Here is a 64,403-nt window from a genome sequence, read left to right on the forward strand (position 1 = left end):
TATATAAAAATCACATACTCATATATGCTAATTAATTGAATATACATTAATGCTTATTATATATATTTATATACATATCATGTGTACTAATTAAATTTTATATGATTTCGCAATTACTAAAGGAAGCATCATTCTCTTTTGGAAACTCAATTCTCATAACCTTGAAGTGTTCGATTCCAATATTTATACTTTATTGTATGTATGATATAATATTTGGTACTTAATATTTTTTTATTTAATTTAGTATCTAAATTTAATATTTTTGTAGTTGACATTTAATTTTTTTTGTTGTCCAATTTGATACTAAATTAAAAAAATTAAATATCAAATTTAAAAATTAAAGTTAAATATGAAATTATGAAAATAAATTCAAGTGTTGAATGTTATATTATTTTTAAAAAATATTGTGGACCGCAATTTCATTGTAAAAATTTACAATATATGTTACATTCTAATTGGCCCTTTACAGAGAAGTAAGTCAATTTGTATTCAACTTTCCCATTAATTTTCCAATTAAAAAATAGTAGTTTAGCGCACAAAATTAATAAATAATATAATAATTTATATGCATTTTAGGTAAAAATCAAGAATCCAAGTTGATGTATTTATCAAAATTAAATTAAATTTTATTTTTTTAAGTATAATAATAAATTTTAACAAATTGAAGTAAAAAAAAAAAACTAACGACTAAAAGATAAAAATGAAATTCATAATTAGTACATCTTTTAATTAAGCCTTCTTTCTTTGACTTACATAAAAATACATTGAGACCGCAGTAACTTTTATAATATATTAGAAATTCTAGCATACCTACATATTTAAAAATTAGATAAATATAACATAAAAATAAAAGAAAACATATAATTTAAAATTAACAATATTTTATAACGTATTTACAATATGTGTAAAATTAAAATGAAAAAATTAGTTTAAATTATAAGTAAAAAAAATTTAAATTGGTAATTATATCATATTAAAAATACTAAATGCATTCTAATTTTTATCATAGTATTATCATTTTTCTACAACACGTTAAAATGTCATAATGTTTGTGAAAGGAAAATTAAATAACATAAAAAATTAATATTGAGTTAATATAATAATTTATTTAAAAATTAAATATTGAGTTAATTTATGACACCAATTCAATCAACAACATTATCTATACTAGATTTTGTCACACCCACGACAAGGGTGAAAGAAATTTTTTTTAAATTTTATTCAAAAATAAATATAGGTTGAGTGGTAATAAACTTGTATTTTAATACTATTTAACACATGTTTGATCATTGGATTTGAAAATTTTAATTATTTTTATTTAAAGATAATATAAAAATATAAAAAACAAAATTGTTACTATAATAATATTAATTCTAATTTGAAAGAAAAATATTTTTATAATTTTACATTTGAATTGACGATCCAATTAGAAGAAACACAAATTTAATAAAGTGCTTAAATATAAATAAATATTAAATTAGATGTAGGTATATACTCCATGAAAAAAAATATATATATCTTCCATGCATAAAACATGATAGAGATATGTATGGCAGTAAATAAATACACTTACACCAATTTGAGAAATAAGGTTAACAATAATGAAAAGAAAGTGTGTGAGAGAATCTTCTTTCTTTTCTTTAATTGCACTTTGAAAAAGAAATTTGAAGGAGGAGTATACATATATTATATTATAATTTATTGTGATGTCCATAGCCATTACTACTCAATCTTCATTTTCTATTTTATTTACTATAACGCCTTTTAAGTTCAATAAAATAACATTTTTAATTAATAATTAAAAGGTTAATTTAACATTGCTTTTAAAATTGTATTTTAAAATAATATTTATAAGTCTTGTGACTTAGGGTATTTTTGAAAATAGCATTTCCCTAATTTTTGTGTGAGGTTTTTCGTTGTGTCATTGTACAAGATTTGGTCTTGCGAAGTCAATGTTATTGGCTAAGATCAGTGCTCTGGGTCTATGATGAGTTTAGGTTCTTCTATGAAAAATTTTCAGCAAATGTCAATCCAGGATAGGGAGGAGGCATAGTTGATTGTTGAGGTTGAGGAGGCTATTATGGATGATATTGATTACGACCTCTGTCTAGTGGGTAAGTTTTTTGGTGAGCGGGCGATCAATTTAAACGTTATTTGACCATTGTCATTGTGGAAGCCTTTTCAAGGTCCTACAATAAGGGTGATAGGTGATTCGGGTTTGTATCTTATTCAGTTTTATCAAGCTTTTAGTCCTTTAATAACCTAAAAAGTGTTGATTTATTCTTTGTCGACTTCCGGGTTAAAGTGCATGATTTGTCACCGGGTTTTGCTTTTGAGAACTTGGACAAAAGTTTGGGCAATGTTATGAGGATGTTAGAATATGATGCTATGGGAGGTCGGAATGTATTGCATAATTTCATGAGAATTTAGGTTAGATTGGGTACCAGGGAACCTTTAATGCTAAGGAAGAAGTTGCATCATTCTAAGGGTAATTATTTTAGTGTAACTTTTAGCCATGAAAGGATTTCGTAGGTTTGTTATGGAGGCTAGAATGTATTGCATAATTGTTAGTTTTGCTCATAGGGACTAAAGTGTAAGAATTTCAAAATTAGTGATGAATTTCTGTAAATATAATTATTAGAGGGTTGTAGAGGGATGAATTTGATATTGGTTTCAAAAACTAATCTTAAATGTGAATGATATGTTTGTTTCGATTTTAGGGACTAAATTGAATAAAGTGCAAAATTTTAGGAAAAATTATGAAAAGTAATAATAGGATATCATATGCATTAGATAAACTGTTATAAGATGTTTATAACTAATAATTTGGAATGAATTACAGTTTAGATCAAGATTCGTATCAACAAGGACTTAATCGAGGAAAAGGGAAAATTGCATACTAGTCCTCGACACCTCGTTTAATATAGTTTTTCCAAGTAAGTTCATATGGTGTAGTTATGCATATATGTGTAATATATGTGTTTGAATTGTGAATTTATATTATGTGATTATGTTTTGAATTGAATTAAAAAAGGTACTAAAGGTGAAAATGGACTGAATTGTAAATAAGTGATTAAATGTGTTAAAAGTGCTCAGACAAATGTTTTATAGGATAGGATAAATAGGCATGCCAATAGTGTTATTTGTGCATTGTACATGATATGATATGAGATGATATTAATGTACGGAGAATTTACTGTTTAAATTAGGATCCAACATTTGTTACAGATTACCAAGTTTGTCTCTACGAAGACCACTGTTACTGTTTGTCTCTTTGGAGACATTGGTGTGTTTAGTGGGGATGTTGACATGTGTCTATGTGCTTAGCACTTTGGTGCTCAGGTGTGTATTTCGCTCAGACAAGTAATCAGGTGTGTTTTGGTGGTTACCCGTGTATTCGTATCTGTTTTTTTCTAGTTCAATGGGCTAAAATGTTAATGAAAAGGTAAAAGATTGTATAAGAATATCTTTGATGACAGAGATGTATTTATATATGTAATTGGAAGAATGTAAATGATGAATTTGATAGATTTTTTAATAAATTGGTTTTGAATGGAATTGTATGGTACAATTCGAAATGTTAAAGTATTGTATTTGTTAAACTCAATGCACGATTGTGTTGACGGGAAAGTCATGTAGTTATTTAAGTTAGTATATTAACTGTGATTTCCAGTAAGCTCTATAGTTTTTTAACCTATGAACTTGCTAAGAAAATATAACGCTTACTCGATTCCGTTTTTTGTTTCTGTTTCTATAGTTGAGACTTTTACAGAACTCGTCGATCGAATCAACTCGGAGCACACACTACCCAACTTCTGATTCAGTAGTATTTTAAACGTTTCAAACACGGTTATGTGGCATATAAATAGAGCTTGTTTTGTACATATGTTTGCTTTTTATACTTATAGAGATGTATCAAGAATTTTAATGGCTTTTGGTTGCTTGAAAATAATAATTTCGAATAGTATATGATAGTAATTTGGCAAGTTATGCTTGAAGCATAAAAACGGCCAATTTGGATGTGTAAAAGTTACCTTAGCATGTTTGATATGGTATATTATTTAGTTATGGAAATGTGATGGTAGCTAAGTACAGTTGCTTATGGAATTGGTAATGGAATAGATGGTTTTGGTACATGGATGTATAACATTGAATTGGGCTATAATTGAAATTTATGAGTGGTAAATGTTAGAGATGAAATGGTTGGAATTAGATGTTAATTTGGAGTGCACTTCTTGTTTGAATTCTTGATAGTTTTGTGCATATGTAAATGAACGTTTTGGGTACATATTTTAGTATGTTTTGGTGCAGGTTTAAAGGTGTAAGTATGCACCAACATGTTAAAAGTTTATATTGGTATGCAACAGATTTAAGATGACATATTTTTGTTCCATACGGTCGTGTGACCACTGAAATGTAGAAAGCTTTGGAGCCATATGGTTCTCGATTGCCATATGAGCCAGCCACATGCCCGTGCGAGTATTGTAGATTTAGTCACTTATAATTTGCATAACCTCAGTTTGTTACATGGTTCAGCCACACGATTATGTGACTTTTGATGAAGTTTTAGTGTTTGATCCACACAACTTTAGCGAGTTACACAGCCTGCGAACACAACCGTGTGACACTCTGTAATGAACCGAAAGTTACGGTGTCGGAAATTGAGTCTTGAGTACTGTTTTCGTGAAATTTATTCATGAATATTTATTAGAAATATTTATGAATTATAGTTGAATGGTTATTTAGTGTTTAATTAAGTGAAGTAGCTTGAATTTAGTTTAAAAGATTAAATTGCATAAGGAATAAAAGTTTAATTATAGATTAAAGAAGTAAAAGGGACTAATCTAGCAATTAGACCCTAAGTGCCATGTGTGTGAATGTATGATATAACATGTGTAATAGTTGGTATATATGTGTAATAGCTATAAGATATTTTATGTTATAGCTATTACACATGTTAATTTTATATTTATTATAGGTTAATAATAATATAATATAGTATAATGAATAAAGAATAATGAGTAAAGAAACATAGAAAGAGTTACAGAGAGCAAACGTGAGAAAGAAAGAAAGAAAGAAAGAAAGAAATAGAAAAGGGAAATTTGAGGATTAAGGCCCTAAAGCTTGATTGGTAAGTTGTTTTAGCTCATTTTCTTATGATTTTTATGTTTATGGATGCCTAATTCAAAGTTCTACATGTATGAGGTTAAAATGAAGAAAAATAGAAAATTTTTAAATATTGATTGGTATCAGAGCTAATTAGGTTTAGTCGGTTCTAGGACTAAATCGAATGTCAATGTGAATCTAGAGGTACATGCCATTACTGAGTCAAATTTGAGTTGGGATTGGATGCTAATATGTTTGTTGAATATTTTTGTTTTATAAAATTAAGAATGTCTGATAAAAGCATTGAGGATACCGATCAAGAGATGTATAGTGAAGATGATGAACCATATATGTCGAAGATGTTCGTTAATGATTCAAGATAGAATATTCCCTCTTGATCTGTTGATTATGCCATTTGGCGACTTTGATGTTATTTTGGGAATGGACTGGTTATCAGAACATGGAGTGATTTTAGACTGTTATAAGAAGAAGTTTATTGTTCAGAATGAAAGTGAAGATAGAATTGAAGTAAATGGTATTCGGACTAGTGGATCAATTCGTATTGTTTCGGCCATTAAAGCTAGCAAGCTTCTTCATCGAGGTTGTAATGCTTTCTTAGCATATGTGATTAATTCGGATTCAGTTGAAAGTCAGTGTAGTAAAATTCGGACTGTATGTGAATTTTCTGATGTATTCCCTGAGGAATTACCTGGATTACCCCCTGATCGAAAGGTAGAATTTGTGATTGAAGTCTACCCAGGTACAGATCCGGTATCGATACCTCCGTACCGTATGGCACCTACTGAGCTAAAGGAATTAAAAGTACAGTTGCAAGACTTATTGGACAGAGGTTTTATACGACCTAGTACATCACCATGGGGAGCTCCAATGTTATTTGTTAAGAAGAAAGATGGGTCGATGCGGTTGTGCATTGATTATCGACAACTCAACAAATTGACTGTCAATAACAAGTATCCACTTCCCCGAATAGATGATTTGTTTGATCAACTGAAAGGAGCTTCCGTATTTTCAAAGATTGATCTAAGGTCGGGATACTATCAGTTGAAAGTAAAAGAGTGCGACATATTGAAGACGGCATTCCGTACGAGGTATGGGCATTATGAATTTTTAGTGATGCCATTTGGACTGACAAATGCCCCTGCTGCTTTTATGGATCTTATGAATCGGATTTTTCAGCCATACTTGGATCAGTTCGTAGTAGTTTTTATCGATGATATTTTGGTGTATTCCAAGTCAGAAAAAGATCATGAGCAACATCTCCAGATTGTTTTGCAAATACTACGAGAAAAGCAATTGTACGGAAAATTGAGCAAGTGTGAATTCTGGTTATCAGAAGTTGTGTTTCTTGGTCATGTCGTATCAGCGGATGGAATTAGAGTGGATCCAAAGAAGATTGAAGCAGTTATTCAGTGGAAAGTTCCTAAGAATGTATCAGAGGTACGAAGGTTTCTCGGATTGGCTGGTTACTATCGAAGATTCGTCAACGGATTTTCAAATATAGCCTTACCGATGACCAAGCTACTACAGAAGAATATTCCATTTGTTTGGAATGAGCAATGTCAGAAAATTTTTGAAGCATTGAAACGAATGTTAACAGAGGCACCGGTATTGACTTTACCAGAATCAGAAAGAGATTTTGTAGTGTACAGTGATGCTTCATTGAGTGGACTGGGATGTGTACTGATGCAGAACGAGAAAGTCATTGCTTATGCTTCACGGCAACTGAAACCGCATGAACGCAACTATCCAACTCATGATTTAGAATTAGCAGCTGTAATTTTTGCCTTAAAGCTTTGGAGGCACTATCTTTATGGTGAAAAGTGCTATGTTTATACGGATCATAAAAGTTTGAAGTATCGCTTTAAAAAAGAATTGAATCGAGACAAAGGCGTTGGATAGAGCTTCTAAAAGACTATGATTGTGTCATAGACTATCATCCGAGGAAGGCTAATGTAGTAGCCGACGACCGAGTAGAAAAGTCTGCGATTGAATTACGAGCAATGTTTGCATAACTTAGTATCATTGAAGATGGAAGCCTTTTGGTGAATTAAGAATAAAGGCGTAATGTTTGATCGAATCAGATCAAGACAGTTAGAAGATGATGAGTTGTTAAAGAAAAGAGATGATTCGAATGATACAATGAAAATTTTAGCATTGATGGAAATGGCTGCCTAAGATTTCAGAATCGACTTTGCATTCCGAATAATTCTGAGTTGAAAGAGTTAATTCTTCGAGAAGGTCAAAATTTATGTTTTATAATGAATTTTATGAGTTAGAAATTGTTAATGAGTTGATTAAAAGAGAATATGAAGCTTAAGTTAAAGAAAAAAAGATTAGTAATGGAAAAAGGATGAAATTGGAATTTTCGTAAAAGTTTGATAGAAAGTGAAAAATGTGTTTTATGAATTAGTATATTGATGATTTTAATTGTATGATTGTTAGTAGCAAACGTAGCACGGATCGTCATCAAAGAAGGAAAAGAGAAAGTGAACGAAGATATCGATTAAATTCGATAAATAGTGGTTTGTATTTCTATAAACCGAGCTTAATCGTTATTGCTATATTTGATATTTATATTGTATGAAAATGTGAATGAGGTAAGTATTTTTACCATATTGAAATGAATGTGATTTTGAATACCCTATTAACAAAGATGTCGGGCTAGTCGGATATAGTTGACATGTCATAGGAATTGGAAGTATTGGGATATTCCGACATTGAGTCGATGAGACACTATGTGTCGACTACTGTTAAAGTTCCGGATTTGTTCCGATGAAGTACTTTGTGTACTATAATGTTAAAGTTCCGGATTTATTCCGATGAAGCACTATGTGCTTATCCCGGAGTGTGGGTTGGATCCGTGTATCCGTCAGTGTCCGAGTTAGGTTAATAAGGGTAAATAAAGTAAAGGTTATTAAAGTACTGATTGATATTGAATAATAGCAATAATGTGTTTGAATTACCATGTTTTAAAGTTGATTAAGCTATTGTTTATAGAAATACCACTGAGAGTATTCTCAGCGTACGGTTTGTTTCGTCTTGAGCTAAGTCTGAAAGTATAAGGACTTAGCATACAAGCCGATCCCCAAACTCAAATTGGTGAAGTTTCTATCTTTTTGGAAAATGGCATTGTACCTAGGATGTTTTTTGGTCATTTTGAAAGTATCTAAGTTGTTAAGTGATATTTTGGTATGTTTTGTAAATGTTACCAAAACCTTAAGTATGGTATGTTTTGATATGTTAGTGAAGAGTAATAAGAGGAATTGTTGGTAAATGTTGTAGAGAGAAGAAATGAAGATGTTATAAACTTAGTTATCAACATTTTATACTAAAACAGATTTGGACAGTAACAGTAGTCCAACTTTGAAAATATACCAAAAATAGTATAAAGTGAATTAGATGATGAATAAAATATGTAATTTAAGATTAATGAATCTATTTTTATATGGAAGAAACAAAATAGGTAAAAGAGTTGTATTTTATGAGATATTTACGTTTTGGTGAAACAGGGTTAGAACAATTTCTGGATTCCCTATTCTGACTTTAGAAATTCACCATAAATTGTGTATTAAGAATTAGGACTCAAACTTTATTTGTATGGATTCCTTATTGAGTCTATTTTTAATTGAAACAAATGGCATAGTCATTGGATTTCTGTACAGGAAGAAATTTGATTCGTAGTGCATAAGGGTCAGAGTAGCCGAACCCTGAAACAGGGGAGACTTCTTCTAATAAACTGTACTAATTGGCCTGACCAAAAATTCTAGAAAAAAGCTAGTAAGTAGATATATGAATCTAGTTTCAGGGAAAATTTACGGAATTGGATTTCGAGTTTCGTAACTCGAGATATGATTTTTTTAGCGACCGTGACGCAGATGGATAGTTTACTATGAAAACTGTTTAAGTGCTAAGATAAGTTTTGTAATGTCTCCTGCTTAACTCCGGAAACGGTCTCGGGTAGGGGGACGTTACACACTCGTTTTACATGAGTGTCTTTATCTTTTGAAAATGTTGCAGTTTGATCCCTGTTTGTTCTAGGGTTAATTTTAGACCTTTTGTAAGCTCGATTTAAACTTGATTTTGTTTGTGATATGTAATAATTGCATGTTATTTGAAATATTTGAATTTTATGTTGCATGTAATTATTTCGTCGACTGTTATAACATCCTATAGCTTGGTTTCGATAATCAGATCAGGTGAGGGGTATTACAAAATTGAATAAAATGTAAAATATGAGGGAAATAAAAAATGAACTTATTTAATATCATGCATCTCATGACAATATTTGCTAATGTTTAGTATGGATTTGGTATATAAAATATGTGTATAAATCAAGAATTGGATTAAGTTGGAGTTAATAGGGAAAAAACTAAAATTATGGATTAGCCCATGAAGAATCTACTCGTTTTGTGTTTCAAAAAGGTAAGTTCAATTGGAACTTACTACCTTCCCTTGTGTTATATGTATGTTTGTGTTTGTTTCATTATTATTATGCTTGGAAATAATTTGATATGTTAATGAATATTGACATAGAGATATATGTTTACTATGTTATAATACATTGTACAGGGTATGATATGTAATTGAAAATGATTACATGATATGATATGTAATTGGAAATGACTATAGGGTTGAATTTGCAAATATGAATAGTTGATACCCATATGAACTTAGTAAAATGTTATGATATGATTGACATGCCAATAAAGGATTATGCGTGCTTGTACGAAATATGTGATTGTACAAAGATTATTAAAGGTTATATTGAGATCCAACATCTGTTGCGGATTATCGAGTATTATACATCTTTACGAAAACTTTGGTGTGGTGAAAGAATGTATTTGAAATGTTTATATATTTGATGCCCATGGGCTTTGCACTTCAGTGCCTTAGTGTAGTGTAGTTCGCCTGTGTATCTGAGTCCATTTTACTAGTGTTTCATTGGGCGAAATACTAAAATTGGATATTGAATTAAAAAAGAAGAAGAAGAAGTGAACTAATGTAATATGGTATTATGATTTGTGATTTATATTAAAATAACATAATTTTGTATCTTGATGTATGCAAGTGAGATGGTAAAGTATGATTTGGTATGAATTGATGATATTCATGATATGTTATAATGTCTAACCTATTTGGATGTCAATGTTGTCATGTTCCTAATTATGACATTATGTGCTAAGGTTAGTCAAATGTATGTCAAAATTATGGTAGCTAGTATGCCTAAACCTTGTGTTTTTCATTTGAAATCACTAAGCATTTATATGTTTATTTTAGTTTTTTCTTCTACTTGTAGATATTTAATTTGTGGAACTCACAAAGTTGAATCTTTGTGGACGTCACACTATAAATGAACGGTAGAAATATGTTATTTTGGTTCCAAAATTTTTGCGGACGTCACACTATAATTGAATGGTAGAAATATATTATATATTTTGGTTCCAAAGAATGTGGCATGTATATAATTTGATTATGCTATGGAATGGTCAACTTGATGTCCTTGTTATTTAACTTCGGACTTCTTGCAACAGTTGGAAAAAAAAAATCTATCGATTGAATATGAAAATATTTTGACTCAGGAAGGGTTGTGGCTTCAGAAATCTAGATTAGATTGGATTGTACATGGTGAATGGAATATCAAGTTCTTTCATTTGACTACGCTAATACGAAGAAATAGAAATAAAGTTGTTGGGTTGATTATTGAGGATCAATGGGTTATGGATCGGGATCAGATTTACGTTTATGTGGTTGACTTTTACTGACAACTTTTTATGGACAGGGAGGTGCAACCTTTGTTGGGTGATTATGGAAGATTTCGATCAAGTTTTTCATAATCGGAGAAGGAAAATCTATTGAGTATAGTTTCTTTATCGGAGGTTCGAAATGCACTATTTTCAATGAAGGCTTTGAAATCCCTGCGGTTGGATGGTTTTCAACTTTTGTTCTTTCAGAAATACTGGGACATGGTAAGCAAAACATTGTTGTCTGTTGTACAGGAAGCGTTTACTACGAGTTGTTTTGATGATTCGGTTTTGAAAGTAATGTTAGTCTTGATTCCCAAGACAACTACGACGCATAGGATTTCCTTGTTCCGACCTATTAGTTTGTTTAACTCGTCGTATAAAAGTTGTCGAAGACGATTGTAGGCAGATTGAGACCGATTCTTCAATGGATCTGTCAGAGAGTCTTCAGATAACTCAGGACATGGCTTGTTGCGTGCTTAACTTGGATCTCTATTTTTATGTACCAAAAACAAATATAAAAGTATGAAAAAATAAATAAAACGCATTAAAATAATAATAATCTTTTACTAAAAATGATAAATTAATTTTTTTTTTCCAATTGAACTACAAGGTATATATATTTAACATATTTTAATTTTAATTTATAAATTGATAGATAGTACAATAAATAATAAAAAATATAGATATAATTGAACCCACACTACAAGTTGCAGACTTGCAGTTGTGTAATGTTATAGAGACGAAAGACAAGATGAAGCACTCCCACTTCCGCTGCTACTACTGCTGCTAAGCATGTCAATGGTGGATCTCTAACTCACCTTGTCATCCCTTAAACTTCAAAGCCCCATAAAGAAACTCAGAGTTTTTTTTTTTTATGGTTGCGGTGGCAATGGCAGGGCCTGTGTGTTGGGTCCCATTTCAGAGAGAGCCGCGCGAAAACAGCGCGGGAGCTGTTTCCCGATGCACTAGACATCTCATAAATCCCTGTCTCTGCCACTCTTTGCTACAATTGTTTTTATTTATTATATACTTGGTGGGGTGGGGTCGGTTCCCAGTCACATAAAATGTTACCTCCTTTTTGATCATTCACAGACAACCACCCCTCCCCTCCCTTTTTCCATTTCATCTCTCTCTCACATTCTCCTTTGGAGGAAGAAAGGTTTTTAGGGAAGCGACTGAAGCTAACGTGCACTTGTGTGGAATTGGAAACGACCCAACACCCTTCCACTATACGCCCATGTGGGCAATGGGGTCCATTAGAACCATGTATTTTGACCGAGACAATGTGAGAGAGAGATAGAGAGATACTGTTTTCGGGTCCAATCAAACACACCAAATTTGAACCTCCAGCATCTCAGAAGCTGTGAACCCCTCATCATCATCAACCTACTTTTATACTTTATGTATACAGTATACATTCTATATCTCTGCATCTTACTTGTGTTTTGGATTTAGGAAAAACTTAAAATATCGTATATATATGTTAACACTGTTGTTAATAGTCCCCCCTCCCCCCCCCCTTTTTTTTCTACTTATCTATTTTTCTTGGTCTATGGTTTAGTGGTAGGAGTAGATGGTGAGAGAGTCCAAATTGATTATATTACACTTCAATTGTTTGATTAAGATAGCAATATGTTGCAGCTTCCTATCCCACAAAACATCAAGTCATTCTACATGGTACCTGTTTAGTTTTGGAAAGAACATCATTATAAAAAAAATCATAAATAGTTACAGCTATCTATGTGTAAAATAAAAAAACAAAAACTGATGTTGATTCTTACACATTACATGCAGGAGATGATATTGGGATTTTGACATCAGATTTGAATGAGACTACCAATTGGGATATTTAACTGAAATGATGGTAGAATCCAATACAAAATCAAAAAATGGGGTCCCCATTTTGAGTCCATGAACTTCCATTTCTCCCACCTAACTTTCATTCTTTTTCTTTTCTAGTTCTCTAACTTCAGCTTTCAATTGGAGGGCTTGTCTAATCCCTTCTTGGCTGCTATTTTTTTTCTACGTTCAGTCATTTTCTCCTTTTCTTTTTAGTCACTAAAAACCCAAGTCCTTTTGTTTTTGTCTGAACCTTTGGGCCTTGTCTAGTTTGACACTCTTCCTGGACCTCAACTTTATTTTCACAGTGAAAGGAGTGGGCTGAGTCACCACCCTTTCACCAACCTAATAAACTACTCTGGGAGACAAAACAAAAGGTAAAGCAGCCATATTTCATGAAACTTTCTTGGAGGGGATATACATGAACTTGCCAGATTGGAAAATGGGAGACAAATCATCAAGATTTTGTTCTTCTGTGAGAAGGACCACAAGCAATTTGTTTCACTATTACATAATCAAAGCTTTTTCTTATGATTTCCCATGTTTTCTCCCAACTCTATAACAATATATAAAAGTTATCCCCCAATTCATTGTGAAACCGGGATTCAAAACATTGGACTCAGCTTTTAATTCATGCTATTCATTTTAATTTTGAGGGCTTTTTCGGTAATTTTTAGGATAGACTAAGTGAATGCATACAATTACAAAGCAATTTCAGGAGTTAATTGTTTAAAAATTATAATATTAAATTTTATTAATCTACAATTTGTTTAATCAGTAATGGTTTTTTTATGTTATATATTAATTTATATCACATTTCATCGATTATTTTCCTAATCTATTAGAGATTATTTATTGTGTTTTATTTGTCATCTATAATATATTTTACCTAATTTATTAAACTGATTTGATTTTTCTTTCAAGGTTGCTTTTCTTTATTCAAAGTACTATAAATGGGAATTTAGGGTTTATAATTTAGGTTAATATATGCTTCAAGTTCTTGTTTTATTTTTATATTTTAATTTTTATTTTAATTTTACAAATTTAGTCCTTTTATTTTTAAAATTCAAGTCTAATTATTGAAATTATTCTCTTAAATTTATTAACGTGATATTAAAAAAAAAAAACTACTCAATAGTCATGTAATGGATCTTAAGTTAACAAAATAATTTTAATAATGTTAACAATTAAATTTATATTTTGAAATATAAAATGTAGGAATAAATAATTTTATAGCATGTTTTAACTTATAACTTATCACGTTATTTTTCATATGATATTTGCTTTAGTTATCTTCTCATATTAACTTTGTGTCACATCTTGATTCATCCCATATTTTATTCATAATAATTCGATTTACAGATCTATGGACACCACCAATGGGGAGTCGCCCTTGTCAACAACAAATGTTCTCGAAACTTTGTTCGATTCAGTTTCAACTTCCACAACATATGTCCCATGAAAGCCTCTGAATTCGAATTGTCCTTGAATATCGATACGTCCGTGTGCATGAGACAACCATTCATGTTTAAGAGCAAGAAATCTCTTCCCAGCTTCATTGATTTCACCTTCTGCATCAACCAGATGGGCATTGTCCCGGCTCATGAACAATTCCCAAAATCCCCACAGCATTACACCCTCCACAGCAGGATGTGCAAAAGCTTCTCTAAGCATAACTTCCAAATCCTCCCCTCGAATGTGTTCATTGAGGGAAGACACATCAAGCTCTGTAAACCAGATAGGAAGACCAAGAACGCCTAACTTATCCAGAGCACTACACACTATTGGTCCTACTGGATTATCTATATGTCCTTGAATCCCAATCCCTCCAACAGGTGCACCTTGCTGCTGCAAATCAAGAATTTGTTCAATATACTTTTCAGGATATGATCTGGTGTCCCTTCCATCTTCAACATGATAATCATTCACAAATAGCGTGGCAGATGGATCAAGCTGATTTGCAGTCTTAAACATGTATGTTCGGATATCTTTGCCCAGCCGGTCTTGATAAAATGACCCATGCAACATCTCGTTGTTCACATCATAGTGCCTGAACTTTCCCTTGTAACGTGTGAGAAGGCCTGTTAGACGATTTTGAACAGCTTTCATCAAGTCATTTTTGTTCAATGCTTGAATCCATTGCTGGACAGTGGACTGAACTTCCCAGAAAATACAATGACCTCGGGTTTCTATTTTGTTGTTTTGACATAAAGCCACCATATCATCAGCATCTTTGTAGTTGAAATTTCCTCTTTGTGGTTCCGTCCAATACCATTTCAATTCATTTCCGAACACCGCCCAGTTGAAGTTTTTCACAAAGAAATCAACAAAATCTTCGTTCTCTATATTTGTTCTATTGATGCAAGACCCTATAGGGAAACTATTTTGTGTTTGCATGACTGTAACAGAGGTTCCAAACAAACTGCTTGATTCAGATCCTGAGAATTGAAGGATAATATCACGCTTTCGAGTCTGTACATAAGCCAAATGAAACCCCTTACAAGTTAAAAGTGAGCTAGGACTACAAATACACAAGAGGCTTGGTAAAAAAGGACCCAACGTTGGAAGTTATAATGTCAGCATACTTTTGATACAGCAAATACTACTGAAATTGCAACTGGATATTACCTTGTCAGTTTGCCTCGCCAAATGCTTAAACCGGGCCACACGATCAACAGGGAAAATCTGAAGTCCAGCAACCATTAAATCAACACCTGCAGCTGGACCCTGGACATAAACCATAACCTTCAATGGTTGCTTCTCAATTCTAAAGGAACCACCGATTTCATGCCATCTACCATCTTTAATCTCAGCTTGTCCACCATTTACCCACTGGTTGTCCACACCAAGTGCGACATTCACATTTTGAGGACCACTTGCTCCAGAACCAATTCGAACCCAAGCAGATACTTGGTATGTCAAGAAAAGTTTCAGCTTATCAGTGATCATCTGAGCTGGGCCCATCCAAGTTTGCGTGCGATTTTTCACCAGGATATAGCGGCCGCTTAAAGGTTCATGGACACCAAGGGAATCTCTAGCCATTGGAGGAAGTATCTTTGGTGAGCCTGATGCAGCACTCAAATTGCAGTTACCAAGAGGAAACCATCCATTGGTTCCATCACTTAGTTGGCTATTTGTAACCATATTAACTCCATAATCAGGATTCTACAAGAAAATAAGAACACATCAGGAAACCATCACTTGGGTTATTTTTAACTGCATTAACTTCAATATGTAGATCCTACTGTCAAAAAGTGCATGCTTATATCAATTAGGGGTTTTATTGTGGGAAAGCATGCAGCAAATCTAAGCATCCGATATCTTCTCTAAAGTACAAGAAAATCAATAACAGATTCCAAAGCAAAATCATTCAACTCACCTCAATAATCGGTGGTGGTAAAGGAGGGATTTTCTCGGCATGCTTTACGCTTAAGGCATTGACAAGAATGTCTGTGCCTGGAGGTGGGCCTTCTAAATAGATGATTACTCTTGAAGGGGAACCATTTAGAAGGAACTTTCCCTGCAATTGCACCCAATCCTTATCGGTCGCCTGCACTCTATTATATTAAAAGAAAGCATCAAGACCCCAACACCAAAGGAACATATGGGATCTTCATAAACCAAATAAATCTAGGGAAGAACGTGTAAATGGCCGGAGATTTTGAGTGAAAAAAACACTAGTACTATGCACAATAAAACAAATAAAGGAACTTACTTGCCAATTCCGATGTACTGTTCACCACGATCTGGTGTGTGGACCCACAATGTAGCTTGTATAGTAGCAGTTGTGACATTGTTACCAAATATCCGCACAACAGCTGTTACATTATATGCTAGCTTTCGCTGCACTCTTCCAGTGATCTCCTGCTGGATTCCATTCCAGTTCTGAGTGCGCTCTGATGCAGATGCAAAAAATTTCCCAGTTTCTGGTACAATCTTCCCATCTGCCATAGAATCATGCAAAACAACCTGGCAGCCTCTTCCAGACCAGTTACTGAGACCATTTTCAAATTGAGGGTTTATGATGACCTCGTCTCCAACAGCACTGCATCCTATGCTTGTACTCTTCTGAAACAAAGAGGATGGCAAAGGGATCAAAAAATCACTGTAAGACTACGAAACAGGCTTCTTTCTTTTTACTTTTCCCCTTGGCCAGAAGGGAGTGGAGTTAACAAATGAAAAATTAAATAACTCATACTTTTTTTTTTCGGTGATTGAGGCTTCCTTATATTAAACTCTTGGTTACCAAATTTAACAGTTTAGCACTTTACTGACAGATCACGCAGGCAGTTGGCTACTCATAGACCATTTCAGCATTTTGAAAATGAACATTTTACAATACTCAGTTATGGAAAAGAAAAAGGATAAACTTCTCTAAGGCAATGTTACCTCTGACTTGCTTGAACTAGGACACCTAATAACCACTGAATCAATAAGCAGCTCAACACCCGGAGGAGGCCCTTCCAAATAAAATATAACCTGATTAGGCACTGTTGGTAATGAGAATATACCTTCCACCATTTCCCATTTTCCCTTTGACACAGATGTTCTGCAATGACAAACGCCATTAACAAAAACTTCCTTGTTAAGTTTATATACAAAGAAATGTAATGCAATAAAAATAAACATCATTACTTTCCAATGAACATATAGCTCGCTCCTGAACCATGGTTTAATAGCTTCAAGGTTGCCATGACATCTGTAGACCCTGAAAGGGGCCCCGATACTCCAACACAAGCAGAAACTGAGTACGTAGAACCTGGTGAAATTTTGCTTGTGATATCTTGCTCCAGACCCTGCCAGTGTTCTGTGCGATTTTTGATAACTGCATAATTACCACCTGACTTTGGTGACAATCCAACCCGGTTACCAGAATTGGCTGATACTATAAAGCCATTGCAGCAATTGGGATGCCAAGAGTACAGTCCCTTGTAGAAGTCATGGTTTACTATGATATTATCAGTTGGATTCCCACTTCTACAATTCCCCATAAAAAACCACCAATTACACGTCCCACTATCACAGATACAAAAACAGTTCCCACGAACCACCATGCAACATGAAAGTGGAGGGCAGCGAAAACGTGGGGTAAGCAGTTCCAACAAAAGAAGCAGCCACGAAATTTCCTATCGGTTTAAGCTTAAAAACAGCAATCGTCAAGAAAGATGAAAATTACTCGAGCATGACAACGAAATTTAAGTTTACTAATAAAGAGAAATAGCCAAAATTAAGGAGAATAAAACGAAACTAGCTACCCATCAAGCAAAAAGGAAAACACCCAATGAGGCTAAATGTAAACGAAATCGCAATAAAGGAAAAACTTTATGAGGTTTTCGTAAGGAAATAAAGCAAAAGAAATAACTACAGTACCTGAGGAGGATGCTTTATGCTTTCGACTCGTGAAGCAGCAAATGGAGAGCCTCATCATTTATAAGGCGCATGCCAACCTTCACTCGGAGTGCTTTGAAAGTTGAGTCTAAGAAAAGCGCGGGACCTAATTAACCCAACCAACCATTCAAATCTCTTTAAGCTCAAAAAACCCAAAAAAGAAAAAAAAAAAGCTTTTACAGTCTGACCTACTTCGGTTTAATCAAAACAAGACGACCTCTTACCTTCCAATCACAATAAAACCTTTTTGTCCTGTTTTCTTCTTATTTTCTTTGTTTAAGAAATGATTGGGATTGAGTAGGCCATTGCTTTTTCTTGCAGATTAGGATAACCCTCCCAATATGCATTTCAATGCTTGAATTGGAATAGAAGGTTTTAAGAGTGGGGAATCTGTTCATTGATTTTAATGTTTTATTCTTAGAGCTTGTTCTATGAATCTTTGATTTCAAGGCAGTCTTTGATGCTTACAAAGTTAGGTAGGATAGGGTTTTAACTTGCTTTTATAGCTTTAAGAATCTTAAATTTCCTTCATTGTTCATAGGATTTTAGTTTTCGAAATTATTACATAACTGAATGAACTTTGGAATGGCGTGTTCCTGGGAACAAAGTATCATCCTATGATACGACCATTATTGCCGTTTAAACAAAGTTAAGATCACAACTGAAACAACGTACCCGCCATGCTAAATGATGGCAGCCTCTGTGAACGACTCTGAGGTTTCAAACCAGACAGCAGGATTTAGCTGTTAAAAAGTTTCCAAACAATTCCAACACATACAGAGGTATTACAGAGTCAAGATTCCCATGTCACTTTTGAACAATGATCCGATCCTTTAAGACCATGAATTGGCTAATGAATGTTTGGTTGCTGGGATTCTGACTCCTGAGTCCTGACCGATAAGGGGGACGGATGGGTCGAAACTATAGGTCAATGTTAATTGCCAAAGGCGACTCTCCCTTGTCAACAACAAATGTTCTGTTGATTTTCGTGGTCGGGGAATTGATTTCTATGTTGTATGTTCCATAAAAGCCTCGGAATCTAAATTCACCTTGCACATCAATATAACCACGAGCACGAGACAACCATTCTTTCTTAAGAGCAAGATACCTCTTACCAGCAGCATTGATCTTACCTTCCGCATTCACCAGATGTGCGTTTTCTCTGGACATGTACAGCTCCCAAAATCCCCATAGAATTATGCCTTCCACTGCAGGATGAGCAAATGCTTCACGGAGCATTACTTCCAAGTCATCAGCTCTAATGAACTCATTGGCAGATGACACATCGAGTTCCGTAAACCAGATTGGAAGACCAAGAGTACCCAACTTATCCAAGGCAGAACTAACAATCGGTCCCACTGGACTGTCAATGTGTCCTTGAAGTCCAATGCCCCCTACGGGAGCACCTTGCCGTTGCAAATCAAGAATTTGGCGTATGTAGTCCTCTGGTGACGATCTAACATCAGATCCATCCTCGATGTGATAATCATTAACAAAAAGAGTGGCGGAGGGGTCCAGTTGGTGAGATGTTCTGAACATCGTTGCTTGGATATCTTTACCTAACCGATCTTTATAGAAAGATCCATGCAACATTTCATTATCTACATCATAGTGCCTGAATTTTCCTTTGTAACGAGTAACAAGGTCTGTTAGACGGTTTTGAACGGCTGTAGTTAAATCACTCTTATTAAGCCCTTGGACCCATGGTTGTATAGCATATTCAACCTCCCAGAAGATGCAGTGACCTCGAACTTCCAAGTTGTTGTTCTTACAGAAGTTCAAAAGCTCATCAGCATCCTTATAGTTGAAGTTACCTTGTTGTGGTTCCGTCCAGGACCACTTTAATTCATTTCCAAACACAACCCAGTTAAAATTTTTTACCAAGAACCGAACCAAGTCTTCATTATCGATGCTGCTTCTTGTTATGCACGAGCCAAAAGGGAAAAAGTTTTGTATTTGCTCAACTTTCACAAAGGCACCACTGACATTGTTGGCCTTTGAGCTTGAGAACTTTAGTATGAGGTCACGCTTACGTATCTGCAATGCAAAAAAAAAAAAGAAAAAGAAAGAGAGATTTTGATATTAGAACCTTGCACAGTTGGCAACGAAAAGCAAAACGGTATTTGCAGAATTAGTTTTTCATTGTAGCTTGTCATGAGATACGGCATGCAAAATAATTAACAATGTAACATTTGCATGTAATCAGTCCGAAAATAAATTACATTACAACACATCTTTGATCCCACTATCAATTTCTAAACCATTGATGAAGAAGAGTAAACAGTAAAAAAGAACTGAAGCACAAGCATAAAGAAAACTACTTTTACATAGTGTCCGCCATACTGGCCAGATTCATTAAGGATGGTGAGCTAAGAACTCTAGAGTTAAGAAACTTTTACCCACTTTTGATAATAATCATGAAGGTGAGCTTGGAATTACCTTATCAGTTTGTTTTTTCAGAAGTTTAAACCTCGCCCTTCGATCAACAGGGAAAATGTAGAGTCCAGCAACCATTAAGTCAACACCAGCAGCAGGACCTTGTATGTAAACCATAACATTAGATGGTTGTTTGTCAATTCTAAATGAGCCCCCAACCTCATGCCAACTTCCATTGTTAAACTCAACCTGGCCTCCATTGACCCAATTCCCATCGATACTAAGTGCAACATTGACAATCTGAGGACTAGTAGATCCAGGACCAATTTTAACCCAAGCAGACACTTGATATGTCAAGTACAGTTTCAGTTTGCCACTGATCATCTGTGCAGGACCCATCCAAGTGTCAGCACGATTCGTTACAAGTATGTATCGTCCACTTAGACGCTCTTGCATTCCGAGGGAGTTCCTTGCCATTGGAGGGAGTTCAATTGGTGAGCCAAACTCCATGTTTAAAGAGCAGTTTCCAAGAGGAAACCATCCATTAATGCCATCATCAAGATTGCTATTCTCAATTATATTCACTCCAAAAGCTTCATTCTACGAAAAACCAGACAGAAGAACCTTACAAGAATTAAAACCCGGATTTCATTTATTTATATAAATCTCGTGTGTGTCAGCAAGTCTCATTTATTTATACATGTAAGATTATGAAAAGATTTCAGAGGCCCCAGTCGCTTGTTTACCAACCTTCATGGATGGTCGAAGTGGACGAGGAGCCTTCTCAGCATGCTTGACCACCAATCTATTAATAAGAATATCAGTTCCAGGAGGAGGACCTTCTAGAAATATAATTACTTTTAAAGGGGAACCATTAAGGAGGAATTTCCCCTGCAACTGCACCCAGCCTTTGTCAGTTGCCTGTGAACTTTGGAACAAAGTCATTTTGCATTAGAAATTTGAGGAACAGTAAAGATAACTCTCACCATACAAGTAAAGCCTGTAATACCACATAATAAAATTCCATATACCTCAAAGGATGAAGTTAAATAGAAAAACATATGATGTTACGTGCCTGACCTTTCCTTAACTAGTCATCTCATAAAGATTCAAACTCTGCACATTTTACTTAATGATGTAGTAAAATATTTTAAATGAACTTAGGCTGTTGATAACTTTCATTTTGGAAGTAAATTACCCAGACTTGCTGAGCATGTTAACCTTTCACTACCCTGAAGGTATGCAACATAAAAGCCTACTAAGTAATGAAAGGTAACAATAGCTACAAGGTTTTCTCCAAAATCAATCGTCTAATTTTCAAGCATAGTCAAATGATAGCAGCCATAAATGATCATAATAGCCGATTAAATAACGCTGTACATTTTTTCCACAGAAGATGCATGAGACACTGCAAGTAAATACTAAAGTGCACTATAGACAAGAGGGGAAAAAAAAACTTACATAGCTATTTTAATGTACTGCTCATTAATATCCTGGCTTTGAACCCATAATGTGGCCTGTATATTAGCATCAGCAACATTGCCACCATATATCCGAACTATCGCGGTAACTTCATAAGCAAGCTTTGTTTGCACTCGACCTGTGATCTCCTGCTCAATTCCATTCCAGCTCCGCGTACGATTTGTAGCAGAAGCAAAGAACTTTCCATATAGTGGAAGGATTTTTCCATCTTCCATTGATTCGTGAAGAAGAATATTGCAGCCCTTGCCAGACCAATTACTAAGCTCATCCTCGAACGTAGGATTTAGTATGATGTTATTGCTTCCATTGGCAAGATGTCCTTTTCTTGTACTCTTTGTGCATACAGAGGAAACTATCTATCAGAAGAAATCAATATGCCACAAACATATGCAAGAAGTATGCCATAAATCCCTCACTTCTTCAGTTTAAATAGCATTATAAACAGTATCTGAAGAATTTACTGTATGGACTGTGGAGTAATCGACATGGTTTCGTACTTCAAAGAAGGAAATGCTTAAGGATTTTATGATTTTTTTGGGGTTGCTCAAAACAGACCTAACGATTTTCTTACGTAGCCATTAGTAAAGTTTCAAATATATATCTAAAAACTCGCAGCCATCCGTAAGAATTACTTGAACAATGATCCCTACATTATCAGCCGAGTAATGAGCATTAAGATAAAAGAAAATGTGGGTAATACCTGGTCGAATACGTGAAATGATGGGTTTGTCTCCAATACCGGTAAATTTGGCAGAAAAACAGATTCTACAGGGAAAACCCAATATAAAACGAAAAGGAAAAGATGGGAAACAAGGGAGAAAAAGAAGATCTCCATGAAAGGTTGTGAAATGGAGTTGAGTGTGGAAAGGTTCCATTTGGCATGAAAGAAAGAGAGAGGAGAAACATCTAGAGTTGAATTAGTTAATAAAGAATGTTGAAGCTGAGTCAGGAACGAAGCAATGAGTTATGGAAGATAAAGTTTAATAAACATTGATGGAGTTTTTAAAATCAAAGAAAGAAATGATCCAAAACATGAAGTTGAATGGCAAAGCATTTGATTTCAGCTTTACAACTGTGTTTCCACTGTTACAAGAGCGCGCAGCTCGTAGTGACCGGCAAGTGACGACTTGTCGTTTTCCTTGGCCGTTAGAAAAGGGAATATAAGCCAATAAGGCCTATCCATCAATTGATGAGCCCATAAGGCTTTGCAATTACAATGGATCGATGAATTTGAATAAAACAAACTATTTATAATTTGAATTTGGATTAATCCCATCAAACGTCCCCAAACTATTACATAAATTTTAAATAGATCCTAAACTTCAAAACTTTGTAACGAAGCCCTTAGAGTATCAATTAATTCCTTTTGTAAGTCTACCTGTCAATGTAGGCATGAATGTAATTCCGATTTGACACGGAGCATATTTAAAATGCGTGTATACTTATCACATAAATATGTTGAATTTAACGTGTTAAAAAATATAATGTCAATAAAAAATAATAGTTTTTTTTTAGAATTTTATATCTAAATTATCCATGCAGTAGATAAATATATGTTTGCAAATTGATTCATATATATTTAAATGTATCCACATTACGTTTGTGCTAACACTTAACGAGTAAGTTAAAATGCTTGATTAATATGTCACTAAATTTTAGATACAAAATTTTGAAGTTTAGAATTAATTTAAAATATGAGTGATAGCTATAATATATATAAGAATGATTTTGGAAAAAAAAACTTTTAAACTAACCAAATTTATTTTTATTTTTATTATTTACTATATTACTAAATTATTTTTAAATAAAATCATAATAATTCATTTTTTATTTTATCATAATATTAAACAAAATAATAATAATTTCTTTTGAAATAAAATCTGGGACTTTATATTAAAAACGAACCCTGACCATTTCGTTTGTACAAAAGATAATTAATAATATTTAATTAATCCAAATGTTATAGTTCTTAAAGGACCCTTTTCACATTTAATTAATAATATTTAATTAGTAATTTGTTTTTATTAGTGATAAATTATGTATGTATTGTTTTAAATCAATTACAATTATATATATCAAATAAAGCTAAATTTAGCACAGACCATCACCATCCTAACACTTCCCGATAGTACCAAAAATATCAGGGAAAATAGTAAGAGTATTTCAAAAGTACCTAAAAGATTAAGGGAAAAAGCGAAGTATTATTGTTAATATTAATAAATTAGAAGTATTCTAAAAGTATTTAAAATATTAGGAAAAATAGAAGAAAAAAAAGGTATTAGTGTTATGATTTTTCAAAATGAAATACTGAGTTATAATCAAATGAAAATGATATTAAGGAGATATAGAATTTTCAGAGAGAAAATATTAAGTCATAATCGAATGAAAATCGAAGAGAGATGAAAAATTTATTTAAACGACGATGAAGTAAATTTATAATATTCATATTTTTGAATTAAATTGTACTCAATTTTTTTAAAATATTTTAATCTTTATGCTATGAAAAATTTCAAGATCTTAATTAAATTGACAAATAAAATTTACATTAATCGAAGATGTTGATAAAGATGACAATAAGTGAAAAATCAAGATCCAAGATGATGATAAGAGAATAGGTTGAAAATATTTACATAATTTTATAATATGATTAAAAATTTTAAGAAATTGGGCTGTTTTTATTTCTAAATTTACCTTTTGAGTTATGTAAACAACTAGATGGAATAGAATAGTATAAAGTCGAGAAGGAAAAGAAAGGATCTCATATATTGGTAATTCTTTGAAGAGTCGCTAAGCCATGTCATTGATGATGATGATGATGATGATGATGATGATATCTTGGAATTTGGAATTAGAACTTACAAGGCATGGAATTGGCCCAAACAAACTTCACATGTTAGGTAAAACATTAATCCATGTACTCTTTTCCCAATATTTTAGTACTTAAATCATTTCTATAATATATAGCTTTTTCCATTATTTTTTCTGAGAAATTAGTTCTCTTCCCAATTAGTACAGCTACCTACCTTTTTACATGGTTTGAGAAAAGAAAAAAAAAGAGGTATGATAAAGTCCCGTAAACAAGACAAAACAAATCAAAGCATCTCATATTCGTATATGTATATTTTATGCCATTGAGAAAGACATTTAATTATCATTCTTATATATATACATGAAAAACTAAAACTACAATTTAATTTATATATATACATAAAAACTAAAACTACAATTTAATTTTTAAGTGTTATTTGGATATTTGATATTTTAGTATCCGTTTGTTTATATATAAAATGTTTTATAGAAAATATTTTTTCTATTTTTTTTGTTTTTATTCAACAAAATAAGTCATTTTTACTGTAAAATGATGACTCCTTCTAAAGCTCAACTGGTACAAAGAGTAAGTCATTTTCCGAAAAAAACTATTCTATAAGTAATTTAATTTTATTTAAAAATTAACATAAATCAAGCTTAATATTAATATATTAATAATAAATATTATATTTTAAAAAATATTTAAAATATTGATATAAAATATTATATTTTTCAATATTATTAAATATACATATTTAATTATTTATATTTAATCATATAATAAATTATTAATATAATTAATATTAATTTATTATTTTAATAAATTATTTAATATTTCAATTTTATTTTAATAATAAATTTTAAAAATAATAATTTTAAATAATATTCAATATTAATATTTTAATAATAAATATTTATTACAATTATAAATATATTCATAATAAATGTTTTATAGTATAAAGATAAAATGTGTTATAAGTCTATGTATTCTTCACAAATTTGTAATTTAGTTTCAATACTTTTATTTTCAAGAATTTAGTCCTACTTTTCAAATTTGAAAATCAAATCCAATTATTAACATTGTTAAATTTTTTATCAATTTTATTGATGTCACATTTAAAAATAAAAATATTCACTTGGTAATCATGTAACTAAAAATGACATTGTAATGAACTCATATTTAACAAAATATTTTAATAAATGCAAAAATAATGTAAAATATAAATTTTATAAATATAAAATAAATTCAATTAAACAATGAAAAGATAAGAAAATATCAAATATATGTATGTTTATTTCATTGAAAATAATTTTATGGAATATTTTAAGAAATCTATGAAATAATAAAAAATATTTTACACAAATTTATCTAAATATAAAAAATATTAATTTTTCTAAAAAATAAATTATTTTTCAGAAATTATTTTCAATGAAATAAACATACACTTATTATAAATTTATTTTCATTTAAATGTATATATTTTAACTAATATATTCATCAAGTATTGTTAAAATTTTATTTATGAATAATTAATGTAAGATTGGAAAGTCAGCTATCGTTAGGTTCCGAAGGTTGAGAATTTAGAAGATCGAGAACATGAGAATTAAATGGAGGACTGCACTTGTTGCACGAGTTCTCCAATGTTTGAACAAGTCTGCCATGAAAATAACAGAAAAAAAAAAAAGAAAAAAAAAAGATAACAGTCAATCAAAAAAAAAAAAAAAGACAGTCCGTAACTTCTAAAACCGCTCTCATCTCCGTTTGGGCTGGCAGAGTAATATGATTCCCTCCTTTTCTTTCGCACCAACAAAATCTAACACAATCTCTGGATTCTCGACTAAAATTATTTTGTTTATTCTGTTTTCTGTTTTTCGCTGCTACCTTTTTATTTTTTGCTTCAATGGCGGAAATTGAGGGAAATTCTAAAGAAGTGGGAGAGAAGGAAGTTGATGCTAAAGAGGTCAACGCTGAAAACGAGAACAATAATAATAATACTAAGGGGATTAAGAAGCTGCGTCATAAGAGCACGAAGAAGGAGAGAAGATCATTGAGTTTTGCGAGATTTGGATGCTTGAGAGTAGAATCTGATGAGAATGGAGGCGTTGATATGGAAGTCCGATTCCCGGAGAAGCTCAATGATCCTTCTCATCTCGTCATCATGGTTAATGGCCTCATTGGCAGGTTAAATCAGTTCCCGGTTAATTTTGTTTTTAACTTTTTATTGTTATTTGTTTGAAGTTGCTTGATTGATTTTTGGATTGATACCTGTGCAGTGCACAAGATTGGAGATTTGCAGCAAAGCACTTTTTGAAGAAGTATCCGGGAGATGTTATTGTTCATTGTAAGTTATCTGATACTTTACTTTTTTGTTTCTTTATTTTAATCTCTGATTACACTGAGTAGTGATTAAGGTCGACTTAACTTTTTTGGTTATCATTTTACTCTTTTTTTTTTTTTAATTCTGCTCTATTATATGATTATTCTTTTTTTTTTCTGATGAATAAAAACACCCCTTTCCTTATCTGCTTCAATAAATTCTAAGGCTTCTCTAGGAGGGATTATATGATTATTCTTTAATAAGTCTTTGTGGTACAAAGTAATTTATTATTAATTAGCAACTTATTCACGAATTTTATTATTATCATTATTCAAATTGTTGGTTGATTAAATTATGTTATTTCCATATTTAAGATTTTGCTGGATGATAGATAACTATCCTAATTAGGGGCCATCTCTATAAAATCATTCACTGGGTGAGTGCATGTGAATTGTAATAATTGATTATTTGGGTTATGAAATGATTACGGATGGTTACTGACTTCATGCGCGTTGCAGGCAGTAAGCGCAATTCTTCAATATTTACCTTTGATGGTGTGGATGTAATGGGCGACAGATTAGCAGAGGAGGTATGTTATGAAACTTTTATTTATTTTTCTATGTATCATGAGACTTTTATGTTAGAAAACGTCGTGTGTTCTATCCATAATTGCAACTGGCATTATTTTTCACATGTTGCAAGACTCTTGCCTACAGCTGAGAAATAGGTGTTAATTCTTTGGTGTAATATTGTCAGTTAATTTTTTCTTCTAATCATTATTATGAAATCAGATTTGAGGTTGCCGTTGTCAATAGGAGAATACTGTTGTGTCTTTCAGGTTAAATATGTCATAAGCCGTCACCCAAGTGTTCAGAAGATTTCTTTTGTTGGTCATTCATTGGGTGGCCTTATAGCAAGATATGCCATTGCACGACTTTTTGAACAAGATCTTACTCAAGAAAGTTCTCAAACAAAGGGAGATAGTAGAGCTGATCAATTGGAAGATTCATGGCTTGAAGAGAACGTCAAATGTAAAATGGCTGGACTAGAGCCCGTGAATTTCATAACACTTGCAAGTCCACACCTTGGTTCTCGGTGGCATAAGCAGGTTGTTCTTTCACCGGCTTCTTTTGCATGATATTTGCTGATGACATGCATATTTATCAATTTTATTGATAAGACATTGATAGATATATGTTTGTTTGCGTGTGCTTTTTACCTTAAGAGGTCGGTAATATTCTCTTTGGTGGTTATTCATTATCAAGGTTCCACTGTTTCATGGCTCCCATGTGCTGGAAAAAGCTGCTACTCGCACATCATGGTTTCTTGGTAGGACTGGAAAACATTTGTTTTTGACAGATGGAAAAGACGGAAAACCTCCTCTTCTTCTACAGATGGCCAGTGATTGTGAAGATCTTAAATTTATGTGAGTTTTCATAAGCTTCCTATATTTAGTTTACAGTGTGTGACTGGGCGCTGAAGCTGAATTACAGACTTATAGCTGTATATTATCTTTAAACTGCAGATCCGCTTTGCTGTCCTTCAAGCGTCGTGTTGTTTATGCAAATGCAAGTTTTGATCGTATCCTTTAATTCTGCGTACACACACACATACATATATCAGTTGATATTGTGGTTATGCTCTATCTGTTAATTAATTCTTAAAGGAAGATTTAAATAGTGGATCTAAATGTTTTTGGCGTTAGGAAAAGACTTAATCCTTATCCCCACTATTTTGACTGTTTAAGAACTTAACACTTTCCTTAGATATTGTTGGGTGGAGTACCTCTTCCTTAAGGCGTCGAGATGAGCTTCCAAAGGTAAACCATGAAGTAGTTTTTCTTTCTTGGAATTATCACTTGTCATAACTCGTAATGTTAATGTGAATTTCTTTCCATCCTCAGTACCAGATTAAACATCTTCCAAGAGGTGATAAATACCCACACGTTGTAAATGTGGAGACAGGAAAGACTCCTACTCTTGATGTAGTCCCTTATGAGGCCCAGATCAATGGAACTGAGAAGATAGACATGGAAGGTTTGGTTCTTAATTTTTATCTTTTAAATTACTAATCTAATAACATTCTATTAAAATCTTTTAGATATATTCTTAATCCTCCTTTACTGAGCTATTTTGGGATGTTGGCAACATTTTTCTTCACTGGAACAGATTTGTAATATTATATATATATATCTATATTTGTTTTTCTAATTATTAAGACTTGAGAGTTCAAGTAGATGGGAAGAGATTGAAAGATAGCATAAAGAAACAGCATTCCTTTCCACTAAGCAATGTATATGGAATAGAGAAGTAATTAATGTGGTAGGATGGCATTTACTTTTTCAGTCACTGAACAATTGGATTTGAATAATTTTTCTTGTAATAGTATTTCTTTTTCCCTTTGATATGTCAGCCTGTTTACTTGTTCGGGATTCGGGTTGGAAAACAAGATGACGATTCGTCATAGATTATTCAATAGTTTATTGTCTCTAGAATAAAACAGCCCGAAGGCTTCTTTCTTATGGTCTAATGTTTGAGGACGTTCTAGTAGCGTAGATTAAGATAATTAAATGGTGAAAGTGATTCTTTTGAGGGTAATTGATGCTTTCCTCCTCTTTAAAGGATCACATATGGTTGCTAAATGTCGTTCTTTGGTTGTTTGTTAGTTCATTGGGCATAGAAACATTTTTGTAAAGGAAAGCAGGGGATGAAATAGTCAAAGCAGTTGTGGGTACCTTTACAAATGCTTGCTAGGCTAGCTATGTTGCTCACAATTTTCATTTTTCTTGTCTGTTGTGGACACTTGTACCAATGCATGGAAAATCTTGGGAAAAATTCAATATACCTGTGTCAGACACATATATGTATTCAAGAATTACATTCGAGTCCAAGTACTGTTGCTTGCAAGTAGTTACGTTTAATTTTCTTAGCTTGGGATTTCATTTTTATGCTGGAAAGCGGCAAAATCACACATCCATTGCATATTTAAAGCTGCGTAATTGACTCAATTTTCACTCATTTTTTTAACTATCAATTGCAGAGGAAATGATCAGAGCTTTAACAAAAATGAGCTGGGAACGTGTTGATGTTTACTTCAAAGGAAGCAGACAAAGACTTCTTGCACATCTTGCCATTCAGGCTAGTTTACTCTTTACAAACGCATTATTTTTTTTGGATGTACTTAATGCTTGCAATCCTTGTCACCCTCCATTCTATTTTATCATCATATTCTTCAGGTCAAAAACTATTGGGTTAATTCTGATGGAGCTGATGTAGTCCAACACATGATCGACAATTTTGTGTTGTAAAAGGTGCCAACTTGTTTATTACCACACGTAAATCACCCGATGGCTTTTGGATGCAATGGCATTCGGGGTTCTGAAGAGATATTGGCTGGAGGGTGGAACTTGGAAGGTTAATTTACTTTTACAGGTTTAAAAGGGGGGACTGGCCATTAACATTAACATAGAACAGAAGATGAAATCCCAAAACTTGTGTTGTAAAGACGGATTACCTGCTATGAACCTGTGCCTAATTCTGGAAATATTACTCAGTTCAGCTGTTACAAAATCTGCTTCGTTTCAGTCATAAGGAAGACGCGGTTGCAAAGATCTATGTTGTCCGAATTCTTTACTTCTATTGAAGTACTCGTCAACAACTGATCTTGTCATTTGATTTCGAAAGCCGATAAGAACATATTTTCTGGCAAAAAATGTAGCTCATAGATTAATTCATCAAGAGCTTAAGTTAAAGGTGTGAAATTAAAAGATGGGGAAAAAAAAATCACAAAAGCTACAAAATGAAGGGATAAATAACAATGTAGTTTTAATTTTTTTTAAAAAAATTATAATGCACAAACTATGATTATAAATATTTAAAAAAAAAATACAAATTTAATTTTTATTTAGCATATGAATACATATAAACACTCATTCCAAAGGCAAGTAATAGATGTTTGGATATGTGTGCGAATGTGATTTTCTAAATATATGAATGGTCTTTCAGTATACGCTGTATATATGGACAAAAGAGCGAGAAGGTTGAGAGCAAGGAGGTCCACGTAAGTTGGCGTTGGATTGTTGTTAGGTGATCTTAGATCAATGTGTGGCGTCTTGCCGGTCCCAGCCCAGCTCACACTCTGTTCCTTGTGTTGGCATTTTACGTTGCAGCCATTCTTCTGCTGCAGATATATAATGGCTTAAATCGTAATGCTGGTGTAACACTGATTATCAATAATGGAGAAGGTATCAGAACCCAGAAGTAAAAAGAACCAAAGAAATTTAAAACGCAATTAGAATCTTCTCGATTCTCGTGAGTACAATCCCCGGAAGTTCAAGTGTTTGCTTAAAGTAATATTATTAAATTTATAAAAGAGATTGGTCCGTGGTGGTAATTCAGGATCGATAAGCAGATCCTTAACCGGAGGCAATTATGATTTCTGGATACGGAAATTAAACAAAACTTGTAGGCAGGAGCAGCGGAGAAATCTACAAGCAGAAGCAGTTAGGATTTGCAAAGCAGATTAAGGAGTAGTTGTGTGTGAATCATTCCCAAAAGCGTGCGTGAGGTTTGTTTGCAGTTGCAGGTAAAATATATTTTCAAGCCAAACTCCATAATCTATTCCCTTACAAATACCAAACCCAAAAATAGTATCCTCCTTGGGAAAATAATAGTAACACAAATACCAGGGAATTGAGAGTATGGATTTGGATTTGGCGTGTTGGAGTGGAACTAGTCAAAACTCACCAGCTAATACCTCAAAACCAAGACCCTCCCTTTGAAAGATACAAAAACGTGGGTGGAAGCCATTGGAATAACCTCATGGTCATTCCCCAGTTTTGACATTACATAAATGAAATAAACCCTTTTTTGTTTTTTGGGGGTAGAAATTAGAAAACTCTCTATCATTTGGTTTTTGTGTGATCTTTTTAGTTTTGCTGTTTTTGTTTTAAATTTCGGTCTTTTCCTTCGGCTGACTCTGCTGTGCATTCTTTTTGCTTTTCTACCTCCCCTGCTACTGCTACTACAGTTGTTTTCACATTGATATATGTATATATATATTTGGTAAGGTACATTGGTTTCTTTGGCTCATGAAACGAGGCTGAGGTCCTACCCTTTTCGGTTGAGGTCCTCTCCCAATTTTGCCTTTTGGCTTCATTTGCAGTTCTCTTTTTTTGCCTTCCACGTTCCTTCCCTTGATTCAGAGATTTTACAAGGTAAAATCAGACTTTCTTTTTTCTTATGCATTGTAGTTGTGGAGGTGGCATTCAAGTACTGGAAAAAAAAAACTTTACAACAAAAACATTCAGATTCAGTTTCCTTCTACACTGCCAACGATATTTAATTTCCCCTGCTTTGGTCTCTTTTTTTAAATTGCTATAATACCAACTCCCTATATCTCTCATCTTTTAAGGATTCGACCTTTCACCGTTCCCTCTTTGAAGAAAACAAAATGAGCAGCTCTCCCAATTATGTTTGCTGCCATAGAAATAGACTACTTGTTGTCTTGCTGTTCCTCCTGGTTTCAAGCTTGACCCAAGTTACATTCATGGCTGCTGAAGGTAAACTTTCTTCTTTCCTCGTTTAAACTTTCCAAATTTAGAAACAAGGAAAAGAAAGAAAACCCCATTTATTAACTCCATCTTACACTCGCTTTCATGTAATTCCAGGAAGGTCTCTTTCCAGGTTGCTTGAAGTAGCTCAGGTATCAATAATCAAAATCCCATTTCTATTTTCTGTCTTTATTTTCTTAACATCCAATCAGAAATGACAGAATTCAATAAATGTTGCATGAACAGAAAGAAATTGAAGAAGAAGATAAGCCATATATGATGAGAAGTCTGATAGGGTCAAGGCCACCAAGGTGTGAGAGAAAGTGCAGTTCTTGGCCCAACTGTGAAGCAATTCAAGTTCCTGTCACAACACTATTCAAAAACCGTAGAGACCGCCATTTCTCAGCTGCATTGTTCTCAATATCTTTCTCTAGAGGAGATGACATCTCAAATTACAAGCCCATGAGCTGGAAATGCAAGTGTGGGAACCTGATTTGTAACCCTTGATTTGAAGTAAAAAAAAAAAAAAAAAACAGCATTGTAAAGCTACATTTTGTTTGAGTTTGAGGTTGACGGTAACATTTTTATTTTGCCGTTTATTTCATGTTCCTTCTCCTAATGCAAGATCATAGCTTTCGCTACTATTTGTTTACTTTAGTTACAGTTAAAAACATCAACAGATTAAGATACACTTAATTCGAGACTGTTAATATTAAAAAATTACCTTTTTTTTTACGAGTGATGAGATGAGATCAGATATTTGTTAATTTTGATGACAAGTGACGACATTGATCATTTAAAATAGATAATTAAGATGCAGACAGTTACTGGTTTCGTATATTACAAGACATGTAAGCTTAGAGGGGTTTAGACCCTGTTCTTCCTCTTGTATTTTAGACACCCCCACCTCGAAGTGATAAAAATACCCCAACGTAACTCATGATCTTAATCATGATTAACAAAGTTAAGTTAAATGGATAACCTTCACGTGGTGTTAAAGTTAACAAAAAAGTTTTTCGTCGGATATTGTATATGAAGGAGACAGAAATATATCTTTGTACTGATGAGAAAACGGGCTTCAACATAGTAATAATAGAAGAGATGCATTTCAAGGTATGGGCCATGCTTTTCCTCTGAAACTGATCTTACATAAATAATTGAACTGCCCCTGCTTGAATCCTACTTGTAAATAATAAAGAGTTGGTGGATTGTTTGTGAATTGTCTGTTTCCTTTCATGTAAAAAAGATTAGAGGGGAGAAAAAAAGACATTAAATGCAGCATTGAATATGGGCCTGAAAAAAAGATTGCAGTTAGAAATAGTAAAGGAAGTGAAGGCTTCATCTTCTTGATTCATTGGTTTTTGCAGAGCTGCGATCTGTCTCCTCAGCCCTTCTCTTTCTACTTTATTGCTTACTAAGGTGACTGGTGACTATACCTAAGATTAAACTTGATGATGTTGTGATTAGAAATTTTTTGTCATAAAAAAGCAACCCAGATGCTTAATAAATGAGTTTGATAAGTTTCTTAGCAAATATTTATGTTTATGCATGGATTTGCATGGTAAATGTAGAACCTTGAGAGGTAAAAGATAAAAAGAACCTTGTTAAAAGTTCTCTTCTGTTTCTACACTTTTTTTCTGATTCTGGTAGAGCTGTGCGGTACGTGACAGTGCCACCAGTGATTAGCAAAAAGGAGATTTCATGGTTTCAGTTGAAAAATGAAAAGTAAAGGCGATAAAGGTTGATTTAACACCTCTCAAGATAAAAACAAACTGAATGTTATGCATTTCAGGCATGTTGATGAGAAAAACCAAATAGCATGCTTCTTTAGGAAGATTAAAATCTTAAGGATGGGATCTTCAGTTTTGGTATAAAAGACATGTTTTAACATCATTTTTCTTCGGAAGAAAATGATTTTAGTCATGTTTTTCATAGAATCAAAGAACATCCACAAGTTAAAGAGTATTCATGGCAGATAATTGCTAAACGAAGTAAAAACCCATAAATTAGACATGAATCAAACAAATGTTGGCTGAGGCTGACATTCCCTTTGCTTCAAAGATGAATAAAACACAATCCCCACGTTGTTTTGTTCTCATTGCATAAACTTTGAACCAACTCACTTCACTTCATTTTTTTTTATGGCTATACATATTCCATGGCATCCACCACGCCCTTTGGATAATGATTTTTCCTTGAGAAATATCAGTCTGTGGCTGCTGCTTGTGAAAAGTAGGGATTCTCTTGGATATGAGCGAATCCAAAAGTCCATGTTACGACAAGGGTTATTGTTTTTTCCTTAATCAAAGTCATTTTTTGTTGTCAATGCCTTTTCAAGAGGGTATAATTTCTTCTTCCAACTTTTGCATTCTGGTTTATGAGCTTCTGTCTGGATTTTATTTTATTTTTATTTTTTTAATCAGTACCTTTTTTATTCCTATGTTGTTTGTTGTTAATTTCTTTGGCAACTTCGAAGGTCTTAAGGCTAAAGAGATAAATTATGAGACTTGTCAGACAGAGAAGGGGTTAAGTATGTATCTCCAATGGTAATCACAACTTATTGGCTCGCCTGATATGAATGTTTCTGGTTGTTCTCTCAAAGGAAGTAGTGCCAAAGAATTTTTCTATGATCTTGCTAGGTGGAGATCCATGAGGCTGAGTTTGAGCAAAATGGTACACTGCCCATTTTTTCAAAGTTGCCTGGCATATTGTAAAAGCTAATGTGAATAAAGAGTGCTATATTTTTTCAAGTATTCAAAGCTGATGTCTGCTTTTAATACAACCACTATTGTATTGGTACCCAAGGTGAAAATCTTGGTCATATGAGGGAGTTTCGGCTAATTTTTTTCTGTTCTGTTGTTTACAAATGTATAACTAGGATTTTGGTTAAAAGGCTTAAAAAGCACTTATTAGATGTGATCTCCAGAAGCTAAAGTGCCTTTGTGAAAGGAAGAAGCATAAAGGATAATATTTTAATGGCCCAAGAACTTGTAGAGGGCTATAGGAGGACAACTTTATCTCCTCAAATGTGTTGTCAAAATTTATTTACAGGGAGCCTTTGATTCTATTAGCTAAGATTCTAATCGGTGATTTTCAATGTTCAAAATAGTTGGTGTACGCAATTCTTTTTCCCTAAAATAGTTATTCAAAAAATCAATCAAATTGCTCCAGTTTATGATCCAACAAAGGGAACAAGAGTAAGTTGGAGTTTGATCTGCCACCCTATGTCTGAGGATGGTCTGGGGATGAAGGACTTGATCACATGAAAGCAAGCTTGTTTAGTGAAGCTTAGAGAGATTCTTTCCGGTGGAGGATCCTAATGGATATCATGGTTACATGCTTATGTTTTAAAGGGTGTATCCTTTTGGCAGACTTCAATTTCGGTAAATGGAAGTTGGATTTGGAGGAAACTTATGAAGTTTTTGTATATTACTGTTGGAGTAAAATCTGCTTTTTAAATCGGGAGTACAATAGGAGGAGAAAAGTGAAAGTGAAATGGAATAAACTAGTGTGCCATACTTTGAATATACCCGAACACTCCATTATTACTTGGATGACTATTCTTGACATGTTGTCTACTAAGGTGAGACTAACTTCAATGGGACTGTCTATTGAAGGAAGCTGCGTTTTTTGTGGTAGTGAGATTGAATCTAGAATTCATGAATATTGAGGCATCAACAAGTCTCTTCTTGTGTCGAAACTTGCATGGAATGCTTTTGTTTACCTTAAATGGAGAGATTAATAGGAGACAGTTTATTCGCCCTAGCGTTTACCTTCTCTGTTTCACTTTGGTCCCTTTTTTCTGATTATTTGGACCTTCAATCTTTCAAATTTAGTTAAACTGTTGTTTTTTGGACAAAAAAAGCTGGTTAGACTGTTAGAATTTAAACGACACCAACTTGATCATTTTATTAGGAGCGACATTTGTTATTTTTGTGAATCAAAAGAATGTAATAGCTCAAATACCAGTGACCTTTTGAAGTTTATAAGAATGAAAGGCTTTGTTTCAGTTTATAACATTCTTGATCCTACTTGGACAGATTAAGCTTGGGGTGGAGCTTTTTGCTTCGGATAACTTAAGGAAATAAATTCAAGAGTTCACCAATCGAAAGCAATCAACCAGCAGAAACCAGAGGTATAAAGGTTTCAAGATAAAGCGTGTTCTAACAAAAGGGGAAGGGACTCTTTTAGCATTTTAGCCATTGTGCAGGAAACCATGAAAGAAATGGTATAGAATGAAGACGCCTCAAGTGCCATTGTGCAAAGCAAGCTATACAAGGGCAGCTCAATTTCCACGTTTTGAGAAGTGTGAAGGAAATGGTAAAGAAAGGCAAACAAAGATGCAAGGAAATGGCTTCTGTACATAATATCATCTGACTAAGGCAACAAAAATATGCAAAGATTGTAAAGCTTTGCCAACACAAGGACATGGAAAGGAAGGCCTTACAAACACCCATTATTTTATTGGCAGTTTTTTCACAGTATCATCCACTAAGTGTACGCTCCTGGGACCTACAACTGGGTTCAGAAAACTACAGATTCCAAATACCATCAGTTAAGAAAGCTATGGAAGCTTAAAATCATGTCTCTTTTTTAAACTATAGAACCGTATGTTCTCAATTCATTGCGAGTCTATTAGACAGTAACTCCAGAATCTAATTGCAAACAGATGTTATCAGTTAGTACTCATCAAGAATGTAAAATGGATACTGATAAATCCCCATGCCTGAGATAAGATTAAACAAACTGAAACCAAAGGAGTTCATTTTCAGGTACGCTTGACATGTGTCGGTTGATGTGAATTCCACTGTAATAGCATCCATATAATTGATGTCCCTGATTTTGAGGTGTAAAAAGACATTTATTACAGGCAAACATGGGGACTTTTACATAGTAGCATGATAATCAATGTCCCAAGGAAAAAACCAGACCATGGTGATTGGTGAGCGAAAAACTTACAAGAAATAAATGACTAAAATGCTCAAAGAACCCCTATAAGCTCTTATCAACGATTTTACTCAATTGGGCCCTTAAAGTACTATTTTTTGTTTAATGAAACCCCTTTTTATACATGAAAACCACTAAAACCGTTGGAAAATTAAGGGTTTAGTTAAAGTGCTTAATCAGAAAAACATGGTAATTTAGGAGCTAAATTGGATACAAATTAAAGGTTAGAGGCTTATATAAGAATTTCACAAAAGTACAGCGGCTTTTATATGAATTTAACCAATATGGTGAAATATTTTAATCTGATTAAACAATCATCGTTTATCAAATTTTAATCTGATTGTTTTTCTTGGTCAGTTATGCAATCAACAAACTTAAGATAAAAACAGTAAAAAACTAAAAAGTTGAGCAAAAAAAGGTTTCAGCAACTTGAATTAAAGCTCATGCATAAGTAGTGACAAGCAACACAAGCTCAATATGATGGCATGTCTACTCATGAGCAACATACCTGCAAATATGCCTACAGTCGTCAGATTTGAGAGGGCCATTGTTTGATAGAAGAGGTATTCGGTCAAAAAGTGACCAAAGGCATAGATGAATGACAGAAACGTCACCAAGTACAGCGGCTTATTTTCCAAGTTAAATGCACAAAGAAAACAGAGAGTACAAGTCAAAAGAGTCCAAACTCCAAACGTCCTCCCATGAACTTCAGACACTGCATATCAATTAGGACAAACAGGAGATGACCAATTAGCGGAAAACCTATTGCAGTCTTAGGTGGAAAGTATATGTAAAGGTACAGAAGGAAAACTGAAACTGCAAGAGTAATCAAGTTGCCATTTAACACACAAAATGGGATATTAGAAAGTTCAGTCACTGGAACAAAATGTAAAAAATCATATCAATTCCAGAATTGACAAATATTGTTATCTCAAAGGAATATTATCACAAGTTCCAATCTCTCCACTTCCATGTAGGTTTCAATAGTGGAAAAGAATTTTAGAGCATCTTATTAGCAAAAAAGCAGGGGTTCATTCCTAATCTCGTTTATTTTGCTTGAAACATATACTTTTACTTTTCGTCATGAAATGAGCTGTCAACTTTCCTAAAAATGTGCATCTCCATTGGATTACATGCACAAAATATCATGCTCAAGCCCTATATGATATGCATGCAGCGTATACGAGTAAGTGCATTGTATTAACTAGAACTTAGGTAACCCTTCCTTTTGATCCCTTTCGCTAAAGCAAGTGTGAAGACAATTCCATAAACATGCACCCAAATACATAAAAGGAGTGGGGACATTTTCAAGTTGTAGTTAATTTTTCTGATAACATAGTCAAAATCCAAATTTTGTATCTTTCTTGACTTGTGATCTCAACTCAAGCCAGTTGCCTCATAAGCCAAACCCATTCCCTCCAAAAACCTGTGATATAATAGTTTCTTCACATCTGTTTCAACTAGAACCAAAATCCACATCCTCATTAATTAAGTTGTTTTCATGTGGGAAACCACCTATGACCCCTTAGTCATCAACATACTACATTTGAGTTATGCAATGGGCTTATACATGCACTTAAAGAACTATAATACTCAAAGATGCAATGAATACATGTAGAATTTCAGTTCCACCAAATCGTTTTCTGCTTGTTTATCCTAATTCAGACATCCTATATCTTTCTTGGACAATGGACCCAAAATCAACTGTCTGATCACCAAACTCATCTACCATGGTATTAATACTTAGTATCCACTATCCACTATCACATGACAACTTCAGCTAGGTTTTGTCTACTTTTTGGCTGCACTATTACATCTAAAATCCACCAGTGTGAATCTTTCTTGGTTTTGGCACTTTAGGTTAGGTAGAAATATGAATCTTGCATTCTCATCTACCCTTCTTTATTCTCATCAACCAAAACAAAATCCAAAAAGTTATTGTATAAAAATATAACTTCAAGTAAGATGCTTCGTCGGACTATTAGGCGGGAACAAATTGGGATATTTGACTTAAACAAAAAAAGTTAATTTTGAAGCATTTCAATGAGCTCTAGCAAATCTTAATTACTAGAACTAAACATGGAAAAATATTCCACTAATTTAAGCTAAATAGCATGCTAATTAGCAGTAATCTTTTTATAATGTAAAGCAATCTCTATATATCTCTCAACATGGAGTGAATACTCCATCACTCAATGCATCATTCAATTAACCAAGATCAGTATGCTTCTTGCTGGCTTTTAGAAGACAAAGAAATTATTACACCGTAAAAACTAGTTTTCCAAAAGCATTGCTCCCAGAAAGGCAACAAAGCTAACATGTTTCCTATCACAATCTTCAAAATGTCTAAACTTTGGATCCAAAATTACTCTTTTTTCCCTACTTTCTAATCTGGGTATTGAAGCTTCGATCTCAAACATTAAAGAGACATAACGCAACACAGCACTCACACCGAGAATAACACATTGTATCTATAATCAGAAATACAAGCTCATTTCCTCTGTTTAAAAATCAAAGATTTGTTTTTTAAAGAGTAAGTGATCTTTCCGATATATCGAGAACCATTGTAATATAAAAAATAATAATTAAGGTAAAGAATTAAGCAACCAAAGAACAAACTTCGGAGAGGAAGCATACTAGTGGTGTTGGAGAAAACAGCAAGACGAAGAGCCCAAATATCGAAGAAGCCGAACCAAACGGATGCTAATCGAAGTGAACCCACCAGCATTAACCACCATCCCAAAGCCTTCATCTTCTTAGTTTTTCTCTCTTCCCTTCCCTTCTCTGTGTGTTAGTGCTGCCAGTCGAAGAGCATATTTTACTTTTCTTTAGCACTTCAGTTTGACTCTATATTCCCATTTTTATCCTCCATTAAAATTTCGGTTTCCAATAAATAAGGTCAAATTTTTATATGGATATCTTTTTACTTTTTGAAAACATAAACTTCAGAATTTTAAAATTTTATTATTGAATAAATGGCTGGTTAAATATTACTATTAGTTTCGTATTATAATATTAAATTAAGTTTTATATTCTCTAATTTGATAATTTTAATTCCTGTACTGTCATATCACACATGTGATTATATACATGTTTTATAAAATTTTTGAAATAGTATAATTTAACTTTATAAATTTAATAATTATCATTAACATAATTAAAATTTTAAATTTTAAAAATCCAAAAATTAAAAATGACTATATTAAATTATATAAATTAATTTGAACCTAAGTTGTGATATATTGGTCAAAAATTCACTTCCCAAAAAATGGTATTATCGCTAATCTATCTTCCTTCGAGAAAAGCATTTTGTAAAGGTGGGATAAGGAAATTCAAAATGGGTTTAAACTGTCTTACCATGATTTTGGCTATAACCTTGTAGACCACATTGCATAAGTTTATGGGTTTGTAATGATTTTCACTTCCTCTGGGTTCTTCCTTTCCGGGATAAGATCTACGTACATCTTATTTGTTTCTTTTAGCAACTTTCTTGTATTAAGAAGTTCAAACAAGCATCCGTCAATAAAAGGCCTACTATCTTCCAATTTTGTTGAAAAAAAAAGAGTCGGATTATCAACAAGCCCAAGAGCCTTAAGAGGGCCAATCTCAATCAATGCCTCCTCTACTTCTTTTTCCTCAAACAGTGGATAATAGATGTTTTAAATTATCAAGCACTTCTGGTACTTCTAGCTCTTGAAGAAATTACTTCATTTCATTGAACAAAACGTTATCTGACTTGTTAAAAATGTTTTTGAAGTGATCGTTGAAGCATTCCTCGATTTCTGTTTCTTCATCCAAGAACTTTCCATCGTCATTCTTGAGTGCGAAAATTGTATTTCTCATCCTTATCTTGTTCACCATTAGGTGAAGGAAATTTGTGTTCATTTCGCCCTTTATAATCCAATTCCCTCTTGGTTTTTGAAGCCAAAACACTTTCTCTTCATCCAAAAGCAAATTCATTTAACACGCTCTTTAGTCTTTACTCTCAGCTTAAGTTTTGATTTTTTTTTTCTTTTTGAAATTATTTTGAGTTTAATCTATTTTTATTATGAATCATTCTAATTTTGGAACAATTCGTGATTGAGTTCGAGTAATTTGAATTAAATTGTTTTAAATTTAAATTATTTTAGATGAATTAAAATTTAGATTGGATTATCGATTGAGTCTTAATTTGATTAGTATGAGTATCATTATCAATACAGGAGCACGTGAATTTGAGTGCATTGAAATAAATTATCTTATTGATTATCATTCCAAAACCCCAACCTAAAAATTCCCCAATATAAATATAAATTGATGTGATTCAGGACAGAATGGAAACCAAACACTAATTGCCACGAGACCTAACTCCTATCAGGCGTAACGACAATCAACGGGTGAGGAATTGTGGGCGCAGGTCCCCAACCCCAACCTATTACCACCACTCACATAATAAGGCTCTCGCTACGATTTTCATTCAACACTTTTAAAAGTGTTACAAAACTCAAAAAAAACTTCTCAAAATTAAAATTTTTGTATGATATTGAGAAAAATTTCTTTCTCTTCCATTTCATGATAATTATTTTGTTCATCTTGTGTAACAAATGTGACTATTCTTAGTTGATTTTCTTCATTTAATTTCATATTATCATAATCCATATTAAATCACATGTACATATCATTAAAATCATCTATAACTTGAAAAGGTAAACAAATAACAAATCTATATTTTATAACATTTCATACAACACAAAGACACTTTAACAAAAATACTTCAACAAAGCAAGATATCTCATCACCGTATATGAAAAGTATCATATAGCGAGTCATGCATTAAGTCTAAAATATATATAGAAAAATACATTAAGTATCATAAAGTAGTTTAACAAATAAAATCCAAAATACTATAACACAACTTTCAAAGATAAAATGAGCATAACCATATCACATTAATAACCCTAAGGACTTTGTGATGGAGGTGGTAGTTGAAAATGTTAAAATTTATATGAAGATATTGCTAGCAAAGATGAAAAACGTGCATAAATAGTTTGTTCTTCATACTTACATTGAAGCTATCAAGTTCTAATATTTGGATTTAAATTTAGAAACATCTTTCATTTTATCAAGGCTAGGAATATTTTGGTGGCAAAAAAAAAAATATATATATATAAATTGTTTTTCTTTTTTGAAGTTTCATCTTCCAAAACACGTAATGCATCCATTTATATTTAAAAGTGTATTGAGAACGAGGAAAAACTTTTTCATACACAAACTTCTTTTCAATAGCCATACTCTTACATAGCTTTTCAACTTGAGTAGTTAATGTCTTTCTTATTAATATTCTAAGTGAATTTGATTTATATATTGCAATTTGTGTGTTATGTAATACATTGCAACATCTATGATAATTATCGTTAGATAATTTTTTATTGACACAAAATACTAGTTTTGTGTTAGTACATAAAATATTACATAGATAGTATGAAATTATTATTCAAATAATATATGTTGTAATTTGTATTACATAATATATTACAAGATATGTAATAAATAGTGTACTATGATAATTTTGTGTAAGAACAATTTTTTGTTATTATAGAAAAATTATGAAGGTTGTAAGAAACGTGTAATTGAGTAATATATATTGTTAATTGTATTACAAAATACAATATAACATACGTAATAAATAGTGCGGTAGGGTAACTTAAATTATATATTATGTAGGTAGTAAGAAATTGAGTAATTCATGTTACACAATACATTAGAGGAAATAAATGTGGTGCAATGGAGGTCGATTCACCTAAAGAGGTCAAGAGGATAGCCTAGTCAAGAAGACAATTGCAAAGAGTAATTTTAGGGTGCTAAAAGATTGATCCATTCTTCATCATTCCTCATGATATTTATAGGGAAGGTCTTCTTGTCCATTGATGTGAGGTGGCCAAATAAACATTCAATCTTGCTAAATGCGTAAAGGATATTCATGGGGTATACCATGGGACCTCATCAATATGATGCCATTTTGCCTAAATGGACTACTTATTATATTAGGAGGTTCACACTAGGAGAGTGTTCATACTTAATAGCGAGTGGGTGATTCCCTTTAAGAAGAACAAGTGGTCTTACCAAAAGATGTTGGGAGTGGGTAGCTTGTCTAGGCGTTACTTTATATGTTGTCAATGCAGAGGTTAACAATGTATTTGATGCGAACACGTGTACGAGTGGCGGAAGGATATAACTGTAATACCCCTACCCGTATTCATTGTCGAAATAGGTTAAGAGGCATTACCGGAGTTTACGAATTAATTTTTTTTTATATTCAATATATCCCTTTTATAAATATCTAACCTTCCCTGTAATATTAAATCGAGACCAATCCACATCAACCAAATCAATTCAACATATTTTCATGATAGATTCATGCATTTATATAAGATAACGTCATCACATATCTATAACCAGGTTTGTTAACCATACTAATGGCTAACTTTACATTCATTTCACGTTAACATTTACTTTGTTAGCTTATACATGCCATTGATTTCCAAAATAAAGTTTCTTTATATACCGAAATCCACGAGGTTGATAAAGTGATGTGTCTCCACCAAATCCGACCTCCGAGCTCTTAACACTATAAAACAGGAAAAAAAAGCGGGTAAGCACTTTGTGCTTAGTAAGCTCATGTAACAAGAATTATACTTACCTAATATTTTCAATACAATATAATAAACATTCACGTATCCATTCAATGCATTATTACTAACATGCACAAACTCAACATTCAAGTTAGTACAATAATTTCCATGTATCAATAATATATATACCATGATTGATGAGCTCGTCAATACCATGATTTCCATTTCCTTGTTATTTTTCCATATTTATCCCGTTGAATTTATCGGAATTTCGATGGATTTTCAGAGGTACACTTTTAGTGTACAATTCGGTCCGTCAATTCATATTCATGTGCGACATTTCCATTTCGAGAGCACACTCATGAACCTCAACCTTGCGGCAGGATTACCACCAAAGCTAAATCCTGCAATATAAACTCATAGAGTATTGTCGTGATTACCAGTCCAGGCTAAATCCCCTGCAACGACAATTACTCTAATGAGCTTGGATCTGAATTACCAGTCTAGGTTAAATTCAGACCCTAATTCGATACCCGTCCGGCTAAATCCATTTACACATATTCTTGGAGGGCTATATCAGATAGGATCACCCGTCCGGCTAGATCCTTTTACCGTCAATTCCTTTTCGAGATCCATCGAATTTTCCTTTCATTCAATCGGATTTCTTCCCATTTTATCAAATATATCAATGTTTCATTAATTTTCATACAATGAACACTCAAATCATATTCACATCAATAACATACAATCTCAAGCATTTAAGAATACAATTCAAGTTACACGAACTTACCTTGATACTTGTTTGTAAACAGTAAAAATCTACTAATCGCGAACTTTTTCCTTTCCTCGATCTAGCTTCGTATTTAAATCTTCTGGATCTAAATAAATAAATTTAATTATCAATTTAATACATTTCATGTTCATATGCAACATTCTCTATAATTCAACTATTATTTATAGTTCATTCAAAGCTGTCTACTTGAGTCATAGTCACTAAATTATTTATAACTTGAGCTACGAAACTCCAAATTAAGATCCGTTATGTAACACTCCTTACCCGAGACTGTTTCCAGAATCGAGCACGAGGCATTACTAAACTTATTCTATCCCTTAAATAGGTTTAAATTGTTTATTTAAGCATTTCAGAATGTGCTGCCATTCTGCGTCGTAGTCGCCTAAAAATTCATATCTTGAGTTCCGAAACTCGAAATTAAGATCCGTAAATTTTTCCTGAAACTAGACTCATATATCTATCTACTAATTTTTTTCATAGATTTTTGACTTGGCCAATTAGTACAGTTTATTAGTTAAAGTTTCCCCTGTTTCAAAACTCGACTGCACTAACCTCTTGTTACTACGAACCATGTTTCTTCCTGTACAAAATTCATATCACTAAGACGTTTGTTTCTCTTAAAACTAGACTCAACAATTATTATAACCATATAAATTATACCTTCTAATTAGTTTTGTACAATTTATGGTGAATTTCCAAATTTGAAACAGGGGTTCCAGAAATCGCTCTGACCCTGTTTCATTAAAACTCAGATATATCATGAAATATAATACCTTTACCTATTTTTCTTATTCCATAAGAAAATAGACATAATAAGCTTTAATTTCATATATTATTCATCTTCAAACTATGTTTATACAATTTTAGTGATTTTTCAAAGTTACGTCATTGCTGTTACTTGAATCTGTTTTTAGGTTACTTTCACATTTTCATAATTTTCATGTGATAATCACCATTCAATCATACATATTAATAAACATGCATATCATCGGCCATTTTATTAGCTAATCACTAGCAAGTATTTACACATCATTCATTGTTCATATTATACCAAAAGTGGCTAAGTTTCTATACATGCCATACACAAAACAAAACGTCTAATTATACTGAGTTATTTCTTTGATAGTGTGATCGGCCTCCGACGTTTCCTTCGATCCCAGAGTGGCTAGATAAGTACTATAAGAAGAAGAAAATAAAGAGATTAAGCACTAGGCTTAGTAAGCTTACAAGCAAATAAATCACAACATTCAACATAATGGATAATTATGCATAATATCATCTAACATCATAAATTTCTTTACTTCTCAATTTCTATCTTCTTCTTTATTCCCTTACCTTCTTTCTTACGACCTTTTCTTTTCATAAGTATAATCTACTTTTCCTTTGCTGTTAATTCACTGTAATTTAACTCGTATCCTGACCCGTTGAACCACTCGAATACTAAGGATACTAGGGTCGTTCTGTCTATCAATATCTCGCCAATGCCATGTCTTTGACATGGACTTACATGAATTATTCCTGTCTCCAATGCCATATATAATATGGACTTACATGGCTCAATCCTGTCTCCAAAGCCATATTTCTAATATGGACTTACATGGCTCATTTCGTTCATCCGTCAACCCTAATATCCTAACATTCCTAGGGTTCAACCGGCTTTCTAACACTTTTCCTCCGTCACTTCACCTTAAATTCGACTTTAAATATTTTCATAACATAAATATATAAATGCTGAAATTGACAATAATAATGTAAAATAAAAGAATATTGCATTTATTTACTGTAAACTTACCTCGATACAAAATGTGACTAAACTTTACAATTTAGTCCTTTACTTTTTCTTTTCCCGATCTACTCTCAATTTCGATCTTCTTGATCTATAATAGCAAATTTAGCTTATTTAATATCAACATTTATCAAAACAACCCTTTACTCAAACTTTGGCAAAATTACATTTTGCCCCTAAACTTTCACATATTTGCACTTTTGCCCCAAGGCTCGTAAATTAAACTTCATCCTATTTTCTTATGTTTTATGACATGCTGATCATTTTTCCTTCTATGGCAACATCAAATTCACACACTAACATGTACTTATGACTATTAGGTTTTTTACTGATTAAGCCTTTTACTCCTTTTCACTTAAAACCAAGTAGCACAAGTTGTCTAACATAATTTAAAACCTCATATTCCATCATAAAACATCAAAATACACAAATTTCACCTATGGGTATTTTTCCAAATTTGATTCCTAACTTAAATTATTGCTAGCATAAGCTTTATCGAGCTAGGGACTTCAAAACGTAAAGATCATTAAAAGCGGGCTTGGAATCACTTACTATGAAGCTTGAAAGTTGAAGAAACCCCAGCTATGGAGAGAGGTAAGGTTCTGCTGGTAACTTGAAGAAGATGATACAATTTTATCATCTTTTTTACCTTTTTATTAATGTTAATAACCAAATGACCAAAATGCCCCTCCTTACTAAACTTTCAAAAATTCCTTCCATGTCCTAATTTTGTCCATGAACTTAAAATTGGTCAAATTACCATTTAAGATCTCCTAATTAATATTCCAAAATAATTTCATACTAAAAACTTCTAGAATGCAAGTTTTACAAATTATTCGATTTAGTCCCTAACCTCAATTTAAGCACTTTATGCATAGAATTTTATCACGAAATTTTCACACAATCATGTAATCATACCATGAACCTCAAAATAATAATAATTTTTTTTTTACCCTGAATTTGTGGTTTCGCAACCACTGTTCCGTTTAGGCCCTATTTCGGAATGTTACATTTCTCCCCCCCTTTAGGGATTTTCGTCCCGAAAATCTTACCTGTGAAGAGATATGGGTACTGTTTTCGCATAGCCTCTTCGGGTTCCCATGTAGCCTCGTCTACCCCATGTCTATTCCATAGTACTTTCACAAGTACAATACTTTTGTTCCTTAATTGCTTTACCTCTCGAGCTAGAATCTTTCTGGGTTCTTCACCGTAAGTCATGTCTGGTGAATCTCAACCTCTGTTTGAGAAATCACATGTGACGGATCTGAACGATAACGACGTAGCATAGACACATGAAATACATTATGAATCTTCTCTAACTCAATCGGTAAAGCTAACCGATATGCTAATGGTCCGACTCTCTCAATCACTTCAAATGGTCCAATAAAACGTGGACTTAGTTTGCCTTTCTTGCCAAATCTGAGTACTTTCTTCCACGGGGATACTTTCAAAAAAACTTTGTCACCAACTTGATATTCGATCTCTTTTCTTTTAAATCGCATCGACTTACATGCATCAAAGTCGCTTTTAAACAATTTCGATAACTTTCACTTTTCTTCCGTTTCTTTAACTAGATCAACCCCAGAATCGGCTTTCTTTAAGCTCTGTCCAATATAAAGGTGTGCGGCATTTACGTCCATACAAAGCTTCCTAAGGTGCCATCTTCAAACTTGTGTAACGCCCCCACGCCCGAAACCATCACCGGAGTCAAGCTTGAGGTGTTACTAAACTTATCTTACCTTTTAAACAACTCTAAATCACTTATTTTAATTTTCAGAATAAACTGTTTTTCTGCGTCATAGTTACTTAAAAATTCATTTATCGAGTTTCAAAACTCGAAATTAAGATCCGTAAATTTTTCATGAAACTATACTCATATATATATATCTACTAATTTTTTTCTAGAATTTTTGACTTATCCAATTAGTACAGTTTATTAGTTAAAGTTTCCCCTCTTTCAAAACTCGACTGCACTGACCTCTTCTTACTACAAACCATTTTTCTTCCTGTACAAAATTCATATGACTAAGTCGTTTGTTTATATCAAAACTAGATTCAACAAGCATTCTAACCATATAAATTATACCTTCTAATTAGTTTTGTACAATTTATGGTGAATTTCAAAAGTTGAAACAGGGGATCCAGAAATCGCTCTGACCCTGTTTCACTAAAACTCAGATATATCATAAAATATAATACTTTTACCTGTTTTGCTTATTCCATAAGAAAATATACATAATAAGCTTTAATTTCATATATTATTCATCTTCAAACTATGTTTCTACAATTTTAGTGATTTTTCAAAGTTACATCATTTCATTACTTGAATCTGTTTTTAGGTTACTTTCACATTTTTCATAATTTTCATGTGATAATCATCATTCAATCATACATATTAATAAACATGTATATCATCAGCTATTTTCTTAGCTAATCACTAGCAAGTATTTACACATCATTCATTATTCATATTATACCAAAAGTAGCTAAGTTTCTATACATGCCATACCCAAAACAAAACGTCTAGTTATACTGAAGTTATTTCTTTGATAGTGTGATCGGCCTCCACATTTCCTTCGATCCCGAGTGACTAGATAAGTACTATAAGAAGAAGAAAATAAAGAGATTAAGCACTAGGCTTAGTAAGCTTACAAGCAAATAAATCACAACATTCAACATAATGGATAATTATGCATAATATCATCTAACATCATAAATTTCTTTACTTCTCAATTTCTATCTTCTTCTTTATTCCTTACCTTCTTTCTTACGACCTTTCCTTTTCATAACTATAATCTACTTTTCCTTTGCTGTTAATTCACTGTAATTTAACTCAGTATCCTGACCCGTTGAACCACTCGGAATACTAAGGATACTAGGTCGCTTCTGTCTATCAATATCTTGCCAATGCCATGTCTTTGACATGGACTTACATAAATTATTCCTGTCTCCAATGCCATATATAATATGGACTTACATGGCTCAATCCTGTCTCCAAAGCCATATTTCTAATATGGACTTACATGGCTCATTTCATTACGTCACATCAACCCTAATATCCTAACATTCCTAGGGTTCAACCGGCTTTCTAACACTTTTCCTCTGTCACTTCACCTTAAATTCGACTTTAAATATTTTCATAACATAATATATAAATGCTGTAAATTGACAATAATAATGTAAAATAAAAGAATATTGCATTTATTTCTGTAAACTTACCTCGATACAAAATGTGACTAAACTTTACAATTTAGTCCTTTACTTTTCTTTTCCCCAATCTACTCTCGAATTTCGCTCTTCTTGATCTATAATAGCAAATTTAGCTTATTTAATATCAACATTTATCAAAACAACCCTTTACTCAAACTTTGAAAAATTACATTTTGCCCTAAACTTTCACATATTTGTACTTTTGCCCCAAGGCTCGTAAATTAAACTTCATCCTATTTTCTTATGTTTTATGACATGCTGATCATTTTTCCTTCTATGGCAACATCAAATTCACACACTAACATGTACTTATGACTATTAGGTATTTTTACCGATTAAGCCTTTTTATTCGTTTTCACTTAAAACCAAGTAGCACAAGTTGTCTAACATAATTTAAAACCTCATATTCCATCATAAAACATCAAAATACACAAATTTCACCTATGGGTATTTTTCCAAATTTGATTCCTAACTTAAATTATTGCTAGCATAAGCTTTATCGAGCTACGGACTTCAAAACGTAAAGATCATTAAAAACGGGGCTTGGAATCACTTACTATGAAGCTTGAAAGTTGAAGAAACCCCAGCTATGGAGAGAGGTAAGGTTCTGCTGGTAACTTGAAGAAGATGATACAATTTTATCATCTTTTTTACCTTTTTATTAATGTTAATAACCAAATGACCAAAATGCCCCTCCTTACTAAACTTTCAAAAATTCCTTCCATGTCCTAATTTTGTCCATGAACTTAAAATTGGTCAAATTACCATTTAAGATCTCCTAATTAATATTCCAAAATAATTTCATACTAAAAACTTCTAGAATGCAAGTTTTGCAAATTATTCGATTTAGTCCCTAACCTCAATTTAAGCACTTTATGCATAGAATTTTATCACGAAATTTTCACACAATCATGTAATCATACCATGAACCTCAAAATAATAATAAAATATTTTTTATTTTATTTTTTTTACCTTGAATTTGTGGTTTCGTAACCACTGTTCCGTTTAGGCCCTATTTCGGAATGTTACATTTCTCCCCCCCTTTAGGGATTTTCGTCCCGAAAATCTTACCTGTGAAGTGATATGGGTACTATTTTCTCATAGCCTCTTCGGGTTCCCATGTAGCCTCGTCTACCCCATGTCTATTCCATAGTACTTTCACAAGTACAATACTTTTGTTCCTTAATTGCTTTACCTCTCGAGCTAGAATCTTTACCGGTTCTTCACCGTAAGTCATGTCTGGCTGAATCTCAACATCTGTTTGAGAAATCACATGTGACGGATCTGAACGATAACGACGTAGCATAGACACATGAAATACATTATGAATCTTCTCTAACTCAATCGGTAAAGCTAACCGATATGCTAATGGTCCGACTCTCTCAATCACTTCAAACGGTCCAATAAAACGTGGACTTAGTTTGCCTTTCTTGCCAAATCTGAGAACTTTCTTCCACGGGGATACTTTCAAAAACTTTGTCACCAACTTGATATTCGATCTCTTTTCTTTTAAATCGCATCGACTTACATGCATGCGAAGTCGCTTTTAAACAATTTCTGATAACTTTCACTTTTTCTTCCGTTTCTTTAACTAGATCAACCCCGTAAATCTGGCTTTCTTTAAGCTCTGTCCAATATAAAGGTGTGCGGCATTTACGTCCATACAAAGCTTCATAAGGTGCCATCTTCAAACTCGACTGATAACTATTATTGTAGGCAAACTCTACTAATGGTAAATATTTTTCCCAATTGCCTTGAAATTCCAGTACACAACATCTAAGCATATCTTCAAGTACCTGAATAACTCTCTCTGACTGACCGTCGGTTTGAGGGTGGAAAGCTGTACTAAAACTCAACTTTGTGCCCAAAGCCTTCTGTAATTTCTTCCAAAACCGTGAAGTAAATCTTGGATCTCTGTCTAAAATGATCGATAATGGTACCTTGTGTAGTTTGACTATCTCTGACATATACAACTCGGCCAACTTGTCAAGTGAATAATCCATACGAACTGGGATAAAATGAGCCGACTTCGTTAACTTATCAATCACAACCTATACTGCATCTTTCTTTCTCGGTGTAAACGGCAATCTTGTCACAAAATCCATAGTAACTCGATCCCATTTCCACTCAGGGACTAGCACAGTCGCAATAAACTGAAGGTACACGATGTTCGACCTTTACCTACTGACAGATCAAACATCTAAAAACAAACTCTGAAATGTCCCTTTTCATTCCTACCCACCAGTACATTTTTTTTTAAATCACTATACATCTTTATACTACCTGGATGAATAGACAAAGAACTACTATGTGCTTCCTGTAAAATCTTTCGAATAAGCTCATCATTCTTGGTATGCATACCCTGTCTCGAACATCAAACAACCGTCGAATCGATCTGAAAATCGACTCTACATCCGACTCAGACCGATCTCTTTTGGTTAACAACTCATTGTCATTTTTTTTTGAGCTTCACAAATTTCTTCAAGAAACATCGGTTTAGCTCTCAACTCAGCTAAGATAAAATCATCATCGATAAGGCTAGACTAGTGTTCAAAGCTCTTAATGCAAATAAAGATTTCCTACTCAAAGCATCAAGAACAACGTTTGCCTTACAGGTGATAATCGATCACTAGCTCATAATCTTTAATCACCTCTAACCATCTTCTTTGCCTCAAATTCAAATCTTTTGAGTCATCAAATATTTCAAACTTTTGTGATCGGTGAATATGTGGCACTTCTCACCGTACAAATGATGTCTCCAAATCTTCAACAAAAAAACAATGGCGCTAGCTCTAAATCATGTGTCGGATAGTTCTTCTCATGTGGCTTTAGTTGTCTAGAGGCATAAGCAATTACCTTCCTTCTGCATAAGTACACAACCAAGCCCATTCATGGACGCATCATCAGAAATCACAAACTCCTTACCGGTTCTAGTTGCACTAAAGCAGAGCTTTAGTCAACAATGCTTTTAACTTGTCAAAACTCGTTGACACTTCTCGATCCATTCAAACTTGACATCCTTTCGCAGCAATCTTGTCGGTGGGTAGCTATCATGGAAAATCCTCTACAAATCGCCTATAATATCCGGCAAGACCAAGAAAACTTCTAACTTTTGATACATTTCTAGGAGGCTTCCAATCAACAATGGCTGAAATCTTGCTCGGATCAACCTTAATACCTTCACCTGAAATAATATGTCCAAGAAAACCAACTTCTCGTAACCAGTACTCACTTTTGCTGAACTTGACATACAACTGATTATCTTTCTGAATCTGTAAAACTATTCTCAAATGCTCTGCATGCTCAGTCTCATCATGAGAATAAATCAAGATATCATCAATAAATAAAACTACAAACTTATCCAAGTACGGTCTGAAAATTCGGTTCATTAAGTCCATGAAAATGGCAGGAGCATTAGTCAAGTCAAATGGCATCACAAGGAACTCATAATGACCATACCTAGTCCGGAAAGCAGTCTTCAAGACATCTGACTCTTTAACTCACAACTGATAATATCCGGATCTCAAATCTATCTTGAAAAACACAAGAGCTCCTTCAATTGATCAAACAGATCATCAATTCTAGGCAATGGATACTTGTTCTTTCTCATTACCTTGTTAAGTTGCCGATAATTTAAGCACAATCTCATCGATCCGTCATATTACCTTGTTTCAATTCCAGGAATTCCTTTCTCTTATGGTCAATAAACCTCTGATGATGTACTTTTTACGAAATTCCCGAAAGAAATCCCAAGTGACCCTCTCCTTTGGTACAACTGATACAAGTGTCTTCCACCAGTAGTAGGCTGAGTCTCTAAGAAGTGATACTACACATTCCATACATTCCTCGGGTGTACAAGATAACTCATCAAAGACTCTGATAGTATTTTCTAACCAAAATTCTGCTCTTTCTGCATCATCATCTTTTGTTGCTCGGAACTCTTCTGCCCCTTGTTTCCTGATTCTATCAACTGGTGGTTTTTCTCTTACCACTGTACCTGTGACTGGGGAAGCTTGAGCTACATGGGTAGCCTGAGAATCATGAGGGGGTGGAGGTCTAACTGCCGGATTCATACGAACGAACTCTGCAAACAAATCATTCAAAGCTTGGAAGAGAGCTTCTCGAGTCACTCCTCCCTGATTAACTGTTACTGGTCTATTCTCAGATGGCGCTACCCCTTCTACGGGAGCAGGCCCATTACTTTCTACATCATCATCACCAGCTCACTCGGGATCCATTACAATAAAACAAAATATTTAAAAATCGTCAGGAGACGTCACACTATCAAAATACAAGTATGGCATGTATAGCTAGACTTTTTCTCACACTAGCTGTTCCGAGAACCGACTAAACCTGCTCTGATACCAATAAATGTAACGCCCCACACCGAAACCATCACCGAGTCAAGCTTGAGGTGTTACTAAACTTATCTTACCTTTTAAACAACTCTAAATCACTTATTTTAATTTTCGAATAAACTGTTTTTCTGCGTCATAGTTACTTAAAATTCATTTATCGAGTTTCAAAACTCAAAATTAAGATCCGTAAATTTTTCATGAAACTATACTCATATATATATCTACTAATTTTTTTCTAGAATTTTTGACTTATCCAATTAGTACAGTTTATTAGTTAAAGTTTCCCTTGTTTCAAAACTCGACTGCACTGACCTCTTCTTACTACAAACCATTTTTCTTCCTGTACAAAATTCATATGACTAAGTAGTTTGTTTCTATCAAAAATAGATTCAACAAGAATTCTAACCATATAAATTATACCTTCTAATTAGTTTTGTACAATTTATGGTGAATTTCAAAAGTTGAAACAGGGATCCAGAAATCGCTCTGACCTGTTTCACTAAAACTCAGATATATCATAAAATATAATACTTTTACCTGTTTTGCTTATTCCATAAGAAAATATACATAATAAGCTTTAATTTCATATATTATTCATCTTCAAACTATGTTTCTACAATTTTTAGTGATTTTTCAAAGTTACATCATTTCATTACTTAAATCTGTTTTAGGTTACTTTCACATTTTCATAATTTTCATGTGATAATCATCATTCAATCATACATATTAATAAACATGTATATCATCAGCTATTTTCTTAGCTAATCACTAGCAAGTATTTACACATCATTCATTATTCATATTATACCAAAAGTAGCTAAGTTTCTATACATGCCATACCCAAAACAAAACGTCTAGTTATACCGAGTTATTTCTTTGATAGTGTGATCGGCCTCCGACATTTCCTTCGATCCCGAGTGACTAGATAAGTACTATAAGAAGAAGAAAATAAAGAGATTAAGCACTAGGCTTAGTAAGCTTACAAGCAAATAAATCACAACATTCAACATAATGGATAATTATGCATAATATCATCTAACATCATAAATTTCTTTACTTCTCAATTTCTATCTTCTTCTTTATTCCCTTACCTTCTTTCTTACCTGACCTTTCCTTTTTCATAACTATAATCTACTTTTCCTTTGCTGTTAATTCACTTGTAATTTAACTCGTATCCTGACCGTTGAACCACTCGGAATACTAAGGATACTAGGGTCGCCTCGCTCATCAATATCTCGCCAATGCCATGTCTTTGACATGGACTTACTGAATTATTCCTGTCTCCAATGCCATATATAATATGGACTTACATGGCTCATTTCTGTTCTGTCCTATCAACCCTAATATCCTAACATTCCTAGGGTTCAACCGGCTTTCTAACACTTTTCCTCATCACTTCACCTTAAATTCGACTTTAAATATTTTCATAACATAATATATAAATGCTGTAAATTGACAATAATAATGTAAAATAAAAGAATATTGCATTTATTTATCAGTAAACTTACCTCGATACAAAATGTGACTAAACTTTACAATTTAGTCCTTTACTTTTCTTTTCCCCGATCTACTCTCAATTTCGCTCTTCTTGATCTATAATAGCAAATTTAGCTTATTTAATATCAACATTTATCAAAACAACCCTTTACTCAAACTTTGGAAAAATTACATTTTGCCCCTAAACTTTCACATATTTGCACTTTTGCCCCAAGGCTCGTAAATTAAACTTCATCCTATTTTCTTATGTTTTATGACATGCTGATCATTTTCCTTCTATGGAAACATCAAATTCACACACTAACATGTACTTATGACTATTAGGTATTTTTCTTGATTAAGCCTTTTTACTCGCTTTTCATTTAAAACCAAGTAGCACAAGTTGTCTAACATAATTTAAAACCTCATATTCCATCATAAAACATCAAAATACACAAATTTCACCTATGGGTATTTTTCCAAATTTGATTCCTAACTTAAATTATTGCTAGCATAAGCTTTATCGAGCTAAGGGACTTCAAAACGTAAAGATCATTAAAAACGGGGCTTGGAATCACTTACTATGAAGCTTGAAAGTTGAAGAAACCCCAGCTATGGAGAGAGGTAAGGTTCTGCTGGTAACTTGAAGAAGATGATACAATTTTATCATCTTTTTTACCTTTTTATTAATGTTAATAACCAAATGACCAAAATGCCCCTCCTTACTAAACTTTCAAAAATTCCTTCCATGTCCTAATTTTGTCCATGAACTTAAAATTGGTCAAATTACCATTTAAGATCTCCTAATTAATATTCCAAAATAATTTCATACTAAAAACTTCTAGAATGCAAGTTTTGCAAATTATTCGATTTAGTCCCTAACTTCAATTTAAGCACTTTATGCATAGAATTTTATCACGAAATTTTCACACAATCATGTAATCATACCATGAACCTCAAAATAATAATAAAATATTTTTTATTTTATTTTTTTACCTAATTTGTGGTTTCGCAACCACTGTTCCGTTTAGGCCCTATTTCTGAATGTTACACTTGACTGATAATTATTATTGTAGGCAAACTCTACCAATGGTAAGTATTTTTCCCAACTACCTTGAAATTCTAATACACAACATCTAAGCATATCTTCAAGTACCTGAATAACTCTCTCGATGACCATCGATTACGAGGGTGAAACGCAAGTACTAAAACTCAACTTCGTACCTAAAGCCTCTTGTAACTTCTTCCGAACCGTGAAGTAAATCTTGGATCTCTGTCTCGAAATGATCGATAATGGCACTCCATGTAGTCTAACTATCTCTGAAATGTATAACTCGCCAACTTGTCAAGTGAATAATCCATACGGATTGGGATAAAATGAGCCGACTTAGTTAGCTTATCAATCACAACCCATATTGCATCTTTCTTTTTCAGTGTTAACGCAATCTGTCACAAAATCCATAGTAACTCTGTCCCATTTCCATTCCGAACTAGCACAAAGTTGCAATAATCGTGAGGGTACCGATGTTCGGCCTTTACCGTTGACAAATCAAGCATCTAGAAACAAACTCAAATATCTCTTTTCATTCCTACCCACCAATACAATTTCTTCAAATTATTATACATTTTGTACTTTGCTGGATGAATAGATAAAGAACTGCTATGTGCTTCCTGTAAAATCTTTCGAATAAGCTCATCATTCTTTGGTACACAAATTCTGTCTCTAAACATCAAACAACCATCAGAACCAATCCAGAAATCTGATTCTATGCCTGACTCACATTGAACTCTTTTAGCTTGTAAGTCATTATCATCTTTCTGAGCTTCACAAATCTCTTCAAGAAATACCGGTTTAGCTCTAAATTCAGCTAAAATAGAACCATCATCTGACATGGCTAAATTGGTATTCAAAGCTCGCAATGTAAATAAAAGTTTCCTGCTTAAAGCGTCAGCAACTACATTTGCCTTACCTGGGTGATAATCAATCACTAACTCATAATCTTTAAGCAATTCCAACCATCTTCTTTGCCTCAAATTCAAATCTTTTTGAGTCATCAAGTATTTCAAGCTTTTATGATCGGTAAATATCCCAAGACCTTTCACCATACAAATAATGTCTCCAAATCTTCAATGCAAATACAATAGCAACTAGCTCTAAATCATGTGTCGGATAATTTTTCTCATGTGGCTTCAATTGTTTAGAGGCATAAGCAATTACCTTTCCTTCTGCATGAGTACACAACCGAGCCCATTCAAGGATGCATCATCAAATCACAAATTCTTTACCCGGTTCCGACTGTACTAAGATAGGAGCTTCCGTCAACAATGCCTTTAACTTGTCAAAACTTTGTTGGCACTTCTTAGTCCATTCAAACTTAACATCCTTCCGTAGCAGTCTCGTCAACGGGGTAGCTATCATGGAAAATCCCTCCACAAATCGTCTATAATATCCGCAAGACCAAGAAAACTTCTAACTTCGATACATTTCTAGGAGGCTTCCAATCAACAATGGTTGAAATCTTACTCAGATCAACCTTAATACCTTCACCGAGACAATATGTCCAAGAAAACCAACTTCTCGTAACTGAACTCACTTTTCTTGAACTTGGCATACAACCGATTATCTCTCGAATTTGTAAACTGTTCTCAAATGCTCGCATGCTCGGTCTCATCATGAGAATAAATCAAAATATCATCAATGAACACAACTACAAACTTATCTAAGTATGGTCTAAAAATTCGGTTCATTAAGTCCATAAAATGGCGGGAGCATTAGTCAAGCCAAATGGCATAATGACCATACCTAGTCCGGAAGCGCGTCTTGGGACATCGACTCTTTAACTCATGAATCGATAGTATCCGGATCTCAAATCTATCTTGGAAAACACAGTAGCTCCTTCAATTGATCAAACAAATCATCAATTCTAGGCAATGGATACTTGTTCTTTCTTTGTTACCTTGTTAAGTTGCCGATAATCTATGCACAATCTCATCGATCCGTCTTTTTTTTCACAAATAGCACTGGTGCACCCATGGTGAACTCTGGGTCTTACAAAGCCTTTATCTTAATTCACTGAATCGAGCTTTCAATTCTTTCAATTCCAATAGAGCCATTCTATAAGGAGCAATAGAAATGGGCGTGGTACCGGAATCAACTCAATACCAAACTCAACTTCTCTAACAGGAGGCAAACCGGTAGTTCTTCCTAAACACATCGGAAACTCACATACCACAGCATCGATTCAATTTTCAATTCGGATCTTTAGTGTTCAACACAAAAGCAAGATAAGCTTCATACTCTTTTCTCAAGTATTTCTGAGCAGACATAACAGAAATTATAGGAAATGAACTATCTGACTCTTCTGAATTAACCCGAAGAATTTCACCATTTTCACACTTCAACTCAATGAATTTCTTTCCACAATTCACTATCACATCATGTGTAGTCAACCAATCCATACCAAGAATCACATCAAACTCATCAAATGGCAATAGCATGAGATCTGCCGGAAAACAGTAGCCTCTAATCATTAAAGGACAATTTCTACATACCTTATCTACTAATACATGCTTGCCTAATGGATTCGATACTTTAATCACAAATTCTGTAGATTCTATAGGCATACTTATACTAGGCATCAATTTCATATAAACATAAGAATGAGTTGAACCCGGATCAATCAGAGCAATGACATTAATATCATGTAGAGAAAATGTACCAGTAATCACATCGGGGGAGGATGCCTCTTCGCGTGCATGAATAGCATAAGTCCTTGCAGGGCTCTAACATCCGGTCTCACACCAATCTCTAAAGGTACCTCACATTACTTGCTCCTACTCCCGGTTGCCTCGGTGATCGCCTCTAGTAGGAGCATTTAGGATCTAGCACTCTGTGTTACCTCTCGGCTAGCCACTTCGGACATTCTCGTACAAAATGATCTGGAGCACCACATTTATAGCAAACATTTTCACCGCCCGACAAGGACCATAATGAAGTCTACCACACCGTGGACACCTGATCTACCCTGTCGACATTACCTACACTCGTAGTCGAGGTGGTCCGAGCCTTGGATCCTTAAATCTGCTACCTCTATTCGACTAGATTGCCTGCCAAAAGCTAGATCTGGTAGAAAACTCTCTGGCCTCTTGGATGTAGCCTGAAATGATCTGCTCATCTGTCTCTTCTTTGTATCTTGTGTCTCTGTCTCAACTTTGCCTTTTCTTTTAATAGTTCATCTCGCCTTACAGGCTCTCTCAACTAAAATAACGAACTCTTTTATTTCTAGGACACCCACCGACAATCGGATATCATCATTTAACCCATCCTCAAACCTTTTACAGGATAGCCTCTGTGGACACACATTCTTGAGCATATTTATGAGCCCGACAAATTCACGCTCATAATCGGTCACCGCTCATATTGCCTTGTTTCAATTCCAGGAATTCCTTTCTCTTCTGGTCAATAAACCTCTGGCTGATGTACTTTTTACGAAATTCTTCCTAAAAGAAATCCCAAGTGACCCTCTCTTTCGGTACAACTGATACAAGTGTCTTCCACCAGTAGTAGGCTGAGTCTCTAAGAAGTGATACTACACATTTCATACATTCCTCGGGTGTATAAGATAATTCGTCAAAGACTCGATAGTATTTTCTAACCAAAATTCGCTCTTTCGCATCATCATCTTTTGTTGCTCGGAACTCTTCGCCCTTGTTTCTGATTCTATCAACTGGTGGTTTTTCTCTTACCACTTGCACTGTGGATCGGTAAAGCTTGAGCTACATGGGTAGCCCGAGAATCATGAGGGGTGGAGGTCTAATCTATGGATTCGCATGCAACGAACTCGGCAAACAAATCATTCAAAGCTCGGAAGAGAGCTTCGAGTCACTCCTCCCGATCAACTATTATGGCCTATTCTCGATGGCGCCGCCCTTCGTGGAAGCAGTGCATTACTTTCTACATCATCATCACCGCTCGCCGGGATCCATTACTATAAAACAAAATATTTAAAAAAATCGTCGAGTCGTCACACTATCAAAATACAAGTATGGCATGTATAGCTAGACTTTTCTCACACTAACTGCTCCGAGAACCGACTAAACCTGCTCGATACCAATAAATGTAACACTCCTTACCCGAGATCATTGCGGAATCTAGCACGAGGCATTACTAAACTTATTCTATCCCTTAAATAGGTTTAAATTGTTTATTTAAGCATTTCGGAATGTATGCCATTCTGCGTCAGAGTCGCCTAAAAATTCATATCTTGAGTTCAAACTCGAAATTAAGATCCGTAAATTTTTCCTGAAACTAGACTCATATATCTATCTACTAATTTTTTCATAGATTTTGACTTGGCCAATTAGTACAGTTTATTAGTTAAAGTTTCCCTGTTTCAAAACTCGACTGCACTAACCTCTTGTTACTACGAACCATGTTTCTTCCTGTACAAAATTCATATCACTAAGCCGTTTGTTTCTATTAAAACTAGACTCAACAAGTATTATAACCATATAAATTATACCTTCTAATTAGTTTTGTACAATTTATGGTGAATTTACAAATTTGAAATAGGGGTTCCAGAAATCGCTCTGACCCTGTTTCATTAAAACTCAGATATATCATGAAATATAATACCTTTACCTATTTTTCTTATTCCATAAGAAAATAGACATAATAAGATTTAATTTCATATATTATTCATCTTCAAACTATGTTTATACAATTTTTAGTGATTTTTCAAAGTTACGTCATTGCTGTTACTTGAATCTGTTTTTAGGTTACTTTCACATTTTTCATAATTTTCATGTGATAATCACCATTCAATCATACATATTAATAAACATGCATATCATCGGCCATTTTTATTAGCTAATCACTAGCAAGTATTTACACATCATTCATTGTTCATATTATACCAAAAGTGGCTAAGTTTCTATACATGCCATACACAAAACAAAACGTCTAATTATACCGAGTTATTTCTTTGATAGTGTGATCGGCCTCCGACGCTTCCTTCGATCCCGAGTGGCTAGATAAGTACTATAAGAAGAAGAAAATAAAGAGATTAAGCACTAGGCTTAGTAAGCTTACAAGCAAATAAATCACAACATTCAACATAATGGATAATTATGCATAATATCATCTAACATCATAAATTTCTTTACTTCTCAATTTCTATCTTCTTCTTTATTCCCTTACCTTCTTTCTTACGACCTTTCCTTTTCATAAGTATAATCTACTTTTCCTTTGCTGTTAATTCACTGTAATTTAACTCGTATCCTGACCCGTTGAACCACTCGGAATACTAAGGATACTAGGGTCGCTTCTCGCTATCAATATCTCGCCAATGCCATGTCTTTGACATGGACTTACATGAATTATTCTGCTCCAATGCCATATATAATATGGACTTACATGGCTCAATCCTGTCTCCAAAGCCATATTTCTAATATGGACTTACATGGCTCATTTCGTTCGTCTCACAACCCTAATATCCTAACATTCCTAGGGTTCAACCGGCTTTCTAACACTTTTCCTCTGTCACTTCACCTTAAATTCGACTTTAAATATTTTCATAACATAAATATATAAATGCTGAAATTGACAATAATAATGTAAAATAAAAGAATATTGCATTTATTTACTGTAAACTTACCTCGATACAAAATGTGACTAAACTTTACAATTTAGTCCTTTACTTTTCTTTTCCCGATCTACTCTCGAATTTCGCTCTTCTTGATCTATAATAGCAAATTTAGCTTATTTAATATCAACATTTATCAAAACAACCCTTTACTCAAACTTTGGCAAAATTACATTTTGCCCTAAACTTTCACATATTTGCACTTTTGCCCCAAGGCTCGTAAATTAAACTTCATCCTATTTTCTTATGTTTTATGACATGCTGATCATTTTTCCTTCTATGGCAACATCAAATTCACACACTAACATGTACTTATGACTATTAGGTATTTTTACCGATTAAGCCTTTTACTCGTTTTCACTTAAAACCAAGTAGCACAAGTTGTCTAACATAATTTAAAACCTCATATTCCATCATAAAACATCAAAATACACAAATTTCACCTATGGGTATTTTTCCAAATTTGATTCCTAACTTAAATTATTGCTAGCATAAGCTTTATCGAGCTACGGGACTTCAAAACGTAAAGATCATTAAAAGCGGGCTTGGAATCACTTACTATGAAGCTTGAAAGTTGAAGAAACCCCAGCTATGGAGAGAGGTAAGGTTCTGCTGGTAACTTGAAGAAGATGATACAATTTTATCATCTTTTTACCTTTTATTAATGTTAATAACCAAATGACCAAAATGCCCTCCTTACTAAACTTTCAAAAATTCCTTCCATGTCCTAATTTTGTCCATGAACTTAAAATTGGTCAAATTACCATTTAAGATCTCCTAATTAATATTCCAAAATAATTTCATACTAAAACTTCTAGAATGCAAGTTTTGCAAATTATTCGATTTAGTCCCTAACCTCAATTTAAGCACTTTATGCATAGAATTTTATCACGAAATTTTCACACAATCATTTAATCATACCATGAACCTCAAAATAATAATAATTTTTTTACCTGAATTTGTGGTTTCGCAACCACTGTTCCGTTTAGGCCCTATTTCGGAATGTTACACGTTAATTTTCCCTGAAACTAGACTCATATATATTTTTACCATAAAATTTTCAAAAGTTTTGGTTTAACCAATCAGTACAGTTTATTCTTCAAAGTCACCCCTGCTCGTTGTCTAACAGATTCGACCCTTCTTCACTAAAATAAATTATCTCTTTATACGAAATTCAAATGATGTTCTCGTTTGTTTCATTAAAAATAGACTCATTCAAAATTCTAGACATATAAATTTAAGTCCCTAATTATTTTTATTCAATTTTTTTTATAATTTTTCAAAGTTAGAACAGGGGAACCCGAATTCATTCTGACCTTGTCTCACAAAATTCATTATATATCAAAATTTACAAATCCATTGCTTACAATATTTCTTCTATGAGAAACTAGACTCAATAAGCTTTAATTCCATATTTTTTTCATCTTCTAATTCAATTCCTACAATTTTTGGTGGTTTTTCAAAGTTAGTCTACTGCTGCTGTCCAAACTGTTTTAGTGCAAGCTATTTATTACCATTTTTCCCCTAAGCTTTTAATAAATGATAATTTCGTCCCTACTCAACTAGCCTCTCAATTGAGCTGATTTTTCTCAATTAACATTTTATTCTATCACCTTAAACTAGTTTACAACCTTTAGGAATCATAATTTCAGCAATAGACTTTAATTCCAAACATTTTCACAATTAGGTCCTAAAAATCAATTTCCGTTGAAATTGCCTAATAAAATCATCTCATAAACAAATTAAAGCTTTAATTTCATTCTATTTCATCATAAACTTACAGAACTCAACCATGGTGACTTTCAATTTCATCCATGAAATCAAAAACTAATGAATTTAATAGTAGGACCTAGTTGTAAAAGTCTTAGAAACACAAAAATTACAAGAAAAAGGCAAGGATTAACTCACTTGGTGCAAAACTTATGAAATACCAGCTTAGAGAACC

General features: G+C 33.4%; 5 protein-coding genes and 1 long non-coding RNA gene across 13 annotated transcripts; 3 read left to right on the forward strand and 3 right to left on the reverse strand.

The window, feature by feature from the left end:
* Positions 1-14,017: 14,017 nt before the first annotated feature.
* Positions 14,018-18,484, reverse strand: LOC108450289 (endo-1,4-beta-xylanase 1-like). 7 transcript variants are annotated; one of them, XM_053028385.1, is made up of 8 exons: positions 18,323-18,484; positions 18,081-18,204; positions 17,346-17,687; positions 17,100-17,259; positions 16,426-16,775; positions 16,090-16,267; positions 15,339-15,875; positions 14,018-15,182 (listed from the first exon to the last, which is right to left on the reverse strand). In XM_053028385.1, exons 3-8 carry the CDS (start codon positions 17,402-17,404, stop codon positions 14,067-14,069), a joined length of 2,400 nt encoding a protein of 799 aa, XP_052884345.1. In that variant the 5' UTR covers positions 17,405-17,687; positions 18,081-18,204; positions 18,323-18,484; the 3' UTR covers positions 14,018-14,066. The 7 variants fall into 7 exon arrangements, with proteins under 7 accessions (XP_052884345.1, XP_052884344.1, XP_052884342.1 ...); XM_053028384.1 differs by having other exon boundaries at positions 16,426-16,778; XM_053028382.1 differs by having other exon boundaries at positions 17,346-17,836; positions 18,323-18,479.
* A 332-nt stretch (positions 18,485-18,816) lies between these two features.
* LOC108452805 (endo-1,4-beta-xylanase 1-like) lies at positions 18,817-23,139 on the reverse strand. The gene is made up of 6 exons (XM_053027492.1): positions 23,027-23,139; positions 22,589-22,721; positions 21,936-22,312; positions 21,225-21,402; positions 20,538-21,074; positions 18,817-20,135 (listed from the first exon to the last, which is right to left on the reverse strand). The coding sequence occupies exons 1-6, from the start codon at positions 23,137-23,139 to the stop codon at positions 19,020-19,022; spliced, it is 2,454 nt and encodes an 817-aa protein (XP_052883452.1). The 3' UTR covers positions 18,817-19,019.
* Positions 23,140-26,264: 3,125 nt separating this feature from the next.
* LOC108450585 (lipid droplet phospholipase 1-like) lies at positions 26,265-30,739 on the forward strand. Of its 2 annotated transcripts, XM_053028033.1 has the most exons (11): positions 26,265-26,539; positions 26,694-26,946; positions 27,039-27,106; positions 27,601-27,671; positions 27,921-28,190; positions 28,348-28,508; positions 28,608-28,663; positions 28,849-28,901; positions 28,986-29,118; positions 30,122-30,219; positions 30,318-30,739. In XM_053028033.1, the coding sequence occupies exons 2-11, from the start codon at positions 26,873-26,875 to the stop codon at positions 30,387-30,389; spliced, it is 1,056 nt and encodes a 351-aa protein (XP_052883993.1). In that variant the 5' UTR covers positions 26,265-26,539; positions 26,694-26,872; the 3' UTR covers positions 30,390-30,739. The 2 variants fall into 2 exon arrangements, with proteins under 2 accessions (XP_052883993.1, XP_017603757.1); XM_017748268.2 differs by having other exon boundaries at positions 26,265-26,946.
* A 396-nt stretch (positions 30,740-31,135) lies between these two features.
* On the forward strand, positions 31,136-33,274 carry LOC108451774 (EPIDERMAL PATTERNING FACTOR-like protein 2). Its single transcript, XM_017749448.2, has 4 exons — positions 31,136-32,297; positions 32,495-32,642; positions 32,751-32,785; positions 32,880-33,274. Exons 2-4 carry the CDS (start codon positions 32,534-32,536, stop codon positions 33,138-33,140), a joined length of 405 nt encoding a protein of 134 aa, XP_017604937.1. The 5' UTR covers positions 31,136-32,297; positions 32,495-32,533; the 3' UTR covers positions 33,141-33,274.
* Positions 33,275-33,568: 294 nt separating this feature from the next.
* On the forward strand, positions 33,569-37,258 carry LOC128293008 (uncharacterized). The gene is made up of 2 exons (XR_008283023.1): positions 33,569-33,746; positions 36,674-37,258. It is a non-coding gene; the product is annotated as an uncharacterized LOC128293008 (long non-coding RNA).
* Positions 37,259-37,268: 10 nt separating this feature from the next.
* Positions 37,269-40,472, reverse strand: LOC108450820 (ergosterol biosynthetic protein 28). The gene is made up of 3 exons (XM_017748594.2): positions 40,218-40,472; positions 38,089-38,295; positions 37,269-37,469 (listed from the first exon to the last, which is right to left on the reverse strand). The coding sequence occupies exons 1-3, from the start codon at positions 40,330-40,332 to the stop codon at positions 37,402-37,404; spliced, it is 390 nt and encodes a 129-aa protein (XP_017604083.1). The 5' UTR covers positions 40,333-40,472; the 3' UTR covers positions 37,269-37,401.
* Between the last annotated feature and the right edge of the window lie 23,931 nt (positions 40,473-64,403).

The sequence above is a fragment of the Gossypium arboreum genome, chromosome 5 (assembly GCF_025698485.1).
Source record: "Gossypium arboreum isolate Shixiya-1 chromosome 5, ASM2569848v2, whole genome shotgun sequence".
NCBI classification, from domain to species: domain Eukaryota; kingdom Viridiplantae; phylum Streptophyta; class Magnoliopsida; order Malvales; family Malvaceae; genus Gossypium; species Gossypium arboreum.

Excerpts from the sequence above, each read along its gene's own strand:
- LOC108450289 (XM_053028380.1), bottom strand. The coding sequence starts at position 17,764 with ATGGTGGTTCGTGGGAACTGTTTTTGTATCTGTGATAGTGGGACGTGT. Across the intron at positions 16,779-17,099 it reads CTAGTTCAAGCAAGTCAGAG|AAGAGTACAAGCATAGGATG; the intron begins GTAACATTGCCT and ends TCTTTGTTTCAG. Across the intron at positions 15,876-16,089 it reads TACCACCACCGATTATTGAG|AATCCTGATTATGGAGTTAA; the intron begins GTGAGTTGAATG and ends ATTTTCTTGTAG.
- LOC108452805 (XM_053027492.1), bottom strand. The coding sequence starts at position 23,139 with ATGGATAGGCCTTATTGGCTTATATTCCCTTTTCTAACGGCCAAGGAA. Across the intron at positions 21,403-21,935 it reads CAGTACATTAAAATAGCTAT|TTCACAGGCAACTGACAAAG; the intron begins GTAAGTTTTTTT and ends TTTGTTCCAAAG. Across the intron at positions 20,136-20,537 it reads TGAAAAAACAAACTGATAAG|ATACGTAAGCGTGACCTCAT; the intron begins GTAATTCCAAGC and ends TTTGCATTGCAG.
- LOC108450585 (XM_017748268.2), top strand. The coding sequence starts at position 26,666 with ATGGCGGAAATTGAGGGAAATTCTAAAGAAGTGGGAGAGAAGGAAGTT. Across the intron at positions 28,191-28,347 it reads GTTCTCGGTGGCATAAGCAG|GTTCCACTGTTTCATGGCTC; the intron begins GTTGTTCTTTCA and ends TTCATTATCAAG. Across the intron at positions 28,902-28,985 it reads GTCGAGATGAGCTTCCAAAG|TACCAGATTAAACATCTTCC; the intron begins GTAAACCATGAA and ends TTCCATCCTCAG.
- LOC108451774 (XM_017749448.2), top strand. The coding sequence starts at position 32,534 with ATGAGCAGCTCTCCCAATTATGTTTGCTGCCATAGAAATAGACTACTT. Across the intron at positions 32,643-32,750 it reads TACATTCATGGCTGCTGAAG|GAAGGTCTCTTTCCAGGTTG; the intron begins GTAAACTTTCTT and ends ATGTAATTCCAG. Across the intron at positions 32,786-32,879 it reads GGTTGCTTGAAGTAGCTCAG|AAAGAAATTGAAGAAGAAGA; the intron begins GTATCAATAATC and ends TTGCATGAACAG.
- LOC108450820 (XM_017748594.2), bottom strand. The coding sequence starts at position 40,332 with ATGAAGGCTTTGGGATGGTGGTTAATGCTGGTGGGTTCACTTCGATTA. Across the intron at positions 38,296-40,217 it reads TGTTTTCTCCAACACCACTA|TGTCTGAAGTTCATGGGAGG; the intron begins GTATGCTTCCTC and ends ATTGATATGCAG. Across the intron at positions 37,470-38,088 it reads GACTGTAGGCATATTTGCAG|GGACATCAATTATATGGATG; the intron begins GTATGTTGCTCA and ends CCTCAAAATCAG.